The 72,089-nt window shown below is 41.6% G+C and overlaps 1 protein-coding gene across 5 annotated transcripts; it reads right to left on the reverse strand.

Moving 5' to 3' along the window:
* Nucleotides 1-4,267: 4,267 nt before the first annotated feature.
* LOC131707276 (major histocompatibility complex class I-related gene protein-like) lies at nt 4,268-53,852 on the reverse strand. Of its 5 annotated transcripts, XM_059009625.1 has the most exons (8): nt 53,664-53,852; nt 34,052-34,312; nt 17,566-17,838; nt 11,978-12,265; nt 8,651-8,761; nt 7,510-7,542; nt 6,665-6,707; nt 4,268-5,425 (listed from the first exon to the last, which is right to left on the reverse strand). In XM_059009625.1, the coding sequence occupies exons 1-8, from the start codon at nt 53,716-53,718 to the stop codon at nt 5,383-5,385; spliced, it is 1,107 nt and encodes a 368-aa protein (XP_058865608.1). In that variant the 5' UTR covers nt 53,719-53,852; the 3' UTR covers nt 4,268-5,382. The 5 variants fall into 5 exon arrangements, with proteins under 5 accessions (XP_058865608.1, XP_058865612.1, XP_058865609.1 ...); XM_059009629.1 differs by lacking the exon at nt 34,052-34,312; XM_059009626.1 differs by lacking the exon at nt 7,510-7,542 and having other exon boundaries at nt 53,664-53,851.
* Between the last annotated feature and the right edge of the window lie 18,237 nt (nt 53,853-72,089).

Raw genomic sequence — 72,089 nt, forward strand, 5'->3', positions numbered from 1 at the left:
CCCATGCAAGTCCACTGCTCCGCTCACTCCACTGTCTCCCGATCACCGCTCGCATCCAGTTCAAGACTCTTGTACTCGCCTACAGATGCCTTGATCAGACTGCACCCAGCTACCTCCAGACCCTCATCTCTCCCTACACCCCCACTCAACCTCTCCGCTCCTCCTGCACTAGAAGACTGGCTCTACCTCCTCTACGCTCCCCTGCCTCCAGAGCCTGCTCCTTCTCCACCCTCGCCCCGCAGTGGTGGAATGACCTTCCTACAGATGACAGGACTGCCCAGTCCATGACCACCTTCCGCCGCCTCAAGACTCACCTCTTCAGACAGCACCTGTAGAACTCCTCTGTTTTTCCCCCGGGACACTTATCACCCTTCCTTAAATGCGCTTTACTTGCTCTTATCTGCCCCCTATTGTACTGCATTTAATCCTGTACTTTAGAGTACTATAATCTGTCAAGTGTTATTTAATCTGTAGTATTTTGTATTTAATTATATCCTGATGTAACTATCACTGACACTGTTATCTGCTCCGTTATTGAATCGTATTTTGTCATACTTGTACTTGCTAGAACCAAAGTCATTGTATTTATCTTGCTCTTAATTGTGTTATTACTTGCACTGTGAGTCTTGAAATGTATTTGTTTACGACTGTAAGTCGCCCTGGATAAGGGCGTCTGCTAAGAAATAAATAATATTTGGCCGTGGCTCTTTTGATGTGTGCGTTGCCTGCTTGGGGCAACCTGATTGCTTTGACTGACAGCTTGCCTTTCTATGACTGATTTAGATGTAAATTAGTTTTGATTTGCTTTAAATTGATTAGTTAGCCTGCATACACTTATTATTATTTATTTTATTATATATATATATATATATAATCAAATAAAATACTGACCCTGCTTTAAATTAATATAGTTCCTTATCATACCATAGCACCTCGAAGCACTGGAAAAACTAAAACAGCGAAGGCATCTTTCATTTCTACGAGTCTGTTATTGCTGGTGGTATTATCAGCATGACTAAGCGCTGATATTGATATATTTGAAATGGTCTTTTTTTACCCAATTCGCAAAATATTCCAGTGTGTTACAGCGTGTACCTCCGAAGGAAACAAGCACAGAATCAGAAATCAAGATCAGAACCACAACTCTCAAATCTTGACAAAGTTCTCGACAGTTTAAAAGAGGAAACATTTTCTGAACTGGAAAGAGATGAAAATATAATTCAGAGGAATCTGACTGACTATTATATGAGAAAAGCTGGCAATGTGTACCTTGTGAAAAATATAAGGAAGACTTCATGCAAGTGTGCAAAGAATTAGAAGAGAAATTGAAAGCGCTCAAGATCAAATATAAAAAAGCCATTGAAATCCATAAAGAAAACTAGACTTCATGAACAGCACTTAGCCGTAGAGTTACGAAGCTGCTTGAACACTGTAGCAAAAGAAACAGTGATGTCTGATGTTCAGCTAAACCAAGAATTTGCAGATGTGGCAGCAGATGGAATGTGAACTGCATTTGAAAGGATTAGAGAAACGGGATAGACAGATCTAATATGCTATAAGGCACGACAGGGTGTGTGTTACACTCTAATATCACCACTCCCCGGGCGCGGTGCATATCACGAGGTGAAGCCGAGTGGCTTGACCCGCCTGGGGCATGCTGATGTTGGAGTATATCACACACCCTGAAGTGCATTATTGCTCTTACAAAATATGAAAAAATAAAGTAAAAGCGTTTTTAATTAACAAAAAAGTAATTTTTATTAAATATCCTTCCACCTGAAACTGAGATAAGAAAAAATAGTTCCATATAACTTAAAAAAACAACAACAAAAAAAACCCAGAAATGCATTAATTTAAAAAAAGCGATTTATAGATGTTGAATTGAACATTGCCATTGAAAGTGCAGTTTTTCTTTATTTGATTCGTGACACTTCCTGTAATTCTTGGTTTGATATTACTGGCTATTTCCATCATGACTCAGCACAAATGAGTCTGCCTTGAAATCACGCAGACCCTTCCTCACAAGACCTGCGACAGTATCAGGTGACAGTGCTGCTGTTTTTGTAATCATCCTTTGTTATGCAGGGTAAGGAGTCATCCAGACCAGATTTGTGCTACCGCTTCACAGTGGCGAGACAGACGTTATTTGCATTATGGAATACCCTGTTACTTATCAAACTGACTTTACAGTTTACTGCTGGACAACGTGGAGAACTACTGGCCCGTGTTAAGAAACAATTTAAAACAATGCAGGGCACAGCAGAAGAGATGATCCCATCGTACCTGGACACACTGATGTGGAGAGAAAGCTGCGGCAGGAATTTAAGAAACAATTTAATACAATGCTGGGCACAGCAGAAGAGATGATCCCATCGTACCTGGACACACTGATGTGGAGAGAAAGGTACTGCAGGAATTTAAGAAACAATTTAATACAATGCTGGGCACAGCAGAAGAGATGATCCCATCGTACCTGGACACACTGATGTGGAGAGAAAGGTACTGCAGGAATTTAAGAAACAATTTAATACAATGCAGGGCACAGCAGAAGAGATGATCCCATCGTACCTGGACACACTGATGTGGAGAGAAAGGTACTGCAGGAATTGTGGAGATGCATTTATAAATACTCTGCATCAGACCACACAGCTGCACAGGGGGTGAGACCCACGGCAGCAGACAGGGCAGGAGATGCAATCGACCAGAGAAGAACGCACAGAGACGAGGCAGCGGCAACAAAACATCCATTTAACAACCACATCTTATTAAAAAAGCTGAAAGTTTAAGATATTTTAAGATACTATTTATTTTCAGAATGGGAGAGGGAAACGCTGTAGTTCAGGGAGAAGCAGCGGAGCGATCAGAACAGAGAGTTTGAATTGATTTGAATTCTTACCTTTGCCTTGATTCACTTCTTTAATTAATCATTGGTGTCCGATTCAGACTCATTCGGGATCTCGTGTTCACTTCAGTTTCCCAGAAGATCAACATCTACATAAATCTCGTCAACACATATAATAAAGCAAAGGGAGCAGATTACCATGAAACCCATTGAAGACAGGTGCACTATTTTGTGGATTTATGGATTCAGTATTCTGACGGGCCGTGTGGCAGAAGCCCTGCCTGTGTAAATAATGTGTGTTGGGATGGGGCTCATTCCCATCCCTGCAGGAATGTGGCCATTCCCAAACTGGATAATCGATTGCCAATTTGGGGATGGCCACATGTATTTAAGAGAGAGGAAATCCTCTGGGGAGAAGGGAGTTTGAGGAAGCAAGTCAGTGAAGGCTCCGCCCAGCCTGGCTACAAGAGGTATTGTCATTGATGCTTTCTCTGTGTTTCGTTTGAACCTTTTGTTTGGTCACTGAACCATATTTGTTTGTTCTGTTTCTATTTGTTATTAAATGTGTGCATGAGAGCTTACACCCCAGCTAGGTGTGAAGGGCGCTGTAATAAATTCAAGCTATTATTATTACACCCCAGCTCCCTGTCTCTGAGTCTCTCTCTACTCTACAATGTAGTTACCACGATGCTAATGTCTGTCAGACAACCACGTAACGTATGAAATACTGCAAAACAAGAGAATAACAGTCAAGCAAGATGTCTGTTCTGATCTATTTGTTCTTTACCCATTGCATGAATGTAAAGTGTTGATTTTAGAGGTGCCCCCGCAGATCTACTTAACTAACCCCGTTCTGATCCTACATTAAGTGGTCTACTGTATTGTCACAGCATGTTACTGCAGTCTAATTAAAAAGCCCTCATACACTAGTATAGTTTTGTAGAACTGTTCAGGTGTTTTTCAGCTTCATTATAATATTGGAGTTCATGTTAGACTGGTGCAGAACCCTGAGAATAGAGCCCTAAATGTTCCAAGACGTTCCTCACAGTCTCATAGTCAGGAACACACGTCTCTTTAGGAAAGTTGTTAAACTGTTACATTCCTGTTGAGTTCAGCGGTACAATATGAAGAAAGCTCCATTCATGTACACTGTTACCTCCTGCCTCAAGGTATTATTTCAGAGGCTTGGAAATGTTTTATTGAATATTGAAATCTATTAGTGCTTTCCACAGGCTTAAGCAGCTCCATGCTCAGCATCTTGTAAAGCGTGTTTAATAAATAATGATTATCTTTAGATACACATTTGTATGTTGTTGTTTTTGATGGGTTTCATCTTGTATTGCTGACTGTACAATAAAGACTGTGACAGGGTAGCCGTGTGGTGACGTCAGGCCAGACGCAGGAAGAAACACAAAGGAGAAATACTGCAGTGCACAAAGACGCTGCAGCGCCGTTTATTTAAATAACAAGAATAAACACACAGTAAAAATAAATCAAACAAAACAACATCACCAACACTGAGGAAGACAAGTCAGGCTGGGCAGCAGCCTTCACTGATCCTAGGTTTCTTAGTTTCTTTTGTTTCAGACGTCTTCTCTCGCTCGCGTTCTCCACCCCCAACTGAGAGCGCTGCAGGTTTATATACCGCACCGAGGGGTTTAACTAGCTAGTAATGATTCTATTACCCCTCGGCCACAATCTGCACCAGTTTATTAATTATGTGTGACTGCCGGCTAGTTTAACAACGCACTAGCGACAGCCACACATCACCACGAGGTTGTAAAATTGTGGATGGGGCTTCCCATCCACGCTGCCAAACAAAACCTACGACTCTTCACCCTCACATTTACAAATAATAATAATAATAAAATAATAATAATAATAATAATAATAATAATAATAATAATAATAATAATAATAATAATAATAATAATAATAAATACAAAATGATAAACTGCACAGCAGCGGAGGGGTACCCTGTTCTAAAATAAACAAATAATACATTTAAAGCAAAATACAAAACAAGTACATTTTACACAGAGCTTCGCCCTGCCCTCTTTTCATGTGCGGGGCTCCCAGCCCTCACAAACACATTTATGCTTCACATGATACTCTTGATCACATTTGAAGATGCTCCTCAGAAAGCTTCACTTGAGTTATTTAAAGAATGTTTTTTCAGAGAGTTTGACTCATTACATTATTTTAGACTGAAAGAAGTTAAAGAAGTGACACTAATATATATATATATATATATATATATATATATATATATATATATATATATATATATATATATATATATATATTTACTATTTACAGAAATATTACAGGTACGCTGAAAAGTGAACATCTTCTGTACATTTCAACACTTCCGTAAAATAGTAATACATGACATAAAATAATTCTACAAATGACTTCACATTCTTAATTTGACACAGACGGCTGCCACACAGCTTCCTTGTCTATTGGTTTGTGCGATCGCTCTGTGTGGTAATATCAGGCACAATGAAGTGGAAAAGATGAAGCCTCAGCTGAGTCGTTTATTCTGTCTGTGTCATCAGCTTCTCTGCAATGGGGTCACACCTGGAACAATACAGACATGGAACAAAGAGACTGTGGTTAGTAAAGCACATGGGTGAGAAAAGCACAATGGAGCCAGACTGTGTTTGTGTTTGCACCCTCAAAACTAGCAAGAAACAACTCAAAATCCTAACTGCTGCTCCCTGCACCTCTGTTACAGTCACACCGTTTCATCCTTACAGAAGATGGAGGCTCATTTTACTCTGCTGTGAACAGAATGAAAATTATACCCAATAATGTATAAGCTGTGATGGGATTAAAACAGATGAGATCAGTCAGAAGAGTCCGATATAGATTTAATTCTCAATAACACAGAAATGTGTGACACATCCTTGTCTCAAATTAGTAGGTCCTACCTCTTCAAACATCATGACTGATGAGATGGGTAGAAAAGAGCCGGCGCTCTGAACTATCCCTACAAGCATCAGGCTCTTTACTGACTGTCCTATCAAGACAATGCTGGAGTATCAGTGAGAAGCAGGAGTGCTCTCAGGCTCTCCTCTGAACTCTACCCTCCTTGTTGGTGTGCTGTGCTCTGTCCTATCAAGACAATGCTGGAGTATCAGTGAGAAGCAGGAGCGCTCTCAGGCTCTCCTCTGAACTCTACCCTCCTTGTTGGTGTGCTGTGCTCTGTCCTATCAAGACAATGCTGGAGTATCAGTGAGAAGCAGGAGCGCTCTCAGGCTCTCCTCTGAACTCTACCCTCCTTGTTGGTGTGCTGTGCTCTGTCCTATCAAGTCCATGCTGCAGTATCAGTGCACGTCACTGGCCAGGTTTACATGCAGTATCAATTTTCACAAGCTGTTATCATCTTTCTCAAGTTTAGCAGGAAGATGTCACATGAAACATGAGAATAGATTTACAATCAACACATTTGATTAAGAAGGGGACCCACAAGCGTACTTTTGACATTGGCGTCCGTTATTCATGTGAGACTCACAGGAAACCCAAAATCTCATGTAGCTCAGAAGAGTCAGGCAACTGTCAACTTAAATAGCAAACCACAGGCTATAGAACCAATCTTAAACCACAGGTTACAGCTGGTTCTCAAGAGAATACTGTGAGTTCAAGTACAGAACTTTAAAAAGCCCTTCATTCAATTGAACAAAAACAGTACATATTTTGAAATGTAAGCAGTGCTGTTTTAATATATCTTTTTGGGGTGATGATTGATTGATTTAGAAAAAGAACAAAACACAATTAAGTTAAAGTAATTAAAAGTGCATGAAAATGTATCTTAACCTGTCGTTGGTGGAGTTGGATGAAGCATCACTTTGTTCCTTTGCTGAAATAATAATAATAATAATAAAATTAATAGAAGCAGACACCAGGAATGAGGAGATCTTTCATAGAAGAGTCTGTAAAGCCCTTCTCACTTGGGTTTATATTTGAATGTTACTGTAGTTTAGTATCTAGCAGGTGTGGCATTAGAAAACAATGAGCTCCTAAAAGCAGAGCAAACCAGGTAGAGACAGCTCTGCAGAAACACATAGATTACAACTCTGAACCATAGAAAACAATGAGCTCCTAAAAGCAGAGCAAACCAGGTAGAGACAGCTCTGCAGAAACACATAGATTACAACTCTGAACCATAGAAAACAATGAGCTCCTAAAAGCAGAGCAAACCAGGTAGAGACAGCTCTGCAGAAACACATAGATTACAACTCTGAACCATAGAAAACAATGAGCTCCTAAAAGCAGAGCAAACCAGGTAGAGACAGCTCTGCAGAAACACATAGATTACAACTCTGAACCATAGAAAACAATGAGCTCCTAAAAGCAGAGCAAACCAGGTAGAGACAGCTCTGCAGAAACACATAGATTACAACTCTCAACCATAGAAATGACATTAAGAAGGTTCAGGCAGTTTCTACAGATTGGTTTTCATGTAGCGCAAGTTAAATTGTTCACAAGAACAGTATTGAAAGAACTGCATTCTAACCCCTATAACAAATTCAGAGTCGTCTTTTAAATTGTAATTCTTGAATTCAATTCTGTTTGTTTTTCTCCAGCCTTGATCTTCAACACATTAGAAGTGTTTTATTTCTTCTACTTAAATCCATACAATTAAAACACATCTAAAATACTCTGTGCTGGTGTGTAGTCAGGTCTCCTGGCACCTAGGAGTGAATTACAAAACTCAGGGTTACTGTATTTACAAGTGAATCTATCAGCAGCTTCATATCATTGAGAAATGTATTGTCATTATTCCAGACACTGGAGAAGGTTGTGATTGCACTCATGTTATTAGAGCACACATGCCAGGGCTGGATTCACTTTCCCTGCACCCAGCCCCGCTTTATAGGACCCTGTTGAGATTCATTGCTAAAAGCACTCACTAAAATCACACAGAAACTCTGACCTCGTGCACTAAAACCACAGCAGATATTTTTCTGAAGATTCTGCCAGTTACTCTCCTTCATGTGCAATTTTTATTTTTCACGCATTAAAAGAACACAAATAGTAGCCCAAGTAAAGTCATGACTGGGGGCTCGAGTCATTTCTCCTTTAGTGACCAGGGTGACTTGTCCAGCTTTGGACAGGACTGCCCTGAAATTGTGGGTCAGTGTCCCTGTCCAGGGTCTCCCAAAATATCCCGGTTTCCTTGAGTTCCACCGATTGCAATGAGATAAAGACTGAGAGAATGTACAGCAGGTCTAGCTATATGCTGCATTCAGCCTCTGTGTCACTGATGTGTGGGTTCTTGCTGTAAAGCACTTCTAAAATACTAGATTCATGTCCTTATCGGCACCTGGAAGAGTCCCGTTGAGCTTATAAGCACACATTATCATCATGTTGTTTTCCAAGAGCATAGCATGTGTGTTAAACTCATGTTGGGTAACGTTTCCAGTACTCTGCAAATCTGGAGTGCCATCAGTGGTTCAAATCCTTGGTTAGCTGTTTCAGGAGTTAGGGCTCTATCGACCCTCACTGCCCCAGTGCTGGCAGCAGTTTATTCAGAACCTAAACTTTAAGGCCAGCTGAAAGCTGAGCCCAGAGAGGACTGTGGAAGACATCTCTTCAGATTCCTACATGGAGGAATCAGCAGCCCAGTGCAAAGACTAGTACAGGCACCTTTTACACATTTACTGCAGGAGAGACCAGGGCATTAAAAGACTGTGATAATCTAGAAATGGGAGTTTGTTCAGTTAATCTCATAAATATGTATATTTCATGTCTCCATCATGTCTATTCTGTACATACAGAACACAACTCCCTCTCTCTCACCTGATGCTCTTTTCTTCCAGATGAGAGCTCCTATGATCACTGCGATGATCAGACCCAGAGCAGCCAGCACACCAGCAGCAACAAACCCCATGTTGAGAGCAGCCTCTGGAACTGCAAACACACAGGAGACTGTTTAGCAAAAGCAATCAGTGAAGATAATGACCCACATCCCTGCAGCGGGAATCAGGCTCTATTTAAAGCACAGTAATACCAGTGCTGTGAAAGTTTACCACAGTCATTTAGCATTTCCAGTAAAACCAGTCTAATCCGGCCCCTCTACAAACCGGGATTCTCTGTAATTCAGCATGATTTACGGGTCCCGACCAAATCCCTATTGAAATGAATGGTGTGCTCCCCTCTACAATCCCTATTGAAATGAATGGTGTGCTCCCCTCTACAATCCCTATTGAAATGAATGGTGTGCTCCCCTCTACAATCTCTATTGAAATGAATGGTGTGATCCTCTCTACAATCCCTATTGAAATGAATGGTGTGCTCCCCTTTACAATCCCTATTGAAATGAATGGTGTGCTCCCCTCTACAATCCCTATTGAAATGAATGGTGTGATCCTCTCTACAATCCCTATTGAAATGAATGGTGTGCTCCCCTCTACAATCCCTATTGAAATGAATGGTGTGCTCCCCTCTACAATCCCTATTGAAATGAATGGTGTGCTCCCCTCTACAATCCCTATTGAAATGAATGGTGTGCTCCCCTCTACAATCCCTATTGAAATGAATGGTGTGATCCCCTCTACAATCCCAATTGAAATGAATGGTACAGTATTCGATTTTTTTCAATAACTCTAAAATCCAGCACCCTGTCTAATCCGGCACCCTGTCTAATCCGACACCCTGTCTAATCCAGCACACTGTATAATCCGGCACAATTTTCCAGTCCCAAGCGACCCTGGATTGTACAGGTTTCACTGTACCTTGTTTTAGCAGTTTACCCTAATGCTCTGGGCTTTGCCATGCTTGCCTGTGCTTGACCTTACTTTTACCATAGTTGCACATGTTGGAGGAACATGCTTATAAGGAACTATAGTTATGAAATGTATTGGGTTTTAAAGTTAGTTAGATAGAAGACAATTTGGGTTTAATATGGATTGCTGGACCAGGAAGACAGATGGTAAGGAGGAAGCTTTGAAGTGCATCACATGGCAATTTAAAAGGGGCCCCTGTGCTTTATAACAGAGACAACATTCTGGGGCTAAGACTTTCAAAGACTGGCAATCTGCTTCCTTTACTTCAAAGAGGCGTTGATGTTACAATCACTTAAAAGTAATAAAATGAAAGTGGACCCACGTGGTCACTGATATTATTGGTTGACAGGAGGATTGTAAAACTTGCATCAGTATTAATTGTCTTTTCTGATAGGTTAAGAAGAAAGGGGTAATGTCACATGGGAGGCTATATTATTACAAGCATGTCTATCCATGTTTGATTCCATCATGACTTGTGCTTCAGGAAAATGCAATACCCAGATGCTGTACTGTACTGAATAAAATATCTTTGTTGAAATCTACAATGGAGTTCAGAATAACCAGGTAACCTGGCGTGGAGCAACCTCCACACCTCACCCTCTCTTAACTGGAGTCCCCCAAGGGTCAGTCTTGGGTCCTCTCCTGTTCTCTCTCTACACCCGCTCCCTGGGCCCCCTCATCGCATCCTATGGTTTCTCATACCATTTCTATGCTGATGATGCTCAGATTTTCCTCTCCTTCCCCACCTCTGACTCCACCATCTCCTCCCGTATCTCTACCTGTCTGTCTGCTATTTCCTCCTGGATGCACTCGCATCACCTCAAACTCAACCTCTCTAAATCTGACCTCCTTTTCTTTCCCTCCTCCTCCCCCTCCTCTGATCTCTCCATCTCTGTTCCTCTGGAATCTACCACACTCTCTCCCTCTTCCTCAGCTAAGAACCTTGGAGTCACCCTGGACCCCTGCCTCTCTTATTCCCAGCACATCTCCACTCTGGCACGCACTTGCCGATTCTTCCTGAGCAACATCTGAAGAATCCGACCCTTCCTCACCAACTATGCTACCCAGCTCCTGGTCCAGGCCCTGGTACTCTCCTGCCTAGACTACTGCAACTCCCTCCTGGCTGGCCTCCCTGCGTCCGCCACCCGTCCGCTCCAGCTCATCCAGAACTCTGCTGCCCGCCTGGTGTTCTCTCTGCCTCGCTTCGCCCACGCTACTCCACTACTCCGCTCACTCCACTGGCTCCCGATCACCGCTCGCATCCAGTCCAAGACTCTTGTACTAGCCTACAGATGCCTTGACCAGTCTGCACCCAGCTACCTCCAGACCCTCATCTCTCCCTACACCCCCACTCGACCTCTCCGCTCCGCCTGCACTAGAAGACTAGCTCTACCTCCGCTACGCTCCCCTGCCTCCAGAGCCCGCTCCTTCTCCACCCTTGCTCCGCAGTGGTGGAATGACCTTCCTACAGATGTCAGGACTGCCCAGTCCCTGACCACATTCCGGCGCCTCCTTAAGACTCACCTCTTCAAAGAGCACCTGTAGAACTCCTCTGTTTGTATCCTGGGACACTATCACCCTTCATGTAAATGTGCTTTATTTTGCTCTTATCAGCCCCTATTTTACTGCATTTAATCCTGTACTTCAGAATACTGTAATCTGCCAAGTTTTTAACCTGTAGTACTTTGTATTTAATCACATCCTGATGTAACTATCACTATTTAATCATATCCTGATGTAACTATCACTATTACCTGCTGTATTATTGAATTGTGGTTTGTCAAACTTGTACTTTACTTGAACAAAAGTTATTATATTTCTTGCTCTTATTGTATTACTTGTATTGTAACGCTTGAAATGTTTTTTGCTTACGATTGTAAGTCGCCCTGGATAAGGGCGTCTGCTAAGAAATAAATAATAATAATAATAATCACAGTCATTTTATACTCACGGATGCACATTTATTAATATGTTAAAATCAACAGCACAGTGCTCTGCTTCACTTAGCTAATACCAAGATATACCAGTAAACTTTCATAAGGGTGCATCCATGAGATAAACTAATCTAGCACCAACTGTTCTTAAAGCAGACCCCTTTGTGAAGTGCTATCAGGAGGGAACTTCAGCTGGGAAATCCCTGTTGCAATAAAAAGCTTTTGAATTGAAGAGAGTGGCTGTAGTGTTTGTGATTTCTCATTGTATACTTCAGGTACAGCCTCCCTCCCTCCCTGCTCACACAGTCTATTTCAGTACCAGGGTCTCAGGTACAGCCTCCCTCCCTCCCTCCCTCCCTGCTCACACAGTCTATTTCAGTAGCAGGGTCTCTCTCTCTCTCTCTTACCCCATTTCACATCCATCTTCTCATCCAGACTGGCGTGGTCCACCTGGCAGGAGTAGCTGTGTTTCTTCTGGTCCTCAGGACTCACTGTCAGGGTCTTTCTCAGCTGGTAGGTTCTGTCCTCATTGGGTAGCACCTCTCCACTCCACACCCCCTCCTCCAGCACAGCCTCATCATCTCTGATCCAGTTCACCTCAACCTCTCGGGGGTAGAACCCCGTCACGTGGCAAATGACGTCCGTTCCTGCAGATTCCCGCGCTTTCCTCTGTATCAGCATCACTGCAGGGCGGACTGGTGAAGCAGAACATCAGTACTGTTACAGTTACACCCCAGGATTGTTTCATGTAGTATTCAATCACACTGGAGAAACATCCTGCACTCTGATTGGCTGAGAGGGTATATGTAAATGGAGCTAATGTATGGCTGATCTGTGTGTAGCTCTAGCCCTGGCATGCTGGTCAGTTTGAATTGGAACTGATCTCATCAAAACAGATCAGCTCAGCAGTGTCTTAGTTAACAGCAGAACAAACAGACATTGTGTTTTTACAGGTACCTTTGTGTTTATAGTAATTGAATAGCATAGCCTGTGCATTATCAGTGATCTTAGCATAGCATTGTGTGATTGATATATGTGATTTCGTTCATTTCGATTTCTCAATGATTTCACAAACTCAATGACTCGGACGGGAAACGGTGTGGCATCCGAGGATTGGAGGAGCGGATGCGCTCGTGAACCTAGGGGTCATGAGCGAGGGTATATATAGGGGACGTAGTGTAAGTGATCTGTTCCTTGGTAAATGGTTAGTGTTTTAAAACTACAAGGAGTCTGTGTTGCAGCATCGTGAACCGTGAGTTTTGTCTTGTGTTTGTTAACTGTTGTCTTTTTTTTAATAAACTACCAGTAACACGATCCGGAGCTGTAGCGAAAGCCAGCATAAACCCGGACATCACTTTCACCCCTGCATTTCACAGAGCGCTGTATTACACCACTTGCATGTATTCACTATCACTAAGAACTGTGTTTGTGTTTCGTGTTTAGTGTTGGTGTGTAAAACTGGACTTTTGGTATCACTCCATCATTATTATTTACAGGTGTTCACCATAAGGCTCTGGACATTGTTAATTAAATCAATAAACACCCTTGCACCTGCAAATCATTGTCTGTCTGTTTTGTATCCGCTCTGCACTGCACTCACCTGTATTCACTCACCACTTTGCCACAGCTGGTTACCAGCTCAATGGATTATTAACATGCAGCAGTGCAGGTGAAAGCAGAAAGCTGAACATGAAATCAAATCTTCACAGTTTATACAGATGGGCAACATACAGGCCACATTCATCACATAACATCAGGGTTACTAGACTACTTTACCAAACTTCCCAAAGCTGAACAGCACAAATATAAAGAATACATTGTGTAGGAAGAGATGTGAGGAAACTGAATGAATGGGCTCTACACAGACATTTCCAAATAAAGCTCACTGAATAAAGACTTGTCATAGAGAGAGCTAACACAGGGCCTGTCCAGGAGCGGGCTCGCAAGCTAGTCTGTGCAGCGCCAGAGCTAACACAGGGCCCGTCCAGGAGCGGGCTCACAAGCTAGTCTGTGCAGCGCGAGAGCTAATACAGGGCCCGTCCAGGAGCGGGCTCACAAGCTAGTCTGTGTAGCGCGAGAGCTAATACAGGGCCCGTCCAGGAGAGGGCTCGCAAGCTAGTCGGTGCAGCGCGAGAGCCAACACAGGGCCCGTCCAGGAGCGGGCTCGCAAGCTAGTCTGTGCAGCGTGAGAGCTAACACAGGGCCCGTCCAGGAGCGGGCTCGCAAGCTAGTCTGTGCAGCGCGAGAGCTAACACAGGGCCCGTCCAGGAGAGGGCTCGCAAGCTAGTCTGTGCAGCGTGAGAGCTAACACAGGGCCCGTCCAGGAGTGGGCTCGCAAGCTAGTCTGTGCAGCGCGAGAGCTAACACAGGGCCCGTCCAGGAGAGGGCTCGCAAGCTAGTCTGTGCAGCGTGAGAGCTAACACAGGGCCCGTCCAGGAGTGGGCTCGCAAGCTAGTCTGTGCAGCGCGAGAGCTAACACAGGGCCCGTCCAGGAGAGGGCTCGCAAGCTAGTCTGTGCAGCGTGAGAGCTAACACAGGGCCCGTCCAGGAGAGGGCTCGCAAGCTAGTCTGTGCAGCGCGAGAGCTAACACAGGGCCCGTCCAGGAGCAGGCTCGCAAGCTAGTCTGTGCAGAGCGAGAGCTAACACAGGGCCCGTCCAGGAGCGGGCTCGCAAGCTAGTCTGTGCAGCGCGAGAGCTAACACAGGGCATGTCCAAAAGCGGGCTCACAAACTAGTCTGTGCAGTGCGAGAGCTAACACAGGGCCCGTCCAAAAGCGGGCTCGCAAGTCTTTTTCTATAATGTTTAACCCTTTGCAGTCCATTTATTAAGTGCGTGTCAGGCGCGTCAGGTCCAATTTATTTTCACATGCGCAGTTAATTTTAGACGCGCTGTTTAAAAGTATTTTTTTCCACAGTCAAACGGATTTAAAAGGCCCTGCATAACAACAAAGCACTCACTAGGCATCTCCAGCCCCACCCCACCCTTTCGTTCGCTATAGCTTTCACCTATGTAAGAAAGAAATAATAATAATAATAATAGTCGTACATACCGATCGATCATCTCCTGATCACTCGTTTTATCACCAAACTCCTCAATAATGCGATCCAAGTCATTATTTTATTACTATAACATCTCAAAAAAGCTCTGCAAATGTCCGTGTTCATCAGCCAGCTTGTTTACTTATGACCGCCCCGTTATCTGATACCAGGGCCATGTATGACTATTCATGAGATACGCCTTTTTTTTTTTTTTTTTCGACTTGTCTCGGCTCCTCTCGCTCCCACTCGGCCATTGAATGGTTTTCTCTGCTTTTTCCGGAGAAAAAACGACTAGAAACCCGTTTTTTGCGTTTCTATAATGATGTAGGACAGGGTCCGACAATGGACCTGACAGGAATAATTGCAAAGTCGGACCAGGTCCGACAATGGACCGCAAAGGGTTCATGAGATTGGAGAACACATTGGGAGGGATCTTAGACCATTCCTCCATACAGACTCTTTCCAGATCCCTGATATCCTTCGGTCTGCGCTTACAGACTGCCCTCTTCAATTGAAACCACAGGTTTTCAATGGGGTTCAAGTCCAGAGACTGAGATGGCCATTGCAAAATGTTGATTTTGTGGTCAATTAACCATTTCTTTGTGGATTTTGATGTGTGCTTGGAGTCATTGTCTTGCTGGAAGATCCACTTGCGGTCAAGTTTCAGCCTCCTGGCAGAGGCAACCAGGTTTTTGGCTAAAATGTCCTGGTACTGGGTAGAGTTCATGATGCCGTTGAGCTTAACAAGGGCCCCAGGACCAGTGGAAGCAAAACAGCCCCATACATCAAAGATCCACCATGAGGTGGAGGTTCTTTTCTGCACATGCATCCTTCTTTCGACGCCAAACCCACCGCTGGTGTGCGTGGCCAAAGAGCTCTATTTTCGTCTCATGTGACCATAGCATCCGGTTCCAATCAAAGTGCCAATGCCGTTTAGCAAACTCCAGGCGCTTACGTTTGTTGGTTGCTCTCAATAAAGGCTTTTTTTTCTGGCAACCCTTCCAAATAGCCTATTGGCATGGAGGTGGCGTCCAGTTGTAGATTTGGAGACTTGGTGACCCCAAGATGCAACCAAGTTCTGTAACGCGTGTTACCTCATTTTTATACCCTAGTGAAACATGAAGCCATGGAAGCCCACAATACAGTTCCTTAACCACCTCAACACCATAACGTACACACATACGTCAATTGAAAACCCACTTACAGTACCATGCCGTACCTGCGTACATCAAGTTTCCCATTCTATTCTATGATCGGTTTCTCAGTCTAGCGTTTCAGGTTTCATTCTCTAAAGCAGTGCTAGTACTGTGGACGTGACATTTTTATCCAATTGCGTGTCATGTAGAGATTCCAATCTAACTGTGGGCGTTTAGAAGGCTGAGATATATTGCAGGAAGCCATTCAGCTTTTACAAGTATATATAGTGTTTTAAATTATTAATTTTTTTATTTAGTTTAGAAATATTAGTTTTACTTGTTTAGTTATAGTTTATGTAAGTTTTAGCGAAAGCTAAACATGGCAACGTACGTGGTTTTTCTATAATGAGCAACGGGAGTGAAGTTGGTTCAGAGGATTTCGATACCAGCGACAGTGATGCTGACTTATCACTCAGTGATTATGATGAAGAGGATGTGGAGCCAAGAACAATACAAACTGTACGAACTGAAGAGCATGCAGTTACTTTACAGGTAAGCCAGCTGCAAACGGGAAGCTGTTTGGTTTGAAATGGCAGTGCTGTGACTAAATACTATCAAAACACAGCACTGGGTACAGGCAATGCGGCAGCCAGATCCATCACAATGCCTGTGCAAAGTAGCTGTGTACAAGCATTTGTGACTATCCCTCCAACACAAGCGAAGCAGACACTGTAAAAAAGGTACAGGGTCTGCTATGAAAATTAAAACAAAAGAAAAGACAAAAGAAAAGAAAAATGTGCAGTGGTTGCGAAGGCAATCCCGGGTTCTGTTGTATTGAACATTTCAATAAATGGCACAGAGCAAGTCAAAACTGGCACACGTTTTGATGTTGTTTTTATTTGATAATTACTGTTTACTGATTATTATTGTTATTAGCAGCTTTTTTTTTTTTCATTGTTAAAAAAAAAACTAAAACAAAAAAAAAACATGTTTTTATCTCTATATTGAATATGGGTATGTAGTACACAGCAGCATAAAGGGTTAATGAAAAACACAGTTTAGGTCATTTATTTGTGTTTTATTCATCATATGTTAACATTTTATAGCAACTACAGGTTTGAAAACATTATTATTATTATTATTATTATTATTATTATTATTTTCAAAATCTGGAACCTGGGAAAGGGTTTCATTTTTACATCTGGAGTTGAAGTGGTTAAGACTGAGATGAACTTCAAGAAGTAGAATGTTAATGCAGATTTAATTTTGTTTGATTTTATTATATTAAGAATCTTTAGGGGTGCCAATAATTCTGACACCTATCTTTTAGAGAATTTTTTTTATTACTTGTTAATAAAAAACTCTCTGAGCAATTGTATTAGAATAAAAGAATATGGTTTTCCCATATATTTCAGCATATAATATAGCTCATTACCTGTGTTGTTTATTTTATACAGCCTTTTTTGCTCATCTTAATCAAGGGTGCCAATATTTTTGGAGGTGACTGTATATGTGTTAGAATAAAAACCTTTCTGACTTAATAAGAAACATAACTAGTTGTGCCAGCAACAGACCGACACAGGCTTTTACCTAAACGAAAATACATTTACGACAGAAAAATACATGTGTACAAGATCTCATACAGGAGTACTGCATGAGATTGTTACTTTACCTTTAAACTATAAACACTCAGTTAGTATCTGATGAGTTAAACACAAGGAATACTGTATGAGATTGTTACTTTACCTTTAAACTATAAACACTCAGTTAGTATCTGATGAGTTAAACACAAGGAATACTGTATGAGATTGTCACTTTACCTTTCCTCTGCAGGGTCTCCATCCCATACTGGATGTACCACTCCAGCAACTGGTAACACTCTCTGCGATAATAGTCGAAAACGATCTGTTGCTGTGCTGTGTCATTTTCCCGCTTGTATTTATAGAAGACAGCCTGCGGCACAGCAGCGACCCAGGTCAGGGTCTCCACATCAAAACTAATAAAATCCTTCCCATCATACGCATGATTCAAATATGCCCGCTTGGTCCCGTCATCATGCAGCTCACAGTAACCCGTGTACTGATAAGTGTGAACTGGAGTAAACACAGAAAGACAAAAGACAGACTAGGCATTAGTGTCTGTTCAAAGTAAATCTTTCTGAATTTGTAATATAGAAGTTAGCGCTGGCATTCCAGAGAACACTGAAGAGCCTGCTACTCAATAAGCAGCCCCAAGGACCACATGTGGCATGAGAATACCTTGTGAGTGACCACACACTGACCCACGATCATTACACTCATGCAGTATTGATTATTAAAGATGTGTAACAACAGACTCCTCATAGAATATATTATTGATTATTCAAGACATGTATTAACAGACTCCTTATAAAATATATTATTGATTATTAAAGACATGTATTAACAGACTCCTTATAGAATATATTATTGATTATTAAAGACAGGTATTAAAGACTCCTTATAGAATATATTATTGATTATTAAAGACATGTATTAACAGACTCCTTATAGAATATGCTCTTGGAATGTGGTCAGTCTCAGGTGTATTGTATTTTGTAAATTCACAAGTTGTTCTAATTATTGCTTTTGATGTATTGATACTAAAGTAAAATCTATGCTTTTGACAGCAACCTGTACAGGTTTATTTGGAGTCTTCAGAGACGTCGGTACAGTCTTGGGTTTGCAGTGTAAATGATGCGCATTATTAAACTACACTTGTTTAGTTTTCCTGCTGTTGAAAGTACAATAGAGTGGCATGTAAGGGGCAATAATAATTCATGAAAACTTGTACTGTATCGTTTCTTGCCGTTCATATTTTATTTTCTTATTACTTCCAAAGCAACTTATATAAAAAAAGAACTAGGGCCTATATTTTTGCAAGCACTACACATTGCATATCTATCTATCTATCTATCTATATCTATAGATATAGATATAGATATACACACACTGTGTGTACAAAACATTAGGAACACCTTCCTAATATTGAGTTGCACCCCCTTTTGCCCTCAGAACAGCCTCAATTTGTCGGGGCATGGACTCTACAAGGTGTCGAAAGCGTTCCACAGGGATGCTGGCCCATGTTGACTCCAATGCTTTCCACAGCTGTGTCAAGTTGGCTGGTAGTGGATCTCTACTCTGAATAGCTGGTTCCATCTCATCCCACAGATGCTCAATTGGATTGAGATCTGGTGACTGGGCAGGCCACTGTCATGTTCGTGGAACCATTCCTGGACAATCCTAGTCTTGGCATGGGGCATTATCCTGCTGAAAAAATCCATTAGCAGATGGATACACTGCTGCCATGAAGGGATGCACCTGATTGGCAATGATGTTCAGATATCCTGTGGCATTCAAACGTTGCTCCACTTTTATCAAGGGGCCCAATGTGTGCCATGAAAACACACCCCACACCATCACACCACCACCACCAGCCTGCAGTGTTGACACGCGGCATGATGGATGCATGTACTCATGTGGTTTTCTCCATACCCTAGTCCTTCCATCAGCCTGAAACAGCAGGAACCGGGATTCATCAGACCAGGCAATGTTTTTCCAATCTTCCAATGTCCAGTGTTTTTGTTCCTTAGCCCACTGCAACCGCAGTTTCTTGTGTTTTGCTGAAAGAAGTGGAACTCTGTTAGGTCGTCGGCTGCCATACCCCATTCGTATCAATCTATGACGAGTTGTGCTTATGGTCTTTCGGCACCAATGTTGTACTGGACTATCAGTTGACTAACTGTAGCCCGTCTGTTGCTCTGCACAATTCGTGTCAGCCTCCTTTGGCCTCTTTCATCTGGATTTTGGCTGGATGTCCTTTGGGTGGTGGACCATCCTTGATACACACGGGAAGCTGTTGAGCGTGAAAAACCCAGCAGCGTTGCAGTTCTTGACACACTCAAACCGGCGAGCCTGGCACCTACTACCATCCCCCGGTCAAAGGGACTTACTGTAAATCTTTTGTCTTGCCCATTTACCCTCTGAATGGCACACATACACAATCCATGTCTCAATTGTGTCAAGGCTTAAAAATTCTTCTTTAACCTGTCTCCCCTTCATCTACACTGATTGAAGTGAATTTAACAGGTTACATCAATAAGGGATCATAGCTTTCACCTGGATTCACCTCATCAGTCTATTTCATGGAAAGAGCAGGTGTTCCTAATGTTTTGTACACTCAGTGTATATATATATATATATATATATATATATATATATATATATATATATATATATATATATATATATATATATATATAGCGTGTAAGGGATTGGTCAATAAAAACTCATAAAAGGTGGAAAAGACAATGTAAACAAACTGGATGGTAAACAAATAAGTACATAATGTAAAGTTTTTTGGGGATCAAAACTAAAGCGGTAAAGCGGGGTTAAAGAATGCACTTTGTAAATGATAACTTTGTTAAATAAGGGAAACTAAAAGGGAAACCTGTTCAGGTAGGGCCCCAGAACGGGTTAGGCTTTTGTTTTGTTTCTGTGTTTTGTTTTGTTTCTTTTTTTTTTTAATTTGTAAATCATAAACACACGCTACAGTGTTTCACCTCCTTCTGGCTGTCAAGTCTTTGATTAAAGAAGGAGAAACCTGTGACCAGAAGGCAATCCACCATTATATATATATATATATATATATATATATATATATATATATACACATATACAGGTAGTGGACAAAAAATGGGAACACCAATGTAAAGTCACTTAATAGGGCACTGGGCCACTATGGTATCCTACTCTGTGGAGTTCTCGTTGGACCGTTTTTGATGAAACTGGCTGCTCGCACCCCAGGTTGAAATTTGCAGTCATTTGATCTGCAGTTGCTCGTCTGTTTTGCCTTGCACTTTGAATTAATGCACAGATATCACGATCCTGGAGTATGCGCTTCCGCCCACTGTTGCCCTTTGCTGATGATGTCTTTCCCTCGGAATTCCATGCCGACATCACCTTAGACACCGTTGCTCTTGAAACATCAGCAAGTTGAGCTGTCTTGGTCACTGAAGCTCCTGCCAAACACGCCCCGACAATCACCCCTCTTTCAAAGTCACTGAGGTCTCCTCTTGCAAGCCATAATTATAGGCAACCAGGCCAGTCCAGCATTTTTATCCATGACCCTAAGCATGCTGGGATGTTATTTGCTTAACGCATGAGCCACACCTGTGTGGAAGCCCTTGCTTTCAATATACTTGGTGTCTCTCATTTACCCAGGTGTTTCCATTTTTTTGTCCACTACCTATATTATTTTTTTATATATATATATATATATATATATATATATATATATATATATATATATATATATATATATATATATATATATATAATGCGCCTTATTTTCAATTTACATGATGCGAATTATTAAACAATACTTGCTTTTATTATTATTTGTTTATTTAGCAGACGCCTTTGTCCAAGGCGACTTACAGAGACTAGGGTGTGTGAACTATGCATCAGCTGCAGAGTCACTTATAATTACGTCTCACCTGAAAGACAGAGCACAAGGAGGTTAAGTGACTTGCTCAGGGTCACACAATGAGTCAGTGGCTAAGGTGGGATTTGAACCGGGGACCTCCTGGTTACAAGCCCTTTTCTTTAACCACTGGACCACACAGCGCTTTATTATATATAATTACAGTGCGGCCCAAGGCCTGGTTCCTGCTGCCCTCAAGACTGCCCAAGTAACGCCAGTGCTCAAAAAACCCTCCCTCGACCCGGCTGTCTTATCTAACTTCCATCCCACATCCAATCTCCCTTTCCTCTCCAAAACTCTTGAAAGGGCTGTAGCCAGCCAGATGATGAAACCTCTCACAGATAACTATCTGCTTGAATCTCTGCAGTCTGGCTTCCGGCCGCATCACAGTACCGAAACTGCTCTGCTCCGGATTGTAAATGATCTTCTGCTTAACCACCCAGCTGCTTATCCCGCGATTTCCATGTGGAGCGCATGCGAGTCCAAATGTGTCACTCCTGTGAGAATAGCGTGCAGGCGCTTCTGTGTGCATCTGCAAAGTTTAACACGTCTAACGTGCTTCAATGAAAAAATAAGAAAACTGTATTGTAAAAGTGTATGCAAAATGTGCTTGACAAACCGGGTCACCTGTATAAACATAGCCGAGAGTGAAAAATGGATGCCTGTGTATTTACAGAGAATGAAACGAGGAGATTTCTTTATTTATGTGTTGCAGTGTTTGCTCCAGGACTTATAGACTGAGGATCAATGTAGCCCCTTCTCCAAATTTTAGGGGGACATTTTCTTCAGTGAGGGGGTCAATATGTTTGATTCAGAACCAGCCACCATTTCTTATTTTTGTTTGTTTTAAATATGCTAACAGAGTTTATGGACCTTTTTTTTCTGAACAAAAAATAAAACTGTAAAGCTGTAGATACAACCAAGGTGTCTCTACAATACTCACTGTCACTTTTGGGGAAAATATTGGTTAATGAGTCACAGTGACGCTGGTTTATCACTGAGTAGAGGATATTCATTGTACCAAATCACATTAGAACAGGGGTTTGCAATCTTTTTAAGCTGCATATCTCTTTCCAGAAAATGTAGTCCACTGCGCATCCCCATCTGAGATAGAGTCATAATAAAATGAAAACAGAAAAAAGGTCTGTACAATAACATGATACAACAAAATGCACAAGCCTTGGAGTGTGTGATGGATACAATTATAAAAGTTACAGTATTATAATGGAAAAAAATATATTTACTTTTGGATAAAAATAGTCCCTCAAACAGGTTTCTAGTTGCTGGAAACATCATTTTATTGTAAATATTAATTAATTAAAATCAACGAAGCCTCCGTGCTAGCCTCATATCACTCAGAAATGACATAGGACTATTCCGTGATAGCAAATGGCAATCATGTATTTTTATTGATAATAAAATTACAGAAAAGAATACAAACAAAAGTTCTCTATCCACGCATCTCTACAGCTGACCTCATTACGAAAACATATTATTGGCATTTTAAAATTCTTGGTGACTAAAACGTACCGTACTGATGCTAATTAAAAATACTAAATAATAAAACGCTTACCTAGTATCAGTGTGATGGATGTCCCTGCTTGTTACCACAGATCACGGACGAGGGCAGGGAAATTGGAGAGAGCTTCAGTCGCAATTTTATTTTTTAATCTCTGACAGTATTTCGTCTTGATCGCCCTTTGCTAGTAATGTTCTAGTATTGAGCCAACAATCCATATTTTTTCACTGGATTGAAAGCTAAAAACTTACTCTCACTCTTGTAAAATTAGACCGCAATACTTCGGTTTCTGATTGGCAATACATTCTGTATTTTAAAATGAACCAATAGTACTTAAGTTACAATAAACTTTAAATCTGGTCAATGAAAAAAATAAATATCGATTTGCAAGCACAAGTTAAAGACTTGGCTTTTAGTTTTCTAAAATATGTAATTTTATTTTTTTTTATCCCAGACAGACTCCAGTAACCACCCAACTGTTTATATGACATTTAAACAACAGGGCTTCTTTAAAACGTACATATTTAATATGTACATTAGCCGTGTGTGCACTGAACGCTCTGTCACAGCTCGTCAGTCTGGTGTTAGCGATTAAACGTTGATTACATGATAAAAGTTTGCAATAGATTGGCAAGTGGTACTAAATGCGTTGTCTGCCATTTCAGAATTTTTCTTGCATACCCCAGTTTGAAAACCGATACAGATACAGTTTAATAGTAGTAGTATTTAAATGTCATTGTCCTGACTGGTAAAGTCTTACCTTCCAGCTGCCCCTTTATTTTGACAATTTCCATATAAAAAATGACATTTTTTTCATGACATTTTTCATTCTTAGCCCCCAAGTAAATATTCTGGACAGTTTGCAAAACATTTTTTTGCTTTATTTTTAAAACGCACGTTGGTGTTGTTGATATGATAAACACGTACAGTGCCGTGAAAAAGTATTTGCCCCGTCTGATTTTCTGCATTTTTGCACATTTTTCACATTGTATTTGGTCAGATTTTTTTGTGGGTTGTAGTAATATATAGGGAGTCTAAGAGAAAAGATGACACCAAAGTTTGGTGCTTCTTTCATTTGTTTGGTGTGCAAGGTAATCAAACATGCAATCTTCAGGTGTGAAAAAGTTATTGCTCCCCCCTAGTTAACTCAACCCAATTACAGGGATAATTAGGGTCAGCTGTTTGAGTACTTTGGTTAACAACCAGGCCTGATTTGGGCCAGCCCTGCCCAATATAAATCTTACTAACTTTGGCCCTTACCATCAGAGTGAAGTTGTCAGCACACAGGTTCTAGAGGCACATCATGCCACAAACAAAAGACCTCTGGAAAAAAGTTGTTGATGCCTATCAGTCTGGAAAGGGTTACAAAGCCATTTCTAAGGCTCTGGGGCTCCACCGAACCACAGTCAGAGCCATATTGTCCAAATGGAGAAAGTTTGGGACAGTAGTGAATCTTCCCAGGAGTGACCGTCCTGCCAAAATCTCTCCAAGGGAAAGGCGTAAAATCGTCCAGGAAGTCACAAAGAACCCTAGAACAACATCCAGGGATCTGCAGGCCTCTCTCGCCTTGGCTAAGGTCTGTGTTCATGACTCCACCATCAGAAAGACACAGGGCAAAAATGGGATTCGTGGCAGAGTAGCAAGGTGGAAACCATTGCTCACTAAGAAGAACATGAATGCTCGTCTCAAATTTGCCAAAAAGCACCTGGATGATCCTCAAGAGTTCTGGAACAATGTTCTATGGACAGATGAGTCAAAAGTGGAACTTTTTGGCCGACATGGGCCCCGTTATGTCTGGCGAAAACCAAACACTGCATTCCACAGTAAGAACCTCATACCAACGGTCAAGCATGGTGGTGGTAGTGTCATGGTTTGGGGATGCTTTGCTGCATCAGGACCTGGACGCCTTGCCATCATTGAAGGAACCATGAATTCTGCGCTGTATCAGTGAATTCTACAGGAGAATGTCAGGCCATCCGTCCGTGAGCTGAAGCTGAAGCGCAGCTGGGTCATGCAGCAAGACAATGATCCGAAACACACAAGCAAGTCTACATCAGAATGGTTGAAGAACAAGAAATTTAAAGTTTTGGAATGGCCTAGTCAAAGTCCAGACCTAAAGCCCATTGAGATGTTGTGGCAGGACCTGAAACGAGCAGTTCATGCTCGAAAACCCACAAATGTCACTGAGTTGAAGCAGTTCTGCATGGAGGAGTGGGCCAAAATTCCTCCACGGCGCTGTGAGAGACCAATCAATAACTACAGGAAGCGTTTGGTTGCAGTTATTGCTGCTAAAGGTGGGGTAATCAGTTATTGAGTCTAAAGGCCGTTACACACCAGATGCGTCGCGAAGAGCGACACGACAAAGCAACACGAGAAAATCAATAAAACCTATGCTTTTCAATAGCACCCTTCACACCAAAGAGCGACACGACAAAGCAACATGAGAAAATCAATAAAACCTGTGCTTTTCAATAGCGTCCTTCACACCAAAGAGCGACACGACAAAGCAACATGAGAAAATCAATAAAACCTGTGCTTTTCAATAGCGTCCTTCACACCAAAGAGTGACACGACAAAGCAACATGAGAAAATCAATAAAACCTGTGCTTTTCAATAGCGTCCTTCACACCAAAGAGCGACACGACAAAGCAACATGAGAAAATCAATAAAACCTGTGCTTTTCAATAGCGCCCTTCACACCAAAGAGCGACACGACAAAGCAACGAGAGAAAATCAATAAAACCTGTGCTTTTCAATAGCGTCCTTCACACCAAAGAGCGACGCGACAAAGCAACATGAGAAAATCAATAAAACCTGTGCTTTTCAATAGCGTCCTTCACACCAAAGACAACACGACAAAGCAACGTGAGAAAATCAATAAAACCTGTGCTTTCAATAGCACCCTTCACACCAAAGAGTGACACGACAAAGCAACGAGAGAAAATCAATAAAACCTGTGCTTTTCAATAGCGTCCTTCACACCAAAGACAACATGACAAGCAACGAGAGAAAATCAATAAAACCTGTGCTTTTCAATAGCGTCCTTCACACCAGAGAGCGACACGACAAAGCAATGTGAGAAAATCAATAAAACCTGTGCTTTTCAATAGCGCCCTTCACACCAAAGACAACACGACAAAGCAACGAGAGAAAATCAATAAAACCTGTGCTTTTCAATAGCGTCCTTCACACCAAAGAGTGACACGACAAAGCAACACGAGAAAATCAATAAAACCTGTGCTTTTCAATAGCGTCCTTCACACCAAAGAGTGACACGACAAAGCGACGAGAGAAAATCAATAAAACCTGTGCTTTTCAATAGCGTCCTTCACACCAAAGAGCGACACGACAAAGCGACGTGAGAAAATCTATAAAGCCTGTGCTTTTCAATAGCGCCCTTCACACCAAAGACAACACGACAAAGCAACACGAGAAAATCAATAAAACCTGTGCTTTTCAATAGCACCCTTCACACCAAAGAGTGACACGACAAAGCAACGAGAGAAAATCAATAAAACCTGTGCTTTTCAATAGCGTCCTTCACACCAAAGAGTGACATGACAAAGCAACACGAGAAAATCAATAAAACCTGTGCTTTTCAATAGCGCCCTTCACACCAAAGACAACACGACAAAGCAATGTCAGAAAATCAATAAAACCTGTGCTTTTCAATAGCGTCCTTCACACCAAAGAGCGACACGACAAAGCAACATGAGAAAATCAATAAAACCTGTGCTTTTCAATAGCGTCCTTCACACCAAAGAGTGACACGACAAAGCAACATGAGAAAATCAATAAAACCTGTGCTTTTCAATAGCGTCCTTCACACCAAAGAGTGACACGACAAAGCAACGAGAGAAAATCAATAAAACCTGTGCTTTTCAATAGCGTCCTTCACACCAAAGACAACATGACAAGCAACGAGAGAAAATCAATAAAACCTGTGCTTTTCAATAGCGTCCTTCACACCAGAGAGCGACACGACAAAGCAATGTGAGAAAATCAATAAAACCTGTGCTTTTCAATAGCGCCCTTCACACCAAAGACAACACGACAAAGCAACGAGAGAAAATCAATAAAACCTGTGCTTTTCAATAGCGTCCTTCACACCAAAGAGTGACACGACAAAGCAACACGAGAAAATCAATAAAACCTGTGCTTTTCAATAGCGTCCTTCACACCAAAGAGTGACACGACAAAGCGACGAGAGAAAATCAATAAAACCTGTGCTTTTCAATAGCGTCCTTCACACCAAAGAGTGACACGACAAAGCAACACGAGAAAATCAATAAAACCTGTGCTTTTCAATAGCGTCCTTCACACCAAAGAGTGACACGACAAAGCGACGAGAGAAAATCAATAAAACCTGTGCTTTTCAATAGCGTCCTTCACACCAAAGAGCGACACGACAAAGCGACGTGAGAAAATCTATAAAGCCTGTGCTTTTCAATAGCGCCCTTCACACCAAAGACAACACGACAAAGCAACACGAGAAAATCAATAAAACCTGTGCTTTTCAATAGCACCCTTCACACCAAAGAGTGACACGACAAAGCAACGAGAGAAAATCAATAAAACCTGTGCTTTTCAATAGCGTCCTTCACACCAAAGAGTGACATGACAAAGCAACACGAGAAAATCAATAAAACCTGTGCTTTTCAATAGCGCCCTTCACACCAAAGACAACACGACAAAGCAATGTCAGAAAATCAATAAAACCTGTGCTTTTCAATAGCGTCCTTCACACCAAAGAGCGACACGACAAAGCAACATGAGAAAATCAATAAAACCTGTGCTTTTCAATAGCGTCCTTCACACCAAAGAGTGACACGACAAAGCAACATGAGAAAATCAATAAAACCTGTGCTTTTCAATAGCGCCCTTCACACCAAAGACAACACGACAAAGCAACATGAGAAAATCAATAAAACCTGTGCTTTTCAATAGCGTCCTTCACACCAAAGACAACACGACAAAGCAACATGAGAAAATCAATAAAACCTGTGCTTTTCAATAGCGTCCTTCACACCAAAGAGCGACACGACAAAGCAACACGAGAAAATCAATAAAACCTGTGCTTTTCAATAGCGTCCTTCACACCAAAGAGCGACACGACAAAGCAACGAGAGAAAATCAATAAAACCTGTGCTTTTCAATAGCGTCCTTCACACCAAAGAGTGACACGACAAAGCAACGAGAGAAAATCAATAAAACCTGTGCTTTTCAATAGCGTCCTTCACACCAGAGAGCGACACGACAAAGCAACACGAGAAAATCAGTAAAACCTGTGCTTTTCAATAGCGTCCTTCACACCAAAGAGCGACACGACAAAGCAACGAGAAAATCAATAAAACCTGTGCTTTTCAATAGCACCCTTCACACCAAAGAGTGACACGACAAAGCAACACGAGAAAATCAATAAAACCTGTGCTTTTCAATAGCACCCTTCACACCAGAGAGTGACACGACAAAGCAACGTGAGAAAATCAATAAAACCTGTGCTTTTCAGTAGCGTCCTTCACACCAAAGAGCGACACGACAAAGCAACGAGAGAAAATCAATAAAACCTGTGCTTTTCAATAGCGTCCTTCACACCAAAGAGTGACACGACAAAGCAACGAGAGAAAATCAATAAAACCTGTGCTTTTCAATAGCGTCCTTCACACCAAAGAGTGACATGACAAAGCAACACGAGAAAATCAATAAAACCTGTGCTTTTCAATAGCGCCCTTCACACCAAAGACAACACGACAAAGCAACATGAGAAAATCAATAAAACCTGTGCTTTTCAATAGCGTCCTTCACACCAAAGACAACACGACAAAGCAACATGAGAAAATCAATAAAACCTGTGCTTTTCAATAGCGTCCTTCACACCAAAGAGCGACACGACAAAGCAACACGAGAAAATCAATAAAACCTGTGCTTTTCAATAGCGTCCTTCACACCAAAGAGCGACACGACAAAGCAACGAGAGAAAATCAATAAAACCTGTGCTTTTCAATAGCGTCCTTCACACCAGAGAGCGACACGACAAAGCAACACGAGAAAATCAGTAAAACCTGTGCTTTTCAATAGCGTCCTTCACACCAAAGAGCGACACGACAAAGCAACGAGAAAATCAATAAAACCTGTGCTTTTCAATAGCACCCTTCACACCAGAGAGTGACACGACAAAGCAACGTGAGAAAATCAATAAAACCTGTGCTTTTCAATAGCGTCCTTCACACCAAAGAGCGACACGACAAAGCAACGAGAGAAAATCAATAAAACCTGTGCTTTTCAATAGCGTCCTTCACACCAAAGAGTGACACGACAAAGCAACGAGAGAAAATCAATAAAACCTGTGCTTTTCAATAGCGTCCTTCACACCAAAGAGTGACATGACAAAGCAACACGAGAAAATCAATAAAACCTGTGCTTTTCAATAGCGCCCTTCACACCAAAGACAACACGACAAAGCAATGTCAGAAAATCAATAAAACCTGTGCTTTTCAATAGCGTCCTTCACACCAAAGAGCGACACGACAAAGCAACATGAGAAAATCAATAAAACCTGTGCTTTTCAATAGCGTCCTTCACACTAAAGAGTGACACGACAAAGCAACATGAGAAAATCAATAAAACCTGTGCTTTTCAATAGCGCCCTTCACACCAAAGACAACACGACAAAGCAACATGAGAAAATCAATAAAACCTGTGCTTTTCAATAGCGTCCTTCACACCAAAGACAACACGACAAAGCAACATGAGAAAATCAATAAAACCTGTGCTTTTCAATAGCGTCCTTCACACCAAAGAGCGACACGACAAAGCAACACGAGAAAATCAATAAAACCTGTGCTTTTCAATAGCGTCCTTCACACCAAAGAGCGACACGACAAAGCAACGAGAGAAAATCAATAAAACCTGTGCTTTTCAATAGCGTCCTTCACACCAAAGAGTGACACGACAAAGCAACGAGAGAAAATCAATAAAACCTGTGCTTTTCAATAGCGTCCTTCACACCAGAGAGCGACACGACAAAGCAACACGAGAAAATCAGTAAAACCTGTGCTTTTCAATAGCGTCCTTCACACCAAAGAGCGACACGACAAAGCAACGAGAAAATCAATAAAACCTGTGCTTTTCAATAGCACCCTTCACACCAAAGAGTGACACGACAAAGCAACACGAGAAAATCAATAAAACCTGTGCTTTTCAATAGCACCCTTCACACCAGAGAGTGACACGACAAAGCAACGTGAGAAAATCAATAAAACCTGTGCTTTTCAATAGCGTCCTTCACACCAAAGAGCGACACGACAAAGCAACGAGAGAAAATCAATAAAACCTGTGCTTTTCAATAGCGTCCTTCACACCAAAGAGTGACACGACAAAGCAACGAGAGAAAATCAATAAAACCTGTGCTTTTCAATAGCGTCCTTCACACCAGAGAGCGACACGACAAAGCAACACGAGAAAATCAGTAAAACCTGTGCTTTTCAATAGCGTCCTTCACACCAAAGAGCGACACGACAAAGCAACGAGAAAATCAATAAAACCTGTGCTTTTCAATAGCACCCTTCACACCAAAGAGTGACACGACAAAGCAACACGAGAAAATCAATAAAACCTGTGCTTTTCAATAGCACCCTTCACACCAGAGAGTGACACGACAAAGCAACGTGAGAAAATCAATAAAACCTGTGCTTTTCAATAGCGTCCTTGTGACAGAAATACAGTGAGTTCTGGTGATAAATCTTCCTCCCGACCTGTGAGGGCGCTAAAGAACGGGAGGAGAAGTATCTGGAAGGGCTGGCCTGACAGTTCGTTTCCGGGACCGGAAAGTGGGTCAGCCTGGAAGGAAGCGAGACTCTGTTGTAAGACCGTATTGATTTGACAGGTAAACGAGGGGCAGCTGCAAGTAATAAGGCAGCTGCAACCGTTTACCTAGATATCATGCGGGATTACATATAGGGGCCAGGGTAACGCTGTTCTTTTCCTTCGTTTGGGTTAAGCCAAGGACCGAGAAGGACGGTATAGTGAAGTGCTGTATTACTCTGTAAAGAGTTGAGTGTGTGTGTGTTTTTGTTTGTTTATTGCTGTACAATAACTGTCTGTGTTTTTGAAACCACCAGACAGCTAAAGCACATCCGGAGCTGTCGCCTTGGGCCAGCACAAACCGGATCACCACCTCAGAACTGTCACCGAATAAAAAGTGTATTCACTCCCCACCAGCACGACTGCACGCACCCGGGACGGGTGAACGTGTTTTTGTTTTCTTTATTCAGGACTGTAACCTGTCGTTTTCATCCCCGCGCTCTACACATCGTTGTGTATTGCCGGGGCTTATTATTTACGGTCGCTAGACCAGGATTTAAAATAAATAAAAACATTTGTCACTGGATTACCGTTGTCTGCCTGTCACTCCTGCACCGCATCACCGTTACACCTGTTCCCCTTACTAACCACTTTGCCACAGTCCTTCACAGCAAAGACAACACGACAAAGCGACGTCGCCGCGACACAAATTCCAACACGAGCGATAAAAAAGAAACTAGAACCTGGTCCTATTTTTGCGAATTCGTCGTGCAACAACTACACAACTGAGCAATCAGAGAACAGCTTCATCTCATGTGGTTTGAAGTCAAGCCCTGTTTAACTTTGTGATGGGTGCCCACGCCTTGTGTGTATTTTATTATTTATGTAGGTATTCATTATTTATTATTATTACTATTATTATTATTATATAAATATATTGTGTTTATGTGCGGACGGACGAAAGCCGTCCGATATGATTATTTATTATTTAAGATGACAGTGAAAAGCAGTGCGTTTGTGTTTTGATAATTTATTTAAAAACCCTGTGCAGAAGCTGACCATCTCCCAAATTAATTCATTGATTACCTGTTGCTAAATCGGGAGATGGTCACCTGTATAAAAACCTGCAGCTTTCTGCGCTCCAGGAGAGAGTGTCAGAGGCGAGACGTGAGTCTAAATTAATAGAGAAACAATTGCTATATCTAAAATGTACTTGTTTAGAATTGTTGGTGTTTGTTTTACTTTGGCCAAGGTGCCCTTTTGCTTTGTGTGTTGTTTTGTTTAAACTGTTTATTTTGTTAATTATTTAATACGAGTGCAGCAGCGCCGTTTTGCCCGTACACCATTGTTATTGTTTCATTTCCTGGTCTGACAGCACCACCCACACGCACCACAAGTTTCCAGCTGTCGCGTTGTGTCTGTGATCACTTCTGGTGTGCACAGTGATCTCACAGCAAATCTGTCGTGTCGCTCCAGTAAAAATCGTGTCGCATCTGGTGTGTGAAGGCCTAAAGGGGGCGATTACTTTTTCACACGGGGGCATTGGGTGTTAAATAACATTCTTTAATAAATAAATGAAATATTTATCAAATTTTTGTGTTATTTGCTCACTCAGGGTCCCTTTTATCTTGGTTGAAGATCTGATAACATTCAGTGTCAAAAATATGCAAAAATGCAGAAAATCAGACAGGGGGCAAATACTTTTTCACGGCATTGTATATCTGCTTCAGGTACGGTACTGTATTTAATTTCTTTCAAGGTTAAAAGATGGCCCATGTTACACAGAACACAAAAAATAAAATGTCAAATACACAATGTGTATGTCAATGGTTTTGTGGATTTGCTATATTTTAACATATTTTAATACTGCACATAATGATATGGTTTTGAAAATGCTACTTATCAAAACTGTGACCTCACATGCATTGTATTACATAATGTCTTTTATTCCGATTCCAGTGGTGTCTTCTCAATGCAAGATGTATTATATACAGTGCTGTATAAAATCACATACACTGTATTTTTATCAAGCCGTTATGGGCCTACTGGCGAAACGGCCAAGAGACAGTTGGTGCTCAACACATACTGAATTATTTTGGCCCTGAATTTTAGCATTTTTTGTCATAGAAAAGACAAATTTTATATATGTTATAACGTTACCGTAGGCTACTTTTTTTAATCAATGATGCGGCTTTTGTTTCACAAATCGACTGCACTTTGTCTATAAACTCTACTGCAGTAAAGCACAAATATAATAGCCTTCATTTCAACAGTCACTGCTGAAGCTGATTACTTATTCTTCCAGAAGTAATGGTCGGGTGTAACAGGGATACAAGGTTATATTTGCGCCGGGCCATGTTGTTAACAAGCCTGAAAAAAAATTGTTTTGAAAACTGCCCAAATTGCTTATTTGAGGGTATAACAGGGCGAGGAGCCCTGCACATGAAAAGGGGGCAGGCAAAGCCCTGCCATGAATGTATTATATATTTATAGAACGGGGTACCCCTCCGCCCCTGTGCAATTTATTATTTTGTATTTGTTTTGTTGTATTATGGTTATTATTTATTTATATATTTACAACGGTATATATATATATATATATATTATATATATATATATATATATATATATATAAAACAGTGATGGAAGGGGCTGTGTGTGTCTTTACTCAGTCCGATAGTCCCTGTGAAACAGTGATAGAAGGGGCTGTGTGTGTCTGTACTCAGTCCTATAGTCCCTGTGTAACAGTGATAGAAGGGGCTGTGTGTGTCTGTACTCAGTCCTATAGACCCTGTGTAACAGTGATAGAAGGGGCTGTGTGTGTCTGTACTCAGTCCTATAGTCCCTGTGTAACAGTGATAGAAGGGGCTGTGTGTGTCTGTACTCAGTCCTATAGTCCCTGTGTAACAGTGATAGAAGGGGCTGTGTGTGTCTGTACTCAGTCCTATAGTTCCTGTGTAACAGTGATAGAAGGGGTTGTGTGTGTCTGTACTCAGTCCTATAGACCCTGTGTAACAGTGATAGAAGGGGCTGTGTGTGTCTGTACTCAGTCCTATAGACCCTGTGTAACAGTGATAGAAGGGGCTGTGTCTGTCTGTACTCAGTCCTATAGTCCCTGTGTAACAGTGATAGAAGGGGCTGTGTGTGTCTGTACTCAGTCCTATAGACCCTGTGTAACAGTGATAGAAGGGGCTGTGTGTGTCTGTACTCAGTCCTATAGTTCCTGTGTAACAGTGATAGAAGGGGCTGTGTGTGTCTGTACTCAGTCCTATAGACCCTGTGTAACAGTGATAGAAGGGGCTGTGTGTGTCTGTACTCAGTCCTATAGACCCTGTGTAACAGTGATAGAAGGGGCTGTGTGTGTCTGTACTCAGTCCTATAGACCCTGTGTAACAGTGATAGAAGGGGCTGTGTGTGTCTGTACTCAGTCCTATAGACCCTGTGTAACAGTGATAGAAGGGGCTGTGTGTGTCTGTACTCACCTCCAGTATGGTTAAAGTGCTTGACTGTATTTTGCAAACTCCATTTTATGAGGTTTTGATCATTGATAATATGCCAGCGAATTATTTCCCAGAACTCACGGCCCTTAGTCTCATTCATCCAGTCTGTTAGGAGGACAGGTTTATCCATGGTGCTGTTAAAGGACGTGTATTGCACATCATCCAGCATCACCAGAAACACAAACTGTGAAAGCTCAGTATCTTCTGAGGTCGCCATTGCAGAATATTGCAGTGAGTGAGTTCCTGGAAGAGGAATATAAACATGATTAGTGACACAGTTCAATAATCCCAGAGTAAAACACACAGTGCCAGTGATCTGCTGACATGTACCATTCTCTCCAGGATTCCATGATTCTGTGAGGTCACAAAGCAATGAAGAACTCACACAAGGGTGCAGAATGCAGTGATGACCACAGAAAACCATTCATCACTGCAGAAATGTGCAGATATCTATAATGTCACTGCCAAAAAATTACAAAAAAGTACTATAGTATCTCTCAGAAATACAGGCATGCTAATTTGCTTTACTTAATTTTGGTTTTGATTGTTGAAAGGAAGGGTTTTCATAATATTTTTCTATTGTATGTTGTTATGCTTTGTCTGTGGTACTAGGACAGGGTTCAAAATACAGTCAACCATGGTTAACCTGACCTGGTGGATAACTCGACACCTTCGCTTAATTCAACAGACAGTCTTGGTCCCGGATTTTCTCTATATAAAATATATTCATCCTGCCTCTATATTTTAATTCGACTCCACGCTTTACTCGTAACTCAACACTTATTACTGGTACCAAAGCGATAAAAACTATTAAAGACTAGTGGAGAACTGGACACTGTCGTTTCACGTGACTGATCTCTGACTGGAAACGGATCGTTCATTCATTCCTTCACAAATACCGAGTGCAGCTGCTTACAGTATCAGTGCACGAGTCAGAAGAGAAACAGGAGCTCTCCTTCTTACAGTATCAGTGCACAATGAGTCAGAAGAGAAACAGGAGCTCTCCTTCTTACAGTATCAGTGCCCAATGAGTCAGAAGAGAAACAGGAGCTCTCCTTCTTACAGTATCAGTGCACAATGAGTCAGAAGAGAAACAGGAGCTCTCCTTCTTACAGTATCAGTGCACAATGAGTCCGAAGAGAAACAGGAGCTCTCCTTCTTACAGTATCAGTGCACAATGAGTCCGAAGAGAAACAGGAGCTCTCCTTCTTACAGTATCAGTGCACAATGAGTCAGAAGAGAAACAGGAGCTCTTCTTCTTACAGTATCAGTGCACAATGAGTCAGAAGAGAAACAGGAGCTCTCCTTCTTACAGTATCAGTGCACGAGTCAGAAGAGAAACAGGAGCTCTTCTTCTTACAGTATCAGTGCACGAGTCAGAAGAGAAACAGGAGCTCTCCTTCTTACAGTATCAGTGCACAATGAGTCAGAAGAGAAACAGGAGCTCTCCTTCTTACAGTATCAGTGCCCAATGAGTCAGAAGAGAAACAGGAGCTCTCCTTCTTACAGTATCAGTGCACAATGAGTCAGAAGAGAAACGGGAGCTCTCCTTCTTACAGTATCAGTGCACAATGAGTCAGAAGAGAAACGGGAGCTCTCCTTCTTACAGTATCAGTGCACAATGAGTCAGAAGAGAAACAGGAGCTCTCCTTCTTACAGTATCAGTGCCCAATGAGTCAGAAGAGAAACAGGAGCTCTCCTTCTTACAGTATCAGTGCCCAATGAGTCAGAAGAGAAACAGGAGCTCTCCTTCTTACAGTATCAGTGCACAATGAGTCAGAAGAGAAACGGGAGCTCTCCTTCTTACAGTATCAGTGCACAATGAGTCAGAAGAGAAACAGGAGCTCTCCTTCTTACAGTATCAGTGCACAATGAGTCAGAAGAGAAACAGGAGCTCTCCTTCTTACAGTATCAGTGCCCAATGAGTCAGAAGAGAAACAGGAGCTCTCCTTCTTACAGTATCAGTGCCCAATGAGTCAGAAGAGAAACAGGAGCTCTCCTTCTTACAGTATCAGTGCCCAATGAGTCAGAAAAGAAACAGGAGCTCTCCTTCTTACAGTATCAGTGCACAATGAGTCAGAAGAGAAACAGGAGCTCTCCTTCTTACAGTATCAGTGCACAATGAGTCAGAAGAGAAACAGGAGCTCTCCTTCTTACAGTATCAGTGCACAATGAGTCAGAAGAGAAACAGGAGCTCTCCTTCTTACAGTATCAGTGCACAATGAGTCAGAAAAGAAACAGGAGCTCTCCTTCTTACAGTATCAGTGCACGAGTCAGAAGAGAAACAGGAGCTCTCCTTCTTACAGTATCAGTGCACAATGAGTCAGAAGAGAAACAGGAGCTCTCCTTCTTACAGTATCAGTGCACAATGAGTCAGAAGAGAAACAGGAGCTCTCCTTCTTACAGTATCAGTGCACAATGAGTCAGAAGAGAAACAGGAGCTCTCCTTCTTACAGTATCAGTGCACAATGAGTCAGAAAAGAAACAGGAGCTCTCCTTCTTACAGTATCAGTGCACGAGTCAGAAGAGAAACAGGAGCTCTCCTTCTTACAGTATCAGTGCACAATGAGTCAGAAGAGAAACAGGAGCTCTCCTTCTTACAGTATCAGTGCACAATGAGTCAGAAGAGAAACAGGAGCTCTCCTTCTTACAGTATCAGTGCACAATGAGTCAGAAGAGAAACAGGAGCTCTCCTTCTTACAGTATCAGTGCACAATGAGTCAGAAAAGAAACAGGAGCTCTCCTTCTTACAGTATCAGTGCCCAATGAGTCAGAAGAGAAACAGGAGCTCTCCTTCTTACAGTATCAGTGCACAATGAGTCAGAAGAGAAACAGGAGCTCTCCTTCTTACAGTATCAGTGCCCAATGAGTCAGAAGAGAAACGGGAGCTCTCCTTCTTACAGTATCAGTGCACAATGAGTCAGAAGAGAAACAGGAGCTCTCCTTCTTACAGTATCAGTGCACGAGTCAGAAGAGAAACAGGAGCTCTCCTTCTTACAGTATCAGTGCACAATGAGTCAGAAGAGAAACAGGAGCTCTCCTTCTTACAGTATCAGTGCACAATGAGTCAGAAGAGAAACAGGAGCTCTCCTTCTTACAGTATCAGTGCACGAGTCAGAAGAGAAACAGGAGCTCTTCTTCTTACAGTATCAGTGCACGAGTCAGAAGAGAAACAGGAGCTCTCCTTCTTACAGTATCAGTGCACAATGAGTCAGAAGAGAAACAGGAGCTCTCCTTCTTACAGTATCAGTGCCCAATGAGTCAGAAGAGAAACAGGAGCTCTCCTTCTTACAGTATCAGTGCACAATGAGTCAGAAGAGAAACGGGAGCTCTCCTTCTTACAGTATCAGTGCACAATGAGTCAGAAGAGAAACAGGAGCTCTCCTTCTTACAGTATCAGTGCCCAATGAGTCAGAAGAGAAACAGGAGCTCTCCTTCTTACAGTATCAGTGCCCAATGAGTCAGAAGAGAAACAGGAGCTCTCCTTCTTACAGTATCAGTGCCCAATGAGTCAGAAGAGAAACAGGAGCTCTCCTTCTTACAGTATCAGTGCCCAATGAGTCAGAAGAGAAACAGGAGCTCTCCTTCTTACAGTATCAGTGCACAATGAGTCAGAAGAGAAACAGGAGTTCTCCTTCTTACAGTATCAGTGCACAAGTCAGAAGAGAAACGGGAGCTCTCCTTCTTACAGTATCAGTGCACAATGAGTCAGAAGAGAAACAGGAGCTCTCCTTCTTACAGTATCAGTGCACAATGAGTCAGAAGAGAAACAGGAGCTCTCCTTCTTACAGTATCAGTGCCCAATGAGTCAGAAGAGAAACAGGAGCTCTCCTTCTTACAGTATCAGTGCACAATGAGTCAGAAGAGAAACGGGAGCTCTCCTTCTTACAGTATCAGTGCCCAATGAGTCAGAAGAGAAACAGGAGCTCTCCTTCTTACAGTATCAGTGCCCAATGAGTCAGAAGAGAAACAGGAGCTCTCCTTCTTACAGTATCAGTGCCCAATGAGTCAGAAGAGAAACAGGAGCTCTCCTTCTTACAGTATCAGTGCCCAATGAGTCAGAAGAGAAACAGGAGCTCTCCTTCTTACAGTATCAGTGCACGAGTCAGAAGAGAAACAGGAGCTCTCCTTCTTACAGTATCAGTGCACAATGAGTCAGAAGAGAAACAGGAGCTCTCCTTCTTACAGTATCAGTGCACAATGAGTCAGAAGAGAAACAGGAGCTCTCCTTCTTACAGTATCAGTGCACAATGAGTCAGAAGAGAAACAGGAGCTCTCCTTCTTACAGTATCAGTGCACAATGAGTCAGAAAAGAAACAGGAGCTCTCCTTCTTACAGTATCAGTGCCCAATGAGTCAGAAGAGAAACAGGAGCTCTCCTTCTTACAGTATCAGTGCACAATGAGTCAGAAGAGAAACAGGAGCTCTCCTTCTTACAGTATCAGTGCCCAATGAGTCAGAAGAGAAACGGGAGCTCTCCTTCTTACAGTATCAGTGCACAATGAGTCAGAAGAGAAACAGGAGCTCTCCTTCTTACAGTATCAGTGCACGAGTCAGAAGAGAAACAGGAGCTCTCCTTCTTACAGTATCAGTGCACAATGAGTCAGAAGAGAAACAGGAGCTCTCCTTCTTACAGTATCAGTGCACAATGAGTCAGAAGAGAAACAGGAGCTCTCCTTCTTACAGTATCAGTGCACAATGAGTCAGAAGAGAAACAGGAGCTCTCCTTCTTACAGTATCAGTGCACAATGAGTCAGAAGAGAAACGGGAGCTCTCCTTCTTACAGTATCAGTGCCCAATGAGTCAGAAGAGAAACGGGAGCTCTCCTTCTTACAGTATCAGTGCCCAATGAGTCAGAAGAGAAACGGGAGCTCTCCTTCTTACAGTATCAGTGCACAATGAGTCAGAAGAGAAACAGGAGCTCTCCTTCTTACAGTATCAGTGCCCAATGAGTCAGAAGAGAAACAGGAGCTCTCCTTCTTACAGTATCAGTGCCCAATGAGTCAGAAGAGAAACGGGAGCTCTCCTTCTTACAGTATCAGTGCACAATGAGTCAGAAGAGAAACGGGAGTTCTCCTTCTTACAGTATCAGTGCACAATGAGTCAGAAGAGAAACAGGAGCTCTCCTTCTTACAGTATCAGTGCACAATGAGTCAGAAGAGAAACAGGAGCTCTCCTTCTTACAGTATCAGTGCACAATGAGTCAGAAGAGAAACGGGAGCTCTCCTTCTTACAGTATCAGTGCACAATGAGTCAGAAGAGAAACAGGAGCTCTCCTTCTTACAGTATCAGTGCACAATGAGTCAGAAGAGAAACAGGAGCTCTCCTTCTTACAGTATCAGTGCACAATGAGTCAGAAGAGAAACAGGAGCTCTCCTTCTTACAGTATCAGTGCACAATGAGTCAGAAGAGAAACAGGAGCTCTCCTTCTTACAGTATCAGTGCACAATGAGTCAGAAGAGAAACGGGAGCTCTCCTTCTTACAGTATCAGTGCCCAATGAGTCAGAAGAGAAACAGGAGCTCTCCTTCAACTGGCTTTAAAGCTCAGGTTATTCGGGATAACAAGCTTGCCAGCAGAACTTTCAAAGTAGGGATGTGCATGACAAATATTTTGACTATCGATAATTCCACAGCTGTTGAGTTTGACTAATCGAATAGTCTCCCCCCCCGCCTCCCGCCTCCCATTCAAAATGAGACGTACATTAAATGTGAAATAATGCAAAGTGACAATTATTGCAATTGCAATAAATTCTGAACTTTATTTTAAAATACTTAGCTAACACAACAACTTTAACAACTTTGTTAAATAAACATGAGGGCTCCCGAGTGGCGCATCCAGTAAAGGCGCTCCGCGCAGGATGTGCCTTATAGCCTGGAGATCGCTGGTTCGAATCCAAGCTATGTCACAGGCGACCGTGACCGGGAGTTCCTAGGGGGTGGCGCACAATTGGCTGAGCGCTGCCCGGGTAGGGAGGGCTTAGGTCGGCAGGGGAATCCACGGCTCACCGCACATCAGCGACCCCTGTGGCCGATAGGGCGCCTGTGGTTCTGCAGTGGAGCTGCCAGATCTGTGTTGTCCTCCGGCACTATAGGTCTGGTGGCATTGCTGTGGATCTGCAGTGTGAAAAATGACGGCTTGGCAGGAGCACGTTTCGGAGGATGCGTGTTCCAGCCGCCGTTTCCCGAGTCGACGGGGGGGATGTGAGCGGTGAGCCGAGGATACAGATAATAATTGGGCATACTAAATTTACGGAAAAAAATAAATTAAAAAAATAAATAAATAAACATTAGGCTATGTAAAAAACACCTTACTATTAGGAAACATACAGAAATGCCATAATAACAGCAGCAATAACATAAGCATACCTGTCAACTCTCATGTGAGACTCTCGTATTTTGCAAGCAAGTGTTATTTTTTTACCGATATTGTCACAACCTTTTCCGTTAATTACAATTTCAAATGAACTATAAAGGTTGTGACAATTAAAAAAAAAAAAAAAAAAGTAACGCTTGCTTATAAAATATGGGCGTCTCCTGTATAATTTGTATTCAATTATTAATTTAATTTTCATTCAATAATAGTTTAGCAATGTGAGCTGCGAGGCAAATGCCTTAACATTAGCATCCTTGTGGCAATAATGTTTTCTGGTCATAACAGCGAAATACAAAATGCATTAGACTATCTAGCTAGCTAATTTATACAATCCACTTAACTAAACGATTTACTTTTCCCACGTTTTCAAACCACACACAACATATAGACTACCGGTCTACGTTAAATCAAATCGGAAACATACCTGTGCGTTCGAGTTCCAGTGAATAAAAAATAAATAGCCTGTATAGGCAATAGCTTGCTATGTATGTAGCTAGCTTAATAATATTAATAAATAAATGAATGAACAAAAAGGCCTGAGTGGCATTAACGCACTAGCTTTCCATGGAAGCAAAAAAAATTCCTAACAAAAACTTTAGGAATAGTTAGGCTAGCAATGTCCATTATTATTATCATGTTCACTTATTCTTGTTTAAAAAAATCAGCATGTCCATCAGGTCCGGCAATACTGCAGCAGACAGTGCTCAGGCAAAGTTTGTTGTTTTTGTTTCAAATTCAGAGCCTGAGTAGCTATTGCACTGTGATGAAAATGCGACACAAGACGGCTGGCCGCACCGACTACATTATGTATGGCACCAAGTTTAAAGCCATCATTGAAGGCGAGCTGCAGAGTGTGTGCAATGCACAAATTCTAGTCCCATTCAACAAACTCCGAGTTTGCTAAGATGATGTTGCTGGCATTGTCGTGAACACAGGCAGTGATTTCCCCCTGTAAACCCCAATGGTCTACAGCGGTGTTCAACACATTTGCGAGACTCTCTGCTGTATGCCTCTGGCATGGCGCGAGTCTGTAGAACTACGTTTTTCATTTCCCAATCCTCAATGAAATGGTTATTGTGATGTACGACTCGGTATTCAGTGCAGTCCACGCATCTGTAGTAATCGCCACCCTCTCAGCCTTTGACGAGTTTCTGCAGACAGAAGCTGCTGAATCCTCATGCATTTTTTCGAGTCGAGTGGTAATTGTTTTTCGTGCAGGGACTGTGTATTCAGGTTCCACAAATTTCATCAACTCCCGAAATCCCTCACCTTCAACAAAACTTATGGGAAGCATGTCCTTTGCCACCATATTAGCAATAAGGGCTGATGTTTTTTCAGCACGTACGTTGTCACACTGACGAGGCCTCACCGCAAAGGATGCAATGGCGGTTTGTTGCGTCCTTTTTCCTTTTCTGTCGTTGCTAGCGTCGCAGAAGGGGGTTTGGATTTTAGGTGGGTTACCATACCAGTTGTAGATTTGTGGTAGTTTAATTGCACTGCACATATTTTACACTTAACAGTGTTTCCATGCAGAACTTTTCTGTGAGGAAGCCATCGTTAGCCGAGGTACATTCTAGTTTAGCCAATCACAGACAAGAAATAACAAATCCCACCCTCCAGTCAATCTTCATTACCGCTACATAGAGAGCCAATCAGCAGTACAGGCTTTAAAATAAAATCAATATATATATATATATATATATATATATATATATATATATATATATTTTAACTTTCGCATGTTGGATTCACTTGTCGATAGGTGCCATCGTTATTTGGTCTCACCCCTATTTCAAAGCGTGTGTTTTTGCATGCGAAACAAGCGACGATGTCTGATTTCTGTGTGAAACTAAGTTGTTTATTATTGTTTTTGTTCACTGAGTTAATTCTGTATAATGTAAATTTAACTTTTGCTATTTAAGTTTAGAAGTTCAGATTAGACAGCACAAGCCAATACCTAAAAGCAGAGGCAATTTTGTGCACAATTTGTGATTGGATACAGTGACAAAACAACACTGTAGTTATTTTATTAATTCTTATTTCAATCGAACTCTACGAGTTGTACCGAGTGTCCAGAAATGTCCTGCTGCCCCTTTAAGTAATACAATGTATCGTCACACATAGGAAGCAAGGTCAAGAACGGGAAGGATTAGACAGCGTGTGTGGATAGACACAGATTAGACAGCGTGTGTGGATAGACACGGATTAGACAGCGTGTGTGGATAGACACGGATTGGACAGCGTGTGTGGATAGACACGGATTAGATAGCCTTTGGACAGACACAGATTAGACAGCATGTGTGGATAGACACGGATTGGACAGCGTGTGTGGATAGACATGGATTAGACAGCGTGTGTGGATAGACACGGATTAGACAGCGTGTGTGGATAGACACAGATTAGACAGCGTGTGTGGATAGACACGGATTGGACAGTGTGTGTGGATAGACCCGGATTAGACAGCGTGTGGATAGACATGGATTAGACAGCGTGTGTGGATAGACATGGATTAGACAGCGTGTGTGGATAGACACAGATTAGACAGCGTGTGTGGATAGACCCGGATTGGACAGCGTGTGGATAGACCCGGATTAGACAGCGTGTGGATAGACATGGATTAGACAGCGTGTGTGGATAGACATGGATTAGACAGCGTGTGTGGATAGACATGGATTAGACAGCGTGTGTGGATAGACATGGATTAGACAGCATTTGGATAGACACAGATTAGACAGCGTGTGTGGATAGACACGGATTGGACAGCGTGTGTGGATAGACACAGATTAGACAGCGTGTGGATAGACATGGATTAGACAGCGTGTGTGGATAGACATGGATTAGACAGCGTGTGTGGATAGACACAGATTAGACAGTGTGTGGATAGACACAGATTAGACAGCGTGTGTGGATAGACACGGATTGGACAGCGTGTGTGGATAGACACAGATTAGACAGCGTGTGTGGATAGACACGGATTAGACAGCGTGTGTGGATAGACACGGATTAGACAGCGTGTGTGGATAGACACGGATTAGACAGCGTGTGTGGATAGACCCGGATTAGACAGCGTGTGTGGATAGACACGGATTAGACAGCGTGTGTGGATAGACATGGATTAGACAGCGTGTGTGGATAGACATGGATTAGACAGCGTGTGTGGATAGACACGGATTAGACAGCGTGTGTGGATAGACACGGATTAGACAGCGTGTGTGGATAGACACGGATTAGACAGCGTTTGGGGATAGACACGGATTAGACAGCGTGTGGATAGACATGGATTAGACAGCGTGTGTGGATAGACACGGATTAGACAGCGTTTGGATAGACACGGATTAGACAGCGTGTGGATAGACATGGATTAGACAGCGTGTGTGGATAGACACGGATTAGACAGCGTTTGGATAGACACGGATTAGACAGCGTTTGGATAGACACGGATTGGACAGCATGTGGATAGACATGGTGAAAATAGCAGCCTTTCAGGTCCAATGTCGGACCCTGTCTGACATCATCAAAAAGACGTAAAAAACAGGTCTCTAGTCATTTTTTTCTCAGGAAAAAGCTGAGAAAACCATTCAATGGCTGAGTGAGACCGATAGGAGCCGAGTGAAGCCGAAAAAAAGGGGCGTATATGCCTGTAGCAGGGCGGTAGAGAGCCCTGTACATTCATTTGTTTATTTATTTTCAGAACGGGGGTTCCCCCTCCGCCCGTGTTATTTTGTGTTTGTTTATGTATTTATTATTTATGATGGCGAGGCGCCGTGTATTCTGTTATTATTTCATTTATTAAGTGCGTGTCAGGCACGTCAGGTCCAATTTATTTTCACACACGCAGTTAATTTTAGACGTGCTGTTTAAAAGTATTTTTTTTCCACAGTCAAACGGGTTTAAAAGGCCCTGCATATCAACAAAGCACTCACTAGGCATCTCCAGCCCCGCCCCACCCTTTCGTTCGCTATAGCTTTCACCTATGTAAGAAATAAATAATAATAATAATAATAATAGGTCCGCAAAGGGTTAAATGACGGCGAGCGCCGTGGGTTTTGTTATTGTTTTGTTTTATGTAAACGTATTCTGGCAGAGGCGAGATTGGTGCTCGTCTTCTGCCAGGAATAATTTGAAAACCCGTGCAGAATGTGACCGGGGGATTATTAAATAATTAGGTAGTTAATCCCTCGGTCACTAATATAAAAGCCTGCAGCTCTCGGCACTCCGGGTGGGTGTACGAGAGGAGCGTAGAGAGCGAGGAGAGAGAATAACTGAAACGTTAAGTAACCAGGAACAGTGACAGCAGTTGCCCAGCCTGACCTGTGTTGTATTATTTTGTGTTTGTGATTTGTTTTCGTTTAACTATTTATTTTGCTCTGTGAGCAGTGTTTTTTTGTTCAAACCTTTTATTTATTTTTGTTATTTGTTGATAAAAACGGCGGCCAGCCTCGTCTTTCTTTAAAAACTGCAGTGCCTGGTGTCAGTATTTTTACCTTCCTGATTCTGCCCAGTCACCCTGTCACACTGAGTAATACAGATAGCCCCGGCACCACAGACGTAACACAGATATAAACAAACAAAATAGCTGCTTCTGCATCCTGCGCTCGGAGAATATCACAGACATTTGCAGAGCTTTTTTAGATGTTAGAGTAATAAAATAATGACTTGGATCACATTATTGAGGAGTTTGGTGATAAAACAAATGATTAGGAGATGATTTATCAGTATGCACGACTATGTAGAGGTATGTGAAAAATACAGCGAATAAGGGGTGGGCGGGGCTGGAGATGCAGTACTGAGTGTCCTGTTGATATGCAGTGCCTTTTAAACCTGTTTTACTGTGAAAAAAAATACTTTTAAACAGCATGTCTAAAATAAACCGTGTGTGTGAAAACAAATTGGACCTGAAGCGCCTGAGACGCACTGAATAAATGGACCGCAAAGGGTTAATGAACTTGGGAATACTGTAATACTGTATCCGTGTGAGTTGTGTTACTCACATGCATGTGAATGCCATGGCTCACTGCACCCGTGGTTAACTCGACACCTTGGATAAGTCAACACTAATGGCGTCCCTGCTAAGACTTCTTTGCACCCTTCAAACCACAGACCCAGACACCACAACTGCACGTCTAACACTTTCATGCACTTTAATTCACACAGATAAACAAAAGGTTTAATCAAAACAAAAGCATAACTCTGTCAAGGAGCGCTAACTAAACTTTTTTCAAAGCTAAACTAATAACAGGACAGCTAAGCTGTTTCCCCGTTTACAAGACAGTTGAAAAACTTAAAGCACACAGTTATCACTCGTACACACAGCACTCACACTTCTCACCATCAGACTTCAACCACACTCTCAACACAGACAAAGACAAGCTTTTATACACAGACATGACTAATTACAAACACTTAACCAATAATTACATTAAACGATCCCCTAGAGCAGGGGTTTTTCAAAGTGCATGAACAGCATCAGACTGCTCTCCATAGGAACAAATCACCAGACGCTGCTTCACCCACCCTAGAAATCCTGTCCACTCAATCGAAATCATACATCTGTAAGTACGGATGTGATATATTCTGTGACCCTTAGAAGTACCCCCAGGGGTACGTGTGCCCCCGGTCGTAAACTCCTGCCCTAGTGCACCCAGGTGTTTCCCATTCAGCCCTAGACATGACAGCTCTCCTGTGAACTACAAAATGATCACACACACACCGTGAATACCCACTAAACACACTCTACGCCCTGTCACAACAGATACAGAACTATTAACTATAAACACATTCAGCTGTATCTCTTTACTATGTACTGGGTGTTACAGTAACTGTATAAATATATACAGATTAAACTTATATATAATTACATTTACAGACAATTATAAATATGTTGTATAGAGTGCAATAAAAATAACAACAGTATGCATTAATGTCCCAAACAACACAAAACAAGGTAACCAACACTTATGCCAAAATGGGAGGCCCTGGGCATGTTCTTTCAAACCATTGGTTTGTAAGAAGCCTCTGCTTTCTGCCACAAAGTACCAGTTTGTCCCAAATGTTCTATTGAGGGCATCTCTCAGCAAGGGTCCTGCTAATCCAATGGGTGTCTATTTCCTGCGAGGAACACATCATGCATCTTCACTGCCTTACACACGTTCTCAACAACGCTTTCATTGTAGCTTCTGGATGAGCAGTGAGTGATCACAGAACATAGATTCTGTCCTGCTCAATAAAACACCTGCTCTGTGAGGATGAGTATTAAGAGTCCTTCTGTCATCAGCTGAGTTTGAATCTGCCTTTGCAGGGCTTCCCTCCCCTCACACTGGTACTCTTTGGTACTCTTTGACTGTAGCAACATCAGCAGGGTTAGAAACTAATTGTGCTGCTAATTGTGCTGATGTAAACGTGCTAGTCCTTATGTGAAGTGCCTAAGTTGGAATCAACAACAACAGTTGGGGTCCCTAAAAATAGGCTTAGATTTTATTTCGCTAAAAAATAAACATTGTTATAAATTTAGATTGACTTTTTTTTTTTAACAACGCACCTTCATAAATGCTCATACAGATCGATGAATCACCTGTTTGCACCTCATTACTGAGCGACTAGCTGTACTGTGTGCTGAGAAACTGACACTGACAGCACGAGACGGGACGACAGAAGATAAAACTCTCTCAGCTGTGTCACCTTGCCTACCATGACACAAATAAAATGTTTATTTTATTGTACATTATATGTGTTGCTATTTACAAAAATGCTGGCTGGCTATGAATTACTATCTACAATAATGAATGTACTCACGTACACATGCTGTCTTCACTGAAGTGCTGTGCTGTCCTGTCTTGTTTATGTTACTAGGATTCACGTTGGTGATAGAGGTGGAGGTCTGTGTGCTGTCCTGTCTTGTTTATGTTAGTAGGATTCACGTTGGTGATAGAGGTGGAGGTCTGTGTGCTGTGCTGTCTTGTTTATGTTAGTAGGATTCATGTTGGTGATAGAGGTGGAGGTCTGTGTGCTGTGCTGTCTTGTTTATGTTAGTAGGATTCACGTTGGTGATAGAGGTGGAGGTCTGTGTGCTGTGCTGTCTTGTTTATGTTAGTAGGATTCATGTTGGTGATAGAGGTGGAGGTCTGTGTGCTGTCCCGTCTTGTTTATGTTAGTAGGATTCATGTTGGTGATAGAGGTGGAGGTCTGTGTGCTGTCCCGTCTTGTTTATGTTAGTAGGATTCATGTTGGTGATCGAGGTGGAGGTCTGTGTGCTGTGCTGTCTTGTTTATGTTAGTAGGATTCATGTTGGTGATAGAGGTGGAGGTCTGTGTGCTGTCCCGTCTTGTTTATGTTAGTAGGATTCATGTTGGTGATAGAGGTGGAGGTCTGTGTGCTGTCCCGTCTTGTTTATGTTAGTAGGATTCATGCTGGTGATAGAGGTGGAGGTCTGTGTGCTGTCCCGTCTTGTTTATGTTAGTAGGATTCATGCTGGTGATAGAGGTGGAGGTCTGTGTGCTGTGCTGTCTTGTTTATGTTAGTAGGATTCATGTTGGTGATAGAGGTGGAGGTCTGTGTGCTGTCCCGTCTTGTTTATGTTAGTAGGATTCATGTTGGTGATAGAGGTGGAGGTCTGTGTGCTGTCCTGTCATGTTTATGTTAGTAGGATTCATGTTGGTGATAGAGGTGGAGGTCTGTGTGCTGTGCTGTCTTGTTTATGTTAGTAGGATTCACGTTGGTGATAGAGGTGGAGGTCTGTGTGCTGTGCTGTCTTGTTTATGTTAGTAGGATTCATGTTGGTGATAGAGGTGGAGGTCTGTGTGCTGTCCTGTCTTATTTATGTTAGTAGGATTCACGTTGGTGATAGAGGTGGAGGTCTGTGTGCTGTCCCGTCTTGTTTATGTTAGTAGGATTCATGTTGGTGATAGAGGTGGAGGTCTGTGTGCTGTCCTGTCTTATTTATGTTAGTAGGATTCACGTTGGTGATAGAGGTGGAGGTCTGTGTGCTGTCCCGTCTTGTTTATGTTAGTAGGATTCATGTTGCTGATAGAGGTGGAGGTCTGTGTGCTGTGCTGTCTTGTTTATGTTAGTAGGATTCATGTTGGTGATAGAGGTGGAGGTCTGTGTGCTGTCCCGTCTTGTTTATGTTAGTAGGATTCATGTTGGTGATAGAGGTGGAGGTCTGTGTGCTGTCCTGTCTTGTTTATGTTAGTAGGATTCATGTTGGTGATAGAGGTGGAGGTCTGTGTGCTGTCCCGTCTTGTTTATGTTAGTAGGATTCATGTTGGTGATCGAGGTGGAGGTCTGTGTGCTGTCCCGTCTTGTTTATGTTAGTAGGATTCATGTTGGTGATAGAGGTGGAGGTCTGTGTGCTGTCCCGTCTTGTTTATGTTAGTAGGATTCATGATGGTGATAGAGGTGGAGGTCTGTGTGCTGTGCTGTCTTGTTTATGTTAGTAGGATTCATGTTGCTGATAGAGGTGGAGGTCTGTGTGCTGTCCTGTCTTGTTTATGTTAGTAGGATTCATGTTGGTGATAGAGGTGGAGGTCTGTGTGCTGTCCCGTCTTGTTTATGTTAGTAGGATTCATGTTGGTGATAGAGGTGGATGTCTGTGTGCTGTCCCGTCTTGTTTATGTTAGTAGGATTCATGTTGGTGATAGAGGTGGAGGTCTGTGTGCTGTGCTGTCCTGTCTTGTTTATGTTAGTATGATTCATGTTGGTGATAGAGGTGGAGGTCTGTGTGCTGTCCCGTGCTACCGCGCCACACCCCCTTACTAAAACTCCTATGAAATCCAATACAAATTACCTCAGCATTTTTCAGAATAAAAATATCAGGAATCTTCTGTGGAAGGGCCAGATTAAAAAAGATAGCCTCATTGTCTAAACTACAGGAGGGCTGCCTGATCTTGAGAAGTAGTACTTGGCTGCCAGGATATAGCTGGTGCAATACTGGATTTTAAATAAGCAATGAATGTCTGGCATAATTTCCAAGATGTTAGGACTTGGTGAGCTCACTAACTCCACTCTGTTAATGACTATTTAAATCTGGAGAAGAAAGGGATCTCCATCACACAGTGGAGAAGGGTTGAGATCAACACATTACAAGACATCTCCCATAACACACAGTGCAGAAGGGTTGCGATCAACACATTACAAGACATCTCCCATAACACACAGTGGAGAAGGGTTGAGTTCAACACATTACAAGAGATCTCTCATAATGGCACTTTGTTAAGCTTTGATACAGTCCAATTAAAATATAACTTACCAAAGGAATTCTACTTTGAGTTCTTTCAAATAAGACAATATGTTCTCAAAATCACTAAAGCACTACATCCAGTGTCAAACCAGACAGCAGCCTCTCTAAAATCTGCAACTGTCTAATAGCTAATAACAAAATGATCACTTTACAAACAGAAATGAGTACAATCTATAAAGAGGATATATCTGAGCATGAGTGGAAAGAACTGAATACTATCAACCTCTCTTCATTCAAACTAATACAGAACTGAATACTACCAACCTCTCTTCATTCAAACTAATACAGAACTGAATACTACCAACCTCTCTGCATTCAAACTAATACAGAACTGAATACTACCAACCTCTCTTCATTCAAACTAATACAGAACTGAATACTACCAACCTCTCTTCATTCAAACTAATACAGAACTGAATACTACCAACCTCTCTTCATTCAAACTAATACAGAACTGAATACTACCAACCTCTCTTCATTCAAACTAATACAGAACTGAATACTACCAACCTCTCTTCATTCAAACTAATACAGAACTGAATACTACCAACCTCTCTTCATTCAAACTAATACAGAATTGAATACTACCAACCTCTCTTCATTCAAACTAATATAGAACTGAATACTACCAACCTCTCTTCATTCAAACTAATACAGAACTGAATACTACCAACCTCTCTTCATTCAAACTAATACAGAACTGAATACTACCAACCTCTCTTCATTCAAACTAATACAGAACTGAATACTACCAACCTCTCTTCATTCAAACTAATACAGAATTGAATACTACCAACCTCTCTGCATTCAAACTAATACAGAATTGAATACTACCAACCTCTCTGCATTCAAACTAATACAGAACTGAATACTACCAACCTCTCTCCATTCAAACTAATACAGAACTGAATATTATCAACCTCTCTTCATTCAAACTAATACAGAACTGAATACTACCAACCTCTCTACATTCAAACTAATACAGAACTGAATACTATCAACCTCTCTTCATTCAAACTAATACAGAACTGAATACTATCAACCTCTCTGCATTCAAACTAATACAGAACTGAATACTACCAACCTCTCTGCATTCAAACTAATACAGAACTGAATACTAACAACCTCTCTTCATTCAAACTAATACAGAACTGAATACTATCAACCTCTCTTCATTCAAACTAATACAGAACTGAATACTACCAATTTACAGATGAGTCACTACTCCAGAAAGAGGATTTATAGATGAGTCACTACTCCAGAGAGGATTTACAGATGAGTCACTACTCCAGAAAGAGGATTTATAGATGAGTCACTACTCCAGAGAGGATTTACAGATGAGTCACTACTCCAGAGAGAGGATTTACAGATGAGTCACTACTCCAGAGAGAGGATTTACAGATGAGTCACGACTCCAGAGAGGATTTACAGAGGAGTCACTACTCCAGAGAGAGGATTTACAGATGAGTCACTACTCCCAGAGAGAGGATTTACAGATGAGTCACTACTCCAGAAAGAGGATTTACAGATGAGTCACTACTCCAGAAAGAGGATTTACAGATGAGTCACTACTCCAGAGAGGATTTACAGATGAGTCACTACTCCAGAAAGAGGATTTATAGATGAGTCACTACTCCAGAGAGAGGATTTACAGATGAGTCACTACTCCCAGAGTTAAAATGTATCAGAGGAGTACATTATGCAAATTAGGTAAGGTGTTCAAGTTTCCAATCCAGTTTTTTTTTTTAGTGCAGAGGTGCTGAATGTAAATAAACTGTACTACACTGAGTTAATCAAAATTTTTGTATTAGAAAACAGTATATATAACAATGGCCATATCCCATTGCTTTCCACACCATCGATCTCTTATTATCGACTTACAGAGACTAGGGTGTGTGAACTATGCATCAGCTGCAGAGTCACTTACAACTACGTCTCACCCGAAAGACGGAGCACAAGGAGGTTAAGTGACTTGCTCAGGGTCACACAATGAGTCAGTAGCTGAGGTGGGATTTGAACCGGGGACCTCTTGGTTACAAGCCCGTTTCTTTAACCACTGGACCACCTTTCACACGCCCGGTTCCTTATCAACTCCAGATATTTTCCTGTGTAGGCTTTTTTTTTTTGCAAGGCAGTAGCATTGGCAACAAATAAATCCATCTTAATTGTGTGCTTTTTGTAACCTGTAAAGCCTATTCAATTGAAATAACAACTTGCCCCAAAAAACCCCACTCTGGATAAATAAGAAGAATTACAGTGACCCTGGCAAGCTGCCTTTCTTTACTTTATCTAGATACAGGCGGTTCAGTCACAATCTCAAAAAGAATTACAGTGACCCTGGCGAGCTGCCTTTCTTTACTTTATCTAGATACAGGCGGTTCAGTCACAATCTCAAAAAGAATTACAGTGACCCTGGCGAGCTGCCTTTCTTTACTTTATCTAGATACAGGCGGTTCAGTCACAATCTCAAAAAGAATTACAGTGACCCTGGCGAGCTGCCTTTCTTTACTTTATCTAGATACAGGCGGTTCAGTCACAATCTCAGAAAGAATTACAGTGACCCTGGCAAGCTGCCTTTCTTTACTTTATCTAGATACAGGCGGTTCAGTCACAATCTCAGAAAGGGACCCAGAGTAAGTCAGGTGCACAAAAAAAAAAAAAAAAAAATCACTCAAAATCGATTTTGTAGCATCTTGAAATGGGTGTCCTTTTTCATAACACTCTGGAGGACATTATAAAGTACTACAGAAACCATAAACACGCATCTCTTTTTTTCGACACTATATATATTTTGTTATTATTATTATTATTATTATGTACTCTGCTTAGTGTTTTCAGAGACCTGAGGGACCTTACAATACTTCCTGAAGGTTTTGTTGTAGAATAATATTTTGAGTGAGTAAATGTTCCTCTTCAGTATTTGCAGTACGTGTCTTATTGCTGACAGGGTAATTGGTTGCTTCTTGGTTGTGCAGTAATTGGTGTAAATGGGTGCAATACAAGTATAAGCAATGCTAGGTGTGTGGGTTTCTATCATTGTTAACTTCAGTATGAAGGAATGCAGCATCCACTGTTTTAGTGGCACTGAAGCAGAACATACGTCAGTTTGTCAGACATTTCTACTCCAGATGTGCCTTGTTAGCAGCAGCTGGACAGTAATTCAGAACGGCCTCAGGTCCGTTTCACTAACCCTGTTACAGCAAATTCACTTTTATCAGCTGCAACAAAGTACCAGCCCCGCCGCCAGCCCCCCTAAAAACACACCGTTGTGTTCAGTATGCTGGTATATTAAAGCGCGTTACTATAATACATATGACTCCATGGATAAGACTCTTACACTTGAATTAAATCAATGTACCGACAAGCAGCAACAAGCAATACAAAAACGAAACTGATTTCAATACATGCACAGCAAACGAAACTACCGTGCTTAACAGAATAAACGGACGTGCTCACAGAAGCATTTCATTTAAAGCAGCTTCCAGATAGATATTTGCACTCGGCTGTCAGCTACACCGCGTCTTGAATCCTGGTGCTGATTTCTCTAATGATGGGACCGGGTAGTAAGCTCGGTCTCCATCAAAATACTATCTAACTGGTCCATGGACGCAGCTTCCCTTTCGCTTGTTTTGCAGCTTCGCCCGGTTCACTGCTTTTTCCAGTTTCACGCGAGTTCAGGACCTCAATTAACACTTGATTTTCTTTCAATACTTTTGCATTTAGCTGTTTAGTCCGTTTGGCATCGTTGTTGTTTTGTTATTTGGTCTACACGCACACACAGTAACTCAAAAAGCAGCCGCAACAGACTCGTCAGAAGGGACGCCTTGTTAACATTCACACAAAATACGATTTACTTTCAGAGTGACGACTGCCAGTTTCAAACTATTTGTTTTTCCTTAAAGCAGGCACATCCTGCGAGGAAGCCTCGTAGTATTTGTAATGTATATTTATTGAAGACAGTAAATATTTCTAGTGTAAAAACTGACCTGCAGCAGCTGCATGAACCCAGCAGAGAATCCCGAGTACAGTCATCCGGATCATCTCCGATAGTCTTCACAAAGCAGTATATTTAAATCACATACTCGCTTATAAACAATGGATTTGTTTAGTGATATGTGGATATTTAATACTGAATATGTGAGGTATGACACAGGCCCGGTTTTTGGGATGGAACCGCATAACAGTCTCGCGTTTTGATTGGTCCATGTCTGTCACATGAATATGTCGTCACACGAGTGGAAAAGCGTGCAGGTATTTTTAACATTGTGATCAGGTAGAGAGAGTGATCTGCTTTCCACAACCTTACCATTAAAATATAATGTGGTATTACACTGTACTGATATTACAAACTATGAGGAATTACTTTATATAAATTATCATGTTATGCACGAATGTAAGAATTGGCTTTCTGTGGTGGTGTACTTTTTTCTTTCAAGTAGCATATATCTATAATCGTTTTTGCGATATATTTTAATATAAAACATATACGCTATTGCGGTTTTCTTACAGGATACATTAGTTTATCTCTAATGTAATCACAGTTTTACATATAGACTGCCCCTGTTTTCATTTACGTCGCAAATTCTGGGCCGCTTTACTTTTCAGATAATGTCCCAAATTCTGGGCCGATTTGGTTTGCAGATATTACGTCCCAAATTCTGGGCCGCTTTGGTTTTTAGATAACGTCCCAAATTCTGGGCCGCTTTGATAACATCCCAATTTCTGGGCTGCTCTGGTTTTCAGATAATGTTCTGAATTCTGCATTTTCAAATTCAGGCCAGTTTTTGAGATATTCTGCTTAGCTGACAGCCGAGTTTCTAAGTCATGCATGCACAGTTTACCATAAACTGGACCGTTAATTCATTTAAGAGTACATGAATCAAAGTTAATGTATTTTTTACTCGCCTCAGAAAACATTTAGGAACATGGTATACCAAAAAAAAAAAAAAAAAAAGGTAATCTCATTTGCTTAAGTAATGTCCATCAATATATAGTGAGGCATAGGGGTTTATCAGAACTTCTGGGTTTAAGAGACCAGTGCCCTTCAACAACTTCAAATAAATCCTATTGTATTGTATTAGTCAGCATTTCCCTTATCTATTCCTGATAGTTTATACTGTAGGTCAGGGGTTTTCAACCTTTTTTTGAAACTGTACCCCTTCTATCTGGAGGTTTCAGCTCGAGTACCCCTTTACAATTTTCGCTCAACTGAACGGTACCTCAGTTACAATAAAATGGAGAATAATCTGATGACCCCCCCCCCCGTTTATTTAATAAATCTGGGTGACAAACTGCTGGTTTAGGACAGAACAACAAACAGTAAGCTTAATTCTTAAAACTTTTAACTGCAAGTATTTGGATGCACAGAATTAAAAAGACAAGTATTGGGTTAGGAGCACACCTATTTTTTTGTAACTTTGACGGCCTTTTGTAAAAGTTTGAAGGCCTTTTGATACCCAGCATACACTGCAATACCCAGCAAAGTTATACACTGATATTCTGATAGCACAGCAATTCAAATGAAGTTTGTAATTGGTTGTGTTCCTCAAATACACAATAAAAAGTGATATTTATAGGGTATACAGTTATACAGCGATACAGTGTTTTTGGACATCTAAGAACAGGTACTGTAAGCATCTGGATTCATACTTAGAGGTACTCTGTAGCCTCCTGGGACATTCACAGCTTGTTTGACACCCTCTTGTAGTTGCCCGTTTCTGCATATAAAGCAAAATGCTGTTTGTCAATCTCTCTTTTTTCTTATAAATCAGTCTTTGCAAGAATCATTCCAAAAACACTTGAATCAGTTAGGCACTACCAGTCTGACACTACAGGCCTTTAAATTGCAGTACCAATTTGCATGTTGCTAAGTGGTTGCATTCCTCAAATTTGCACTGCAAAGTGATATCTTAAAGAATAGGGTATATAGTGCTTTTTTTCGCCTCCCCTCGCTTTTGGTGCAAAACTGTGCTCCGATACACTCAGGCTGATACTGTGATCACAAAACACTTGGAATGGATTTAAATTGGTGCTTCTGTACTCTTTTTAGATGCACAACAATCTTAGCTAAAGAAAATGGGTTCCTTCGAGTTCGTAAGACCCACGACCGCCATTAGCTGAGCCTTACCCCGATGGTGTTTTTATAATGGGATTTGCCATAGGGAATGGGTGGTCTCTTATCGTACCCATATCTCCACGACCCCTGGGCCAACAAACTCAGAAGGACATTCTTTGCGTGCACAAGAGTCTTAGCTAAAGAAAGACATCAGCCACGGGTTCATACGCCACCCCACCGCCAGATGGTGGGCGTTGCCCCAAAGGGGTTTTATAATGGGATTTCCCATAGACATTTTTCAGGGTGCTGTATCTCGGGTTCCGGGGGTCCCCAAGACTTGAAAATCGGTATGGAGGTCCACCTCGGGGGCCCCTGTCGATCCCTCCAAGTGACGTGTCCCCAGCTAGAAAGGACACCAGTTTAGACTTTTTTTTGCCAACCTGGAGCTCAAAAGCTATTGGAAATGCAACCTTGACATGCCATCATGCTGAAAATGTGAAAATTTGTTGAAAATGTAGCATTTGAAAACGGGTGGCTCCCTGTGAAAGAGGGCCCCCAGACATGACCCTAGGAAGTTCAACCCGGTTTCTAGGCCCCGGGGTCATGGAGATATGACCCCAAAAAGGGTAGTTTTTGGACATTTTTGACAGGGCGTATCTCGGGTTCTGTGGGGGTTAGGAACTTGATTTTTTTTTTTGCGTTGGGGCCCCATGGGGCCCCGCACAAGGAGTCACCATTTTCATGGTTCAAACGCCAGGACGGCTTGGCAAAGTGAATTTTTTCGTCATGACATGAGTTTTTGGGTGAACCACCACACCTTTTTAGGGGGTGGTTTGGGGTGCTCCCCTGAGTCTATATCACTTTGAATGGTGGTTCTACGTGCTCGGGTTCGAGAGATATGCCTGAAAATGTGTTTTATAACACTGCCATAGACATGAATGGGGCTGAATACCCGAAAATATATTTTGCAAAGAATTGCTACGTGTATGCGTGCAGGGGTTGCATGGTGGTGTGTGCGTGCAGGGGTTGCATGGTGGGTGTATGCGTGCAGGGGTTACATGGTGGTGTGTGCGTGCCAGGGTTGCATGGTGGTACACGTGTGTGGAGGGGAATTGGAGTTCAGGTTTTGCGCACAAGAGGGGCGGGGAAAAGACTGGGAAGGGTAGGGTAAAAGAAAAATTACTACAATCATTTATTTTCACTTTCGACTCCCAGTCTCCTTTCCCTCACTTTATGATTTTATTTTGTGATTATTTAATTATTGTCAAAATAAACTGCCTTCATCTACTCACAGTTGCAGTCTCATTTCTGTCCAAAAAGAACCTGAAACACTACAATATATTGATGGACGTTACATAAGAAAACGAGATGTCCTTTTTTCGGAATACCATGTTCCTTTCCAAAAATGTGTTTTAATATTAGATTTTAATAAAGGAAAACGACTGCTTAAATTAATTTTCATGTATCTATTTCAGTGCAATGTAGTTTCTTCATGTAATAAGAAATACGTTTTTTAACATTTACATTTTTGTTTTTTTCATTAAAAAAAAAAAAAGATTTCTGGGGAGAGTAAAAAATACATGAACTTTGATTAATGTACTAAGGGTTACTCTCAAATGAATTCACGATCCAGTTTATGGTAAACTGTGCATGCATGACTTAGAAACTCGGCTGTCACTGATTCCCCAAAACTGGACTGAATTCGGAAATGCAAAGCGGCCCAGAATTTGGGATGTTATCTAAAAACCAAGGCTGCCCAGAATTTGGGACGTTATCTAAAAACCAAAGCGGCCCAGAATTTGGGACGTTATCTAAAAACTAAAGCGGCCCAGAATTTGGGACGTTATCTAAAAACCAAGGCGGCCCAGAATTTGGGACATTATCTGAAAAGCAAAGCGGCCCAGAATTTGGGACGTAAATGAAAACAGGGGCAGTCTATATGTAAAACTGTGATTACATTAGAGATAAACTAATGTATCCTGTAACAAAACTGCAATAGCGTATATGTTTTATATTAAAATATATCGCAAAAACGATTATAGATATATGCTACTTGAAAGAAAAAAGTACACCACCACAGAAAGCCAATTCTTACATTCGTGCATAACATGATAATTTATATAAAGTAATTACCCATAGTTTGTAATATCAGTACAGTGTAATACCACATTATATTTTAATGGTAAGGTTGTGGAAAGCAGATCACTCTCTCTATCTGATCACAATGTTAAAAATGCCTGCACGCTTTTCCACTCGTGTGACGACATATTCATGTGACAGACATGGACCAATCAAAACGCGAGACTGTTATGCGGTTCCATCCCAAAAACCGGGCCTGTGTCATACCTCGAATATGTTTAATAGAAATCTTCTTCCTTTTGCCAACCAGCAACTGATCAAACTGCTCATCAGAAACTCAGTCTGGAATTTTGTGATTGGCTATACAAACGCGGTTCAGCCAATAGGAAGCGAGCGTCAGGAGTATCTGGGTGAAATAGAGTTTTTCAGGTGTGTGTCTCTGAAGTGAAACAGAATCGTGTTGTAAAGAAAGTAAACATACCTGTGTGTGTGACAGCAGACGATCAAGTTTCACAACATCGGGGTTTCTATACGGTATGGAAAGCATGTATGGAACACGATAACCAGGAAGTGTAGATTTATCAAACCGGAATCACGGATTGTATATTATTATTATTATTATTTATTTTTTAGCAGACGCCCTTATCCAGGGCGACTTACAATCGCAAGCAAATACAAATACATTCAAGTGTTACAATATAAGACATACAAACTGCATGTTGTTTGCTTACATTAGTGTGATATTTAACAGCATAAACACACGAGCAGACGAATGACATGCTGACGTCCGTCTCGTTATTACTGATCAACAATAAATAAATACATGAATTAATTATTAATTATTAATAATAATAATCCAAATTAGAATTCCGAAACTGATTTTTAACATAATGCATTAGTTTACTATGTACGTATATGTTTGATTTCCATTCATAGGTATTTGAAAAAAGTAAACATTAAAAATATATATGGAATAAACTACACCAAAGTGTGCATAATAAGCGTGCAATCGTATCGAGGCTCACCCTGGCACAGCACCCGATACGCATGCCAGCGTCAGTGACACAATGCTTCCATTGCAGTGGATTTATTCGCTAAAAGTTTACGGATTAAAAAAACAATATGCGACAAGCTCAATGGAAATGGGTATAATTCGCAAAAACGTGTACATTTATTCAAACTTTTAAAAACCCTAGACCTTAGAACAATTTAATTGGCTGAGCGTCGCAGAGCAAGCAGGGGCGGCACATTCAAATTTCAAACTACACAGACAGACACGGGGCATTTCGCTTATTTGTTTCTTAAGTTACTAACGGTCTCTGTTGAACCGAATATTTTAGCCGTATTTTTATTTTCATCGGCAGACGCGCTATGGATGCAAGCACAGTGCTGACATGTCATTTCCTAAGATTATATTAAGCGAGGTTTTTGGGTAAATATATAAAGAAAAAAGAGAGTGTATATTTTAGCACTAGTACAACAAGACCATGTACGGAATTAAAATGAATGGGCTATACAATAGTCTTTTTTTGTGTAACAGTAAAACTATTTTCCAGGATATATCCTCTACCACATTTAAAATATATGCATCATATTTGCAGTTGGAGATTCGGACAAAACCTCACCTCTAATAAGCAGAATCTGGCCTTTGTAAAAGTGTTTGTCTTCCCCACTCCAGCGTATCCAATACAATGTGTTGGCAAAGTCGTTGATGTTGGTTGGATTTGAAATTGTTTATATCTTCCACCTTAACAATTTTTTTCACACCGTCGTCGATGTACATAACATAGACATACATGTTTGAAAAATCCTCGAGTATGACTAACAATAAGAAATGTCTTTACACCAAAATAATAAGATAATTCTTTAGCCTACTTTTTTCTGTCACATTATTAATATTAAGAAATTACCGGACATAATTCTATTCCATTTATACAATGAAAAACATAATAATTATTCTTAACTTCCAAAGACGCAATCGACCGATGAGATGTATCTGAACACTGCTGCGTTGACCGTTATTCTGCACGAGCTTTATTTTTGAAAGAGCTTCACGAGCATCTTCACCCCCGCAGTTGCCGCAGTATGTGACAATATATAGCCTACTATACAGTATAGCCAAATGGTTCCTCTAACTTCAGATTCAGTAGGTAACGAACCGAATTAAATGTACGATACATCAGATAGCCTCCCCGGGTGTGTGAGGTGCACTTCTGTTGGTGGGTTGCGGTTCAGTTTGTAATGTAATTTGTAACGTTTAGTAGGCTGCCTCTCTTGTGCTGAAGACCCACAAAGTCAGGTTAGTTTGTATTTATAATAGGCCTACATCGATTGCATTCACTATTAAAATACCACTAATTAATAATAATAAAACATAGTAACTTATTTTTGTTTAATTACAGTTTGATTCATAAATGATCAATACACAACGTGTTAAACTCGCAACGAAGAGCAAGTATAGTTTTGTAATCATGACTCGATTGTGCCTCATATGTGTTTTTAGCGCTCATTTTCTCTAAAAGCAGTATATAACACAATCTCTCGTTTCTATTTTTTCAGAATTCTAATTTCAATTTTCAGAAAATCCTTTAAAATCATAAGGGAGCCTACAAAGGTACAGCATTTTAAATACAATTTCAATGATTAACGTAGCCAAGCTAGCAAGAATATCACTACTGTTAATAATTACTGAACAAAAATTATGCTAGTTCCTCATTTCTTTCCATTATTAAAAGTTATATTGATTGTAAAAGTGATATTAATTAGATTGATTGCTATCACAAATATTAAAATATGTTAACTCTATCTGAATTATTTTGTTTCACAAATTGCATTATGTAATTGAAATGGTCATAAATATTATTTTGGATATCATTAATAAATTCACTTAGCCTGTATGTTGTCTTTTTTATTTTTATGTACCATTTTGTATGATTATGTGATATGGCTTCTTAATAAAATGAAGAGGTCATGTAAGCCATATCTAGAGTCAAATGAACAGTGCAATATTCCATGAACAACTAAATACAGATTGAGTCATGAGCAACAAGATGGAGCTGCACCAGATCTGCAGAAACGCCTCTTTTTTCTGAGTCTGTTTCTCTAGAAGAACACAACACAGAACAGCAACGGCACATCTTTCATCCTAACACAAGTACTGCTGATAATGCCAGTGAAGAATCACAGACTGAGGTCACACTCCCAGTAAGTCAACATTTTTTTTAAATGTAGCATTTAATTTTAAACTAATGAGAAAACTGTTGAATTATTTTAAAAGTATGGATTTATTACAAAAATCCCAGCAGTGAATATACAGTGAAAACAAAAACATAAGAAATCTTTTCTGTTAACACTTGCATAAATTTGTCATTGGGGCAGCAGTTTTCATGTTAACTACTTCATTGAAAGTTCAAATCCTCAAGCAAGTGAAGAATTGGAATGTGAAACTACAGAGGGCATTTACAAAGATCCTTTAAAATTGCTGTCTAATGATAGAAATCTAGATGTACCTTTATGTAACTTCCTCAGCACGACCAAAGCAGAGGTTTTAATGATGTTAGTGACTTATACACTAAAGCACAATTTAACTGTTGCAGCGCTTACTGACCTACTGAATTTAATAAATGAAATATTCAATGATTTAGTTTTACCAGCTACTAAGCACATGTTTAGTAAAGTATTTAGCAACCGTAGTCCTGGTGTTGAATTTCATTTTTCATGTACCTTCTGTCAGACCTATGTTGGAAGTCACAATGTGATCTTAATGCTGATATTTATGATGGAGAATTGTATCGTGAGCTTTCTCAGCCAGGAATGTCTCTTGATAATGTCAATAACCTAGCGTATGTTTTTAATTCTGATGGAAGTCCAGTATTTAAATCACCTGGCTCCTCAGTTTGGCCCATACAGAGTGCAATTAATGAGTTACCACCCACTGAAAGAAAGGATCACATGCTACTTGCAGGCCTTTGGTTTGGTAAAGGGGAGCCTCGTATGGATATTTTTTTAAGTAAGTTTGTAAGTGAAGCCAAACAGCTAGCACATAAAGGAGTAACGTTGAAAAACAATTTGACTTTGGTTAACAGAAAATTAGTAGGTCTGTGTTGATACTGTAGCAAGGCCTCTCATGCAGAACACAGCACAGTATAATGGCTACTATGGTTGTGAATTTTGTTATCATCCAGGAGTGTATGTCAATGGCTGTATTAAGTATCCTGTTGGTCCTGAGGTGTATGAGGACAGAAAAGACAGTGAAATGCTACAGGATGTGGAAGAGGCTGTCTGCACTAAACAGTGTTAGGGGTGTTAAAAGCCCTTCTCCATTAATTAATTTTCCCTACTTCAGGATTGCAAGTGGTTTTGTTCCAGATTATATGCACTGTGTACTACTTGGAGTAACTAAACAGCTGACACAATTGTGACTTGAAGGATTTGGTAATGACTACTATATCGGTGCCCCTCAAAATCAGCAAATTAATAAATTCCAGACTACAAAAAATGAAGCCTCCACAGTATATCACAAGAATTCCAAGAGCACTTAGTGAACGAAAGTATTGGAAGGCATCTGAGTGGAGATCCTGGCTTCTCTTTTATTCTTTGCCATGTGTTAAAGATGTGCTACCCACTAGATATCTGGGTCATTTTGCTCTGCTTGTGCAAGCAATGCATATATTGTTGGGAAGTGGAATTAGTAAGCACGATATTAACTTTGTTGACCAAATCCTTCTAGAATTTGTATTTCACATTCAGATCCTTTATGGAGAAAAAGCCATGACATTCAATGTGCATCAATTAACTCACCTGTCCTCAAGTGTTAAGGATGAAAAAATTAAGGCACACACACAAAACTAAGCACAATAATGTTATTATCCAGACCAGAATGACAAGCTTTACACCAACAGCCACCATTAGCAAGCAAATTCACCAGCATGCGCATGACCATCTAAAACTACCAGCAAATCTCTCATTCACCAGCTTGACCATCTGAAACAGATTTACCAGCAGTAGACCAGCTCACTCACCAGCTTGACCATCTGAAACTCAGATTTACCAGCAGTAGACCAGCTCACTCACCAGCTTGACCATCTGAAACTCAGATTTACCAGCAGTAGACCAGCTCACTCACCAGCTTGACCATCTGAAAACCAGTTTGACCAGCTCTATACCATCACTGACCAGCTCCTACATCATGGAACACTCTGCCTTTTTTTGTCAGAGAAGCTGGGAGTCTTGCTGTTTTTAAGACGAGATTGAAGACTTATTTATATACACAGGCCGTTTTATTATAGTCTTTATTATTACTGTTTTTGTTAATATGATTGGAAATGTATTTACTTTTATTTGAAACAGTCTTTTTATTATCTTTTTTATGCTATTTTAATATTTTTTTATGCTGTGTGTATTATGTTTTTTTGTAAAGCACCGTGGGGTCTATGACGTAAGGTGCTATATAAATGAAATAAATAAAATCAAATAAATAATAGTATTACATAGAGCCCATCAAGTGGACTCAATCTGGTACAGTGTAATTGACCCCTTGAGTCTGCCGTTTGTTCTCAGTTTGTTTAGAAGTCTGATAGGATGGTGACATCACTGTAATCGATGACAGGCCACGGCAGTGACATCACAGTCTGATTCCACACACTCACATGGCAGTGGTAAGACTGTAAGCTTCACCAAGCTCTGTGTGAGAGTACAACTCTCCATATATAATAGGACTGTTAACTGTGGGAGTTCTAAAAGAATGTAGAGGGCTGTAGACAGCTACTGCTGATGATGATAATAATAATAATAATAATAATAATATAAAACCTCAACCACTATTTATTTAGAAAAATCATACATCTAAAAAAAATCCACAAATCTGATGTTGAAAAATCAAACGACAAAACTGTCAGGTGGCAGTGCAGCACACACCATTATTGACATGCAAATACTAGAATTGAGGCTGCTGGTATTAATGATACAGGGGTCCTGGGGGGCTCTATTAATGATACAGGGGTCCTGGGGGGCTCTATTAATGATACAGGGGTCCTGGGGGGCTCTATTAATGATACAGGGGTCCTGGGGGCTCTATTAATGATACAGGGGTCCTGGGGGGCTCTATTAATGATACAGGGGTCCTGGGGGCTCTATTAATGATACAGGGGTCCTGGGGGCTCTATTAATGATACAGGGGTCCTGGGGGGGCTCTATTAATGATACAGGGGTCCTGGGGGGCTCTATTAATGATACAGGGGTCCTGGGGGGCTCTATTAATGATACAGGGGTCCTGGGGGGGCTCTATTAATGATACAGGGGTCCTGGGGGGCTCTATTAATGATACAGGGGTCCTGGGGGCTCTATTAATGATACAGGGGTCCTGGGGGGCTCTATTAATGATACAGGGGTCCTGGGGGGGCTCTATTAATGATACAGGGGTCCTGGGGGGCTCTATTAATGATACAGGGGTCCTGGGAGGCTCTATTAATGATACAGGGGTCCTGGGGGGCTCTATTAATGATACAGGGGTCCTGGGGGGGCTCTATTAATGATACAGGAATCACAAAGGCTCTGTTAATGATACAGGCGCCCTGGCAGCTTTTTTAAGCTTACAGGGGGTGTGTTCATGGACAGGTATTTACTTTTATGCATACCCCTGTAGCATGATCAAAGCTGAGGGGATAATGGTCGTTGGATTCACTCCAGACAGCTGGCCATGGTAACAGACTAATCCAGAATTCCACTCAAATCACAGTGTGGTGTTGAGCTCAAAAGATGGACAATTTGCAGCTTCCGGTCACTGCAAATTCTGTGTGGTTTGCTGCTGCTACCGCTCAGTCTTTCCATCTTTTATTTTCACCAGCGAGTTCAGATTTATCATCAGATATTATAATGACCTCTTTTATACGAGATGTCTTCAAGAGCTTCCGACGTTAACAATAAATGACGTGCACAGCATTGCAAAAGCCTCGTGCAAAGATCCATCAAGCAAGTTAGAAAAGGGGTTCAAGCTGTATCTCCAGCTACCTCTGTGACTATGAAGCGGAGTTATTACATTTGTCAATGTATTTATTTATTTAATTCAACATTGCTCAACTGAATTGTAAACTGTTTCAGTTAGCATGTGTTACTTCTTGTCTGCCATGGTGCATAATGTGTTTATAACTAAGTTGACAATCTGCAGGCCATTGAACACTCTCCCACAGGCGAGCAAAGACTCTGAAAATGTGGACATTTTTTAAAAACGTTTAAAAACATTTTTTGTCCGTAACGTGTGTATTTATTATTTCTATATTTGTAATTTTAATATTTTTTGAGAAAAAATGATATTCCTCATATTTTAAGTTGGGGTTTTCCATTTTGAAGCGACTGAAGGGGTGAAAGGGGAGGAGTCGTCTACACGCTAGCCTTGTTCAACACCAATTAGCAATGACCAGTATATATATATGATTTGCAGTGTGGATCATCGGGGCTCTCACACATTCTCCCTGTGATTTGCAGTGTGGATCATTGGGGCTCTCACACATTCTCCCTGTGATTTGCAGTGTGGATCATCGGGCTCTCACACATTCTCCCTGTGATTTGCAGTGTGGATCATCGGGGCTCTCACACATTCTCCCTGTGATTTGCAGTGTGGATCATCGGGGCTCTCACACATTCTCCCTGTGATTTGCAGTGTAGATCATCGGGGCTCTCACACATTCTCCCTGTGATTTGCAGTGTGGATCATCGGGGTCTCACACATTCTCCCTGTGATTTGCAGTGTGGATCATCGGGGCTCTCACACATTCTCCCTGTGATTTGCAGTGTGGATCATGAGAGCTCTCACACATTCTCCCTGTGATTTGCAGTGTAGATCATCGGGCTCTCGCACATTCTCCTGTGATTTGCAGTGTGGATCATCGGGCTCTCACACATTCTCCCTGTGATTTGCAGTGTGGATCATCGGGGCTCTCACACATTCTCCCTGTGATTTGCAGTGTGGATCATCGGGGCTCTCACACATTCTCCTGTGATTTGCAGTGTGGATCATCGGGGCTCTCACACATTCTCCCTGTGATTTGCAGTGTGGATCATCGGAGCTCTCACACATTCTCCCTGTGATTTGCAGTGTGGATCATCGGGGTCTCACACATTCTCCCTGTGATTTGCAGTGTGGATCATGAGAGCTCTCACACATTCTCCCTGTGATTTGCAGTGTGGATCATGAGAGCTCTCACACATTCTCCCTGTGATTTGCAGTGTGGATCATCGGGCTCTCACACATTCTCCCTGTGATTTGCAGTGTAGATCATCGGGGCTCTCACACATTCTCCCTGTGATTTGCAGTGTGGATCATCGGGGTCTCACACATTCTCCCTGTGATTTGCAGTGTGGATCATGAGAGCTCTCACACATTCTCCCTGTGATTTGCAGTGTAGATCATCGGGCTCTCGCACATTCTCCTGTGATTTGCAGTGTGGATCATCGGGCTCTCACACATTCTCCCTGTGATTTGCAGTGTGGATCATCGGGGCTCTCACACATTCTCCCTGTGATTTGCAGTGTGGATCATCGGGGCTCTCACACATTCTCCTGTGATTTGCAGTGTGGATCATGAGAGCTCTCACACATTCTCCCTGTGATTTGCAGTGTGGATCATCGGGGCTCTCACACATTCTCCCTGTGATTTGCAGTGTGGATCATCGGGCTCTCACACATTCTCCGTGATTTGCAGTGTGGATCATAAGAACATAAGAAAGTTTACAAACGAGAGGAGGCCATTCAGCCCATCTTGTTCGTTTGGTTGTTAGTAGCTTATTGATCCCAGAATCTCATCAAGCAGCTTCTTGAAGGATCCCAGGGTGTCAGCTTCAACAACATTACTGGGGAGTTGGTTCCAGACCCTCACAATTCTCTGTGTAAAAAAGTGCCTCCTATTTTCTGTTCTGAATGCCCCTTTATCTAATCTCCATTTGTGAGCCCTGGTCCTTTTTTCTTTTTTCAAGTCAAAGAAGTCCCCCGGGTCGACATTGTCTATACCTTTTAGGATTTTGAATGTTTGAATCAGATCGCCACATAGTCTTCTTTGTTCAAGACTGAATAGATTCAATTCTTTTAGCCTGTCTGCATACGACATGCCTTTTAAACCCAGGATAATTCTGGTCGCTCTTCTTTGCACTCTTTCTAGAGCAGCAATATCCTTTTGTAACGAGGTGACCAGAACTGAACACAATATTCTAGGTGAGGTCTTACTAATGCATTGTAGAGTTTTAACATTACTTCCCTTGATTTAAATTCAACACTTCTCACAATATATCCAAGCATCTTGTTAGCCTTTTTTATAGCTTCCCCACATTATCTAGATGAAGACATTTCTGTGTCAACATAAACTCCTAGGTCTTTTTCATAGTTCCCTTCTTCAATTTCACTATCTCCCATATGATATTTATAATGAACATTTTTATTGCCCACATGCAATACTTTACACTTTTCTCTATTAAATTTCATTTGCCATGTGTCTGCCCAATTTTGAATGCTGTCTAGATCATTTTGAATGGCCTTTGCTGCTTCAACAGTGTCTGCCACTCCTCCTATTTTTGTGTCGTCTGCAAATTTAACGAGTTTGCTTACTATATCAGAGTCTAAATCATTAATGTAGATTAGGAATAGCAGAGGACCTAATACTGATCCCTGTGGTACACCACTGGTTACCTCACTCCATTTCGAGGTTTCTCCTCTAATCAGTACTTTCTGTTTTCTACATGTTAACCACTCCCTAATCCATGTGCATGCATTTCCTTGAATCCCTACTGCGTTCAGTTTGAGAATTAATCTTTTATGCTGGACTTTGTCAAAAGCGTTCTGGAAATCTAAATAGACCATGTCGTATGCTTTGCAGTTATCCATTTTCAATGTTGCATCCTCAAAAAAGTCAAGTAGGTTAGTTAGACACGATCTCCCTTTCCTAAAACCATGCTGACTGTCTCCCAGGATACTGTTACCATATAGGTAATTTTCCATTTTGGATCTTATTATAGTTTCCATAAGTTTCCATATAATAGAAGTCGGGCTTATTGGTCTGTAGTTACCTGGTTCGGTTTTGTCTCCCTTTTTGTGGATCGGTATTACGTTTGCTATTATCCAGTCTGTCGGTACAACCCCTGTGTCAAGAGACTGTTGCATGATCTTGGTTAGCGGTTTGTAAATAACTTCTTTCATTTCTTTGAGAACTATTGGGAGGATCTCATCTGGCCCAGGGGATTTGTTTATTTTAAGAGCTCCTAGTCCCTTTAACACTTCTGCCTCTGTTATGCTAAAGTTATTTAAAACTGGATAGGAACAGGTCGACATGTGGGGCATGTTGTCCGTGTCCTCCTTTGTAAAAACCTGTGAAAAGTAATCATTTAATATATTTGCTATTTTTTTTTCTTCATCTATGATTTTGCCATTTGTGTCTCTTAGACATTTAACCTCCTCTTTGAATGTTCTCTTGCTGTTATAATATTGGAAAAACATTTTGGAATTGGTTTTAGCCCCCTTAGCAATATTGATTTCTATCTCTCTCTTGGCCTTTCTAACTTCCTTTTTGACTTGTGTTTGCAGTTCTAAGTACTCTTTCTGTGTGCTTTGTTTTTGGTCCCTTTTAAACGCTCTGTAAAGTGCCTTTTTTCGCTGAATATTTTTTTAATTGATCTATTAAACCATTTTGGCCATTTTGTTTTAGATTTAGATTTGTCTACTTTTGGGATGTAATTGTTTTGTGCCTCTAGTACTACATTTTTAAAAGACAGCCACCCTTTTTCTGTGGATGTTTTCTCTATTTTACTCCAATCTACTTCTATTAGTCTCTGTTTCATACCTTCGTAGTTTGCTTTTCTAAAATTGTAAACCTTAGCTTTAGTCATTACTTTTGGGGTTTTAAAAAATATTTCAAATGAGACCATGTTGTGGTCTGAGTTTGCCAATGGCTCTCTGACCTCTGTTTTAGTTATTCTGTCTTCATTATTTGAAAAGACTAAATCAAGGCATGCCTCCCCTCTAGTCGGTGCCTTGACAAATTGCGTTAGGAAGCAGTCATTTGTCATTTCCACCATTTCAATTTCGTCCGTCGTGCCCCCCATTGGGTTTTCCCATTTTATACAGGGGAAGTTGAAATCCCCCATTAGTATGGCTTCTCCTTTTCTACACGCATTTCTAATGTCATTGTACAACAGATTATTTTGCTCAGCGTCTGAATTTGGCGGTCTATAGCATGCTCCTATTATTATGCCCTTTGAATTTGTGTCCATTATTCTGACCCATATTGATTCTGCATTGTTTTCTTTGTCCTGATTTAACACCTGGGCTTCAAGGCTATTTCTTATGTATAGCGCTACCCCTCCGCCTCTTCTGTCCTGCCTGTCTTTCCAATACAGTGCGTACCCACTAATATTATATTCGTCTCCATCACTCTCAGGCAACCAAGTTTCTGTAACACCTATTACATCGTAGTTGCTTGTTAGTGCAGTAGCTTCAAGTTCTAACATTTTGTTTCTGAGACTTCTAGCATTAAGATAAATACATTTAATAGTGGTCTTACCTGAGTTGTTGCCCTTGTTTTGATGTGGTCTCCCTTCTGTTTTTTTGTTTTCTCCCCCCTTCCTTTCTAGTTTAAATGCTTCTGTACCGCCTGAAGGATCCTTTCTCCGAGTAGATTGGTTCCCTTTCTGGTGCAGTCCGTCCCACCTGTAAAGATAGTCCTTGTTGTAGAAAGTGCTCCAATGTTCAAGAAAGGTGAAGCCTTCCTGTGTGCACCATGATTTCAGCCATGCATTTTGATTTTGTATTTCCAGCTGTCCATATGGTCCTTTGCAAGGCGCCGGCAGTATCCCAGAAAATACCACAGTTTTGGTCTTGTCTTTTAATTTCCTTGCTAGCTCTCTGAATTTGTTTTGCAGGGATCTTGGCCTGTCTCTTCCAATGTTGTTTGAACCAATGTGGACGACTACTACCGGGTCGTCTCCTGTTCGTTCTAGGAGCCTGTCCACATTCTCAGTGATGTGCTTGACAGAGGCTCCTGGAAGGCAGCACACTGTTGTAGTAAGGGGGTCCAAACTGCGAACTGAACTTGCTGTGTTTCTCAATATGGAGTCCCCAACAATCATGACCTCCCTTCTTTTTGCTGCCTGGTCAGCATTGTTTATAGGGTCCTGGGTGTTGTTTCTTTCATTCTCTTGATGTTGGTTTTGGTCATCTAAATGTTGAAGTGGCTCAAATGTGTTGGCTGTCTGGATTTCAGGTGGTTGTGTTTGGCGAAGTTTCTTTTTTTCCCTGCTTCTGCCTAGCTGAACCCAGCTGTTTTGACTCTCTTCCATCTCCCTGGTGGCTTTCAGTCTGCTAGGGGTGCAGACTTCCATGAATTGTGGGTGTGTCAGCTCCTCAAGCTCCTGTTGCTGTCTCATTTCCTCCACCTCCTTTTCTAGCAGGCTTAATCGCTAAAGCAAGTCCTGGATGGTGCGGCACTTTACATAAACTTGGTTGAGCTCTGTTGGGTTTTCTCGGATTTCCCACATCATGCAGTTGTCACAGATTACTGGCTTGCTGCCATTTTTTGTTTAGTGTAGCTTCTGCAGCTGTCAAACTGCTTTCAAACTGCTTCTAACTGCGCTGTACTTGTCCACGACTGTACTTCTCCCACGATGTCGCTTCCACACGCTGTCGCTTCCACACGCTGTCGCTGGGAAGACTGCCTGCCTTTTGTTTGTTTGTGTTTGTGCTGCGTGCTCCGCTCCTCCCCCGTGTCCCAGAACGCCGCGGGATTTGAATCAGCTGCTCCGATGATCCACACTGCAAATCACAGGGAGAATGTGTGAGAGCTCTCATGATCCACACTGCAAATCACAGGGAGAATGTGTGAGCTCTCATGATCCACACTGCAAATCACGGAGCTCTCACACATTCTCCCTGTGATTTGCAGTGTGGATCATCGGGGCTCTCACACATTCTCCCTGTGATTTGCAGTGTGGATCATCGGGGCTCTCACACATTCTCCCTGTGATTTGCAGTGTGGATCATGAGAGCTCTCACACATTCTCCCTGTGATTTGCAGTGTGGATCATGAGAGCTCTCACACATTCTCCCTGTGATTTGCAGTGTGGATCATCGGGGCTCTCACACATTCTCCCTGTGATTTGCAGTGTGGATCATCGGGGCTCTCACACATTCTCCCTGTGATTTGCAGTGTGGATCATCGGGCTCTCACACATTCTCCCTGTGATTTGCAGTGTGGATCATGAGAGCTCTCACACATTCTCCCTGTGATTTGCAGTGTGGATCATCGGGGCTCTCACACATTCTCCCTGTGATTTGCAGTGTGGATCATCGGGGCTCTCACACATTCTCCCTGTGATTTGCAGCGTGGATCATCAGGGCTCTCACACATTCTCCCTGTGATTTGCAGCGTGGATCATCGGGGCTCTCACACATTCTCCCTGTGATTTGCAGTGTGGATCATCGGGGCTCTCACACATTCTCCCTGTGATTTGCAGTGTGGATCATCGGGGCTCTCACACATTCTCCCTGTGATTTGCAGTGTGGATCATCGGGGCTCTCACACATTCTCCCTGTGATTTGCAGTGTGGATCATCGGGGCTCTCACACATTCTCCCTGTGATTTGCAGTGTGGATCATCGGGGCTCTCACACATTCTCCCTGTGATTTGCAGTGTGGATCATCGGGGCTCTCGCACATTCTCCCTGTGATTTGCAGTGTGGATCATCGGGCTCTCACACATTCTCCCTGTGATTTGCAGTGTGGATCATCGGGGCTCTCACACATTCTCCCTGTGATTTGCAGTGTGGATCATCGGGCTCTCACACATTCTCCCTGTGATTTGCAGTGTGGATCATCGGGGCTCTCACACATTCTCCCTCGGTAGTTGGATCTCAGGTTTCCGTGGGGTTGTTATGATTTTTTGTAGCTTCATTGAAACGCAGACTTGCAAACTTTAAAGCATTTTCATGGGTTTCGATCAGGAAGGCATTAGGAGGTCACTCTCTTGAGCTTCTCTAAATGTATTTGAATGTCAAACCATACTAAACCACACTTTACAGCGAGTGGAGGGATATTGTTCGAGGTGTTTTTGTGATGCGGATACAAACATTCTAAGGGCATCATATACCAGAGATTCTATCCCTGTTCAGAGGTGATTCGCCCCTAGCCGTGCATAAGACAGTTCTTATTGCACATGATGTGATCTAGCTCTGCCAATCAGAGTGCAGGAAATCTTTCCATTTAAGTACAACTATAAAATGGCTTGGATAAATGAAACTGTGAT

Source organism: Acipenser ruthenus, chromosome 39, assembly GCF_902713425.1.
Source record: "Acipenser ruthenus chromosome 39, fAciRut3.2 maternal haplotype, whole genome shotgun sequence".
Taxonomy (NCBI): Eukaryota; Metazoa; Chordata; class Actinopteri; order Acipenseriformes; family Acipenseridae; genus Acipenser; species Acipenser ruthenus.

Bases quoted from the DNA above. Each gene is read 5' to 3' on its own strand.
- LOC131707276 (XM_059009625.1), bottom strand. From the start codon at position 53,718: ATGATCCGGATGACTGTACTCGGGATTCTCTGCTGGGTTCATGCAGCT. The intron at 17,839-34,051 runs GTGAGTACAGAC...TGTTTACTCCAG, and splicing joins GCACTTTAACCATACTGGAG to TTCACACTTATCAGTACACG. The intron at 8,762-11,977 runs GTAAGAGAGAGA...GTGTGTTTGCAG, and splicing joins GAAGATGGATGTGAAATGGG to TTCCAGAGGCTGCTCTCAAC.